Source organism: Bufo gargarizans, chromosome 5 (genome assembly GCF_014858855.1).
Source record: "Bufo gargarizans isolate SCDJY-AF-19 chromosome 5, ASM1485885v1, whole genome shotgun sequence".
NCBI lineage: Eukaryota > Metazoa > Chordata > Amphibia > Anura > Bufonidae > Bufo > Bufo gargarizans.
Genome location: NC_058084.1, coordinates 2,848,277 through 2,919,907, shown reverse-complemented (window position 1 = coordinate 2,919,907; position 71,631 = coordinate 2,848,277). Strand labels below are relative to the sequence as shown.

Sequence of the window (71,631 nt, the reverse complement as noted above, 5' to 3'; positions counted from 1 at the left end):
GCACATCTTCTCCAGATGCTTCGCTCTCTCCGCCATGCGTGCGAGCTCAGTCGAGTCTATCCTCTCAAAGGGATACGCTTTCTGAGGGAGAACTGGCGGATTCGGACGTGGACATGGACTCAGAGCTTCCGTCCAAATTGGCGTCCGCGGTGGGGCATCTTATCGCTAGCATCCGTGATACCTTTCAGATACACGATGACCCCCCCAGCTCCGAACAGGCCGGCGTGTCCTTTCTCCGCCCCAGACAGGCCTCCAAGGTTTTTCCCATACACGCTGATTTTTCTTCTGTGGTATCCAAGGCTTGGACCCGGCCTAACGTCCGCTTTATTACACCCAAAAAGCTGGACATTTGCTATCCCTTTCCAGCGGATTCTGTGACCACGTGGACATCCCCGCCTAAGGTTGATCCTCCCGTGGCTCGCCTGTCCAAAAGCACTACTATTCCGGTACAGGACGGATCTTCCCTCCAGTCTGTTGAGGACCGTCGTACGGAATCCCTCTCCAAGGCCATATTTACTGCCTCTGGTTCGGCCCTTAGACCGGTCTTTGCCTCCGCCTGGGTTGGTAAAGCGGTCTCTGAATGGGGTTTGCAACTGGAACGGGAGTTAGGGTCGGACGTCCCTGTTCAGGACCTCCGCTCCTTAGCCCAACTAATTGTTCAGGCCGGAAAATTCGTCTGTGAGGCCTCCCTTGATGCGGGTGCCCTCATTGCCCGTTCCTCTGCCCTGGCAGTTTCTGTCAGGAGGGAACTCTGGCTGAAGGTTTGGGCGGCGGACGCCGCTTCCAAACGCTCTTTGGCCGGCCTACCATTTACGGGTTCCCGCCTGTTCGGGACCCGTCTGGACGAACTTATATCAGAGGCCACGGGTGGGAAGAGTACTCTCCTCCCCCAGTCCAGGCCAAAGGGCGCCCCCCGTGGTCGCGCTGGTTCGTCCCGGTTTCGGTCCTTTCGCAAGACCACCGGGTCTAGACCCGCGGCCAGTTCTTCTTCCTCTGGCCCAGTCCAAGATAGGCGCAAGAAGCCGTTTTTTTCGGACGCAACCTACCTGGCGCAAGTCCCAGCCTGCACGGGACTTCAGCCCTCTGCCTGAAGGTGCGCCCCCACCCACCCGGGTGGGGGGCCGCCTTCTCCTGTTCAGGAACGTATGGCGGGCCCACATCTCAGACGCATGGGCGCTCGAGATTGTATCTTGCGGATACAAGATCGAATTTGCGTCCATTCCGCCAGACCGTTTCTTCCGATCCCGTCCTCCGCGGGATCCCGTACGAGCGGCCGCCTTCTTCGCGGCTATTCGCTCTCTAATGGACAAGGGTGTCGTCGCCCCCGTGCCTCCGACGGAAAGGTTCAGGGGGTTCTACTCGAACCTCTTTGTGGTTCCCAAGAAGGAAGGCTCAGTGCGACCGATCTTGGACCTAAAACGCCTGAACCGTTTTCTCCGACTACAGAGATTCCGGATGGAGTCTCTCAGGTCCGCAGTGGCCTCCCTGGAAAGAGGGGATTTCATGGTTTCGATCGACATTCAGGATGCATACCTCCACGTTCCGGTTGCTCCATGTCATCACCGCTTCCTGCGCTTCGCGGTGGGGGACGATCACTTCCAATTCGTCGCCCTTCCCTTGGTCTGGCGACGGCTCCTCGGGTGTTCACCAAGGTCCTGGCCCCTGTCTTGGCCCTTCTACGTTCAAGAAGTGTTTTTCTTCTCCCATACTTGGACGACATCCTGGTCAAGGCACCCTCCTTCTCTCAGGCATCCGGCAGTGTGGACCTCACCCTGGAGACCCTGACGCGGTTCGGTTGGGTTATCAACCACCCCAAGTCTTCCCTTATCCCCTCCAGACGGCTGATCTTCCTGGGGATGCTCCTGGATACAGAGTTGGCGGAGGTCCGCCTCCCGTCGGACAAGCGTCTGGCCCTTCGCGGGTCGGTTCACAGTCTCCTCCGTCATCGCCGCCCTTCCCTCAGATCCAGCATGCGGTTGTTGGGAAAGATGGTTGCCTGTTTCGAAGCGGTGCCGTTCGCACAATTCCGATCCCGCACCTTTCAGAGGGCAATTCTGTCGGCCTGGGACAAATCACCGGGGAGTCTGGACAGGACCTTTCTTCTGCCTCCCCTGGCTCGGGCTTCCCTCAGCTGGTGGTTGCATATCCCTCTAAGGGGGAAGTCCTTCCTCCCACTGAACTGGCTAGTGATTACCACCGATGCCAGCTTACGGGGGTGGGGGGGGGGGTTTCCCTCCCCGGTCCGTCCAGGGCGTTTGGTCTCTATCGGAGTCCAGACTTCCAATCAATATTCTGGAACTGAGGGCGATTTTTCTGTCCCTCAGACACTGGACCCATCTACTGAAGGGCCACCCTGTTCGGATCCAATCGGACAATGCCACGGCTGTGGCATACATAAACCATCAGGGAGGCACTCGCAGCGCTGCAGCGATGCAAGAGGTGTCCCTCATTCTCCTCTGGGCGGAGACGCACGTGCCGGCCTTATCTGCGATTTACATCCCGGGGGTGGACAACTGGGTGGCGGATTTCCTCAGCCGGTCCACCATCGACCCGGGAGAATGGTCCCTGCACCCAGAGGTGTTCGAAGCCCTTTGTCTTCGCTGGGGTCGCCCCGACGTGGACCTCATGGCTTCCAAATTCAACCACAAGGTCCCCCTATACCTGGCCAGGGCACGGGACCCGAAGGCATACGGCGCCGACGCGCTCGTCCTTCCGTGGCGCGAATTCTCCCTTCTGTACGTCTTTCCTCCTTTTCCCCTCCTGCCACGGGTTCTTCGGAGGATCGCGGCAGAGGGCGTTCCCGCGATTTTAATCGCCCCGGATTGGCCCCGCCGGTCTTGGTACGCCGACCTAATGTTGCTGTTGGCAGACGCACCGTGGCCACTGCCCTCCAGGGAAGACCTTCTCTCTCAGGGACCGATCTTCCACGAGCATTTAGGCTCGCTACGTTTGACGGCGTGGCTATTGAGACCGCCGTCTTAACGCGACGGGGTTTCTCCGCGGACGTAATCCGCACCATGATCCGTGCTCGTAAGCCTGTATCCTCTAGGATCTACTATCGGGGTTGGAGGTCCTATCTGGGGTTCTGTGAGTCCCGGAGCATCCCTCCTCTCCGATTCTCCCTTCCCACACTCCTGTCCTTCCTCCAGTCGGGCTGGACCTGGGGCTGAGCCTCAGTTCTCTGAAGGGACAGATTTCGGCGCTGTCTATTCTTCTCCAGCGTCCCCTGGCCCCTCTAGGGCCCATTAAGACCTTCTTACAAGGGGTGGCTCACTCTGTTCCGCCGTACCGCCCTCCAGTTCCTTCCTGGGACCTGAATGTGGTGCTCTCGGCGCTCCAATCCGCCCCCTTCGAGCCTTTACGGGAAGTCTCCCTTCGTCTTCTGTCCTGCAAGGTCATCTTTCTTGTGGCCATCACGTCTCTCCGACGGGTGTCGGAGTTAGCGGCTCTTTCTTGCTCCGACCCTTTCCTGGTCTTCCACCAGGATAAGGTTGTGCTTCGGCCTGTCCCGACCTTCCTGCCAAAGGTGGTTTCCACCTTTCACATCAATGAGGACATCGTCCTTCCGTCGCTCTGTCCCTCTCCTTCCCACCCCAGAGAACGGGAACTGCACCGTCTGGATGTGGTCAGGGCGTTGAGGATTTACTTGGAGGTCACCGGATCCTTTCGGCGCACGGACTCCCTGTTTTTGGTTCCGGAGGGTTCGCGCAAGGGTTTGGCGGTCTCCAAGGTGGCTATTGCCCGTTTCATTAAACTGGCGGTGTCTGAGGCTTATCGAGCCCAGGGCAGAGCTCCGCCTTTCGGCATCACTGCTCATTCCACCAGAGCAGTCGGTGCTTCCTGGGCGCAGAGGCATCGGGCCTCGGCTGAACAGTTGTGCAAGGCAGCCACTTGGTCCTCTCTGCACACTTTCACAAAGTTCTATAGAGTGCATACGCATGCATCAGCGGATGCTGCTTTGGGCCGCCTGGTTTTGCAGGCAGCGGTTTCCTGATGCTCTGGTGGTGTTCCGCCTTGGGTTTGTGGTCCCTCCCTTCTTGGACTGCTCTTGAACGTCCCAAGGTCTGTGTCCCCCAAGGAAAATGGGCGAGAAAAGGAGATTTTTGTATAACTTACCAGTTAAATCTCTTTCTCGCTCTTCCTTGGGGGACACAGCACCCACCCTTCTGTGTTTGGTTACAGGGTTATGGTTTGGCGCCCCGTTGGGTTGCTGGTTGGTTGTTCCTGTTATTGGTTGTTTTCCTTTCACTACTTGGACACGCAACTGGTAGCCTCTATCTCCAGGCTGAGGGTATAGCTGATGGAGGAGGGGCTTAACAGTTTTACTTAGTGTCACGCCTCCTAGGGAGCTGAGCTATACCCAAGGTCTGTGTCCCCCAAGGAAGAGCGAGAAAGAGATTTAACTGGTAAGTTATACAAAAATCTCCTTTTTTAGGGACCACTACAGCTCTGAAGTCACTTTGCGAGGCTTACATAATAGAAACCACCCAAAAATGACCCCATTCTATAAACTACACCCCTCAAGGTATTCAAAACTGATTTTACAAACTTTGTTAACCCTTTAGGTGTTGCACAAGAGTTATTGGCAAATGGGGATGAAATTTGAGAATTTCATTTTTTTGCCTAATTTTCCATTTTAACCCATTTTTTCCACTAACAAAGCAAGGGTTAACAGCCAAACAAGACTGTATCTTTATTGCCCTGACTCTGCCGTTTACAGAAACACCCCATATGTGGCCGTAAACTACTGTACGGCCACACAGCGGGGCGTAGAGTGAAAGGTGCGCCGTTTGGTTTTTGGAAGCCAAATTTTGCTGGACTGGTTTTTTGACACCATGTCCCATTTGAAGCCCCCCTGATGCACCCCTAGAGTAGAAACTCCCTAAAAGTGACCCCATCTAAGAAACTACACCCCTCAAGGTATTCAAAACTGATTTTAAAAACTTTGTTAACCCTTTAGGTGTTGCACAAGATATAATGGAAAATAGAGATACAATTTCAAAATTTCACTTTTTTGGCAGATTTTCCATTTTAATATATTTTTTCAAGTAACAAAGCAAGGGTTAACAGCCAAACAAAACTCATTATTTATGGCCCTAATTCTGTAGTTTACAGAAACACCCCATATGTGGTCGTAAACCGCTGTACGTGCACACGGCAGGGCGCAGAAGGAAAGGAACGCCATACGGTTTTTGGAAGGCAGATTTTGCTGGACTGTTTTTTTTTACACCATGTCCCATTTGAAGCCCCCCTGATGCACCCCTAGAGTAGAAACTCCAAAAAAGTGACCCCATTTTAGAAACTACGGGATAAGGTGGCAGTTTTCTTGGTACTAGTTTAGGGTACATATGATTTTTGGTTGCTCTATATTACACTTTTTGTGCGGCAAGGTAACAAGAAATAGCTTTTTTGGCACCGTTTTATTTTTTTGTTATTTACAACATTCATCTGAAAGGTTAGATAATGTGGTAATTTTATAGAGCAGGTTCTCACGGACGCGGCGATACCTAATATGTATACTTTTTTTTTATTTATGTAAGTTTTACACAATGATTTCATTGTTAAAACAAAAAAAGTTTTAGTTTCTCCATAGTCTAAGAGCCATAGTTTTTTCAGTTTTTGGGCGATTATCTTATGTAGGGTCTCATTTTTTGCGGGATGAGATGGCTGTCTTATTGGCACTATTTTGGGGTGCATATGACTTTTTGATCGCTTGCTATTGCACTTTTTGTGACGTAAGATGACAAAAAATTGCTTTTTTTAAACCGTTTTTATTTTAATTTTTTTACGGTGGTCACCTGAGGGGTTAACTCATGTGATATTTTTATAGAGCCGGTCGATACGGACGCGGAGATACCTAATATGTATACTTTTTTTTATTTATGTAAGTTTTACACAATGATTTAATTTTTGAAACAAAAAAAATGATGTTTTAGTGTTTCCATAGTCTAAGAGCCATAGTTTTTTCAGTTTTTGGGCGATAATCTTGGGTAGGGTCTCATTTTTTGCGGGATGAGATGCCGGTTTGATTGGCACTATTTTGGCGTACATGCGACTTTTTTGATCACTTTTATTACCTTTTTTGTGAAGTAAGGTGGGCAAAATTTAAATTTTCTCATAGTTTTTATTTTTTTATTTTTATGGCGTTCACCGTGCGGGGAAAGTAACATGACCGTTTTATAGATCAGGTCGTTACGGACGCGGCGATACCAAACATGTGTAGGGAATTTTATTTTTTTCATTTTTAATTAGTGATAAATGTGTTTTTTGATTTTCACTTTTTTTTCACTTTTTCTTACTTTTTTTTTGACCCAGACCCACTTGGTTCTTGAAGATCCAGTGGGTCTGGTGTCTGCATAATACAGTACAGAACCTATATATGTTTCTGTACTGTATTTTACTTACACTGAACAGATCTATGCCTTCAGCACAGATCTGTTCAGCACCATGGACAGCAGGACGCCTGAGCAGGCGTCCTGTTGCCATGGGAACCTTCCCCGTCTGCCACAACTTCGCAGACGGGGAAGGGTAAGGACTGGGGCTTCGGGGGGCTGTCTGGGGGCTCTCTCCCTCTCCCATCGGGGGGCTGCAAAGGCACAGCAGCCCCCCGATGGGAGAGGGAGGGAGCCGCATCTTACTGTTAACTCTTTCCATACAGCGGTCCGTACGGACCGCTGTATGGAAAGGGTTAAACGGCTGACATCCATTCACAGATGTCAGCCGTTTATACCAGGGCGCCCCCTGAATTGACCTGCGGTTTGCTGCGATCGCCGATACGGGGGGGTCACATGACCCCCCCAGGCGTTGTGACAGGATGCCGGCTGAATGATTTCAGCCGGCATCCTGTGCGGATTAACCCCTGGGGCGCCACAATCTCAATTTAAACTCATGACATACCGGTACGTCATGGGTCCTTAAGGACTCGGGAAACATGCCGTACCGGTACGTCATGGGTCCCTAAGGGGTTAAACCCTTTTGGCTAGAAAAATAGAATCCTTTCTGAATCTCTGGGTTCTCCTTAAGTAGACTTTAGCAATGTCAAGGGTTTGTAATTTCATCTCCTAAGCAGAAGGGTTTGGATGTCATACACAAAGGGAAATCACCTGGTTAACCACCTCAGGACCGCCGTACGCAGGATTGCGTCCTGCCGGCGGTCCTGCTCTTCTGGGTGGACGCATATACGCGTCCTCCCGCGAGAGCCGAGATTTCCTGTGAACGCGCGCGCACAGGCGCGCACGCTCACAGGAACGGAAGGTAAGCGAGTGGATCTCCAGCATGCCAGCGGCGATCGTTCGCTGGCAGGCTGGAGATCCGAATTTTTTAACCCCTAACAGGTATATTAGACGCTGTTTTCATAACAGCGTCTAATATACCTCCTACCTGGTCCTCTGGTGTCCCTTTTGTTAGGATCGACCACCAGAGGACTCAGGTAGCTCAGTACAGTCGCACCAAACACCACTACACTACCCCCCCCCCCCCCGTCACTTATTAACCCCTTATAAACCCCCGATCACCCATGATCACCCCCTATAAACTCCCGGATCACCCCCCGGTCATTGATCACCGCCCTGTCATTGATCACCCCCCTGTCAGGCTCCGTTCAGACGTCCGTATGATTTTTACGGATCCACGGATACATGGATCGGATCCGCAAAAAGCATACGGACGTCTGAATGGAGCCTTACAGGGGGGTGATCAATGACAGGCGGGTGATCACCCATATACACTCCCTGATCACCCCCTGTCATTGATCACCCCCCTGTCACTGATCACCCCCCCTGTAAGGCTCCATTCAGACGTCCGCATGATTTTTACGGATCCATGGATACATGGATCGGATCCGCAAAACACATGCGGACGTCTGAATGGAGGGTGATCAATGACAGGCGGGTGATCACCCATATACACTCCCTGATCACCCCCTGTCATTGATAACCCCCCTGTAAGGCTCCATTCAGACGTCCGCATGCGTTCTGTGGATCCGATACATGTATCCATGGATCCGTAAAAAATCATGCGGATGTCTGAATGGAGCCTTACAGGGGGGGGTGATCAGTGACAGGGGGGTGATCACCCTGATTACCCTGATCACCCCCTGTCATTGATAACCCCCCTGTAAGGCTCCATTCAGACGTCCGCATGCGTTCTGTGGATCCGATCCATGTATCCATGGATCCGTAAAAAATCATGCGGATGTCTGAATGGAGCCTTACAGGGGGGGTGATCAGTGACAGGGGGGTGATCAGGGAGTCTATATGGGTGATCACCCCCCTGTCATTGATCACCCCCCTGTCATTGATCACCCCCCCCCCCCCTGGTAAGGCTCCATTCAGACATTTTTTTGGGCACAAGTTAGCGGAAATTTTTTGTTTGTTTTTGTTTTTTCTTACTAAGTCTCATATTCCACTAACTTGTGTCAAAAAATAAAATCTCCCATGAACTCACCATACCCCTCACGGAATCCAAATGCGTAAACATTTTTAGACATTTGTATTCCAGACTTCTTCTCACGCTTTAGGGCCCCTAAAAAGCCAGGGCAGTATAAATACCCCACATGTGACCCCATTTCGGAAAGAAGACACCCCAAGGTATTCCGTGAGGGGCATATTGAGTCCATGAAAGATTGACATTTTTGTCCTAAGTTAGCGGAAAGTGAGACTTTGTGAGAAAAAAACAACAACAAAAAATCAATATCCGCTAACTTATGCAAAAAAAAAAAAATTTCTATGAACTCGCCAGGCCCCTCATTGGATACCTTGGGGTGTCTTCTTTCCAAAGTGGGGTCACATGTGGGGTATTTATACTGCCCTGGCTTTTTAGGGGCCCGAAAGTGTGAGAAGAAGTCTGGGATCCAAATGTCTAAAAATGCCCTCCTAGAAGGAATTTGGGCCCCTTTGCGCATCTAGGCTGCAAAAAAGTGTCACACATGTGGTATCGCCGTACTCAGGAGAAGCTGGGGAATGTGTTTTGGGGTGTCATTTTACATATACCCATGCTGGGTGAGAGAAATATCTTGGTCAAATGCCAACTTTGTATAAAAAAATAGGAAAAGTTGTCTTTTGCCAAGATATTTCTCTCACCCAGCATGGGTATATGTAAAATGACACCCCAAAACACATTGCCCAACTTCTCCCGAGTACGGCGATACCAGATGTGTGACACTTTTTTGCAGCCAAGGTGGGCAAAGGGGCACATATTCCAAAGTGCACCTTTCGGATTTCACCGGCCATTTTTTACACATTTTGATTGCAAGGTACTTCTCACACATTTGGGCCCCTAAATTGCCAGGGCAGTATAACTACGCCACAAGTGACCCCATTTTGGAAAGAAGACACCCCAAGGTATTCCGTGAGGGGCATGGTGAGTTCCTCGAATTTTTTATTTTTTGTCGCAAGTTAGTGGAATATGAGACTTTGTAAGGAAAAAAGAAAAAAAAAGAAAAATCATCATTTTCCGCTAACTTGTGACAAAAAATAAAAAATTCTAGGAACTCGCCATGCCCCTCACGGAATACCTTGGGGTGTCTTCTTTCCAAAATGGGGTCACTTGTGGGGTAGTTATACTGCCCTGGCAATTTAGGGGCCCAAATGTGTGAGAAGAACCTTGCAATCAAAATGTGTAAAAAATGGCCTGCAAAATCTGAAAGGTGCACTTTGGAATATGTGTCCCTTTGCCCACCTAGGCAGCAAAAAAGTGTGACACATCTGGTATCGCCGTACTCAGGAGAAGTTGGGGAATGTGTTTTGGGGTGTCATTTTACATATACCCACGCTGGATGAGAGAAATATCTTGGCAAAAGACAACTTTTCCCATTTTTTTTATACAAAGTTGGCATTTGACCAAGATATTTTTCTCACCCAGCATGGGTATATGTAAAATGACACCCCAAAACACATTCCCCAACTTCTCCTGAGTACGGCAATACCAGATGTGTGACACTTTTTTGCTGCCAAGGTGGGCAAAGGGGCACATATTCCAAAGAGCACCTTTCGGATTTCACCGGCCATTTTTTACACATTTTGATTGCAAAGTTCTTCTCACACATTTGGGCCCCTAAATTGCCAGGGCAGTATAACTACCCCACAAGTGACCCCATTTTGGAAAGAAGACACCCCAAGGTATTCCGTGAGGGGCATGGCGAGTTCCTAGAATTTTTTATTTTTTGTCGCAAGTTAGTGGAATATGAGACTTTGTAAGAAAAAATAAAAAAAATAAAATCATCATCATTTTCCGCTAACTTGTGACAAAAAATAAAAAGTTCTATGAACTCACTATGCCCATCAGCGAATACCCTAGGGTGTCTACTTTCCGAAATGGGGTCATTTGTGGGGTGTTTCTACTGTCTGGGCCTTGTAGAACCTCAGGAATCATGACAGGTGCTCAGAAAGTCAGAGCTGTTTCAAAAAGCGGAAATTCACATTTTTGTACCATAGTTTGTAAACGCTATAACTTTTACCCAAACCATTTTTTTTTTGCCCAAACATTTTTTTTTTATCAAAGACATGTAGAACAATAAATTTGGCGAAAAATTTATATATGGATGTCGTTTTTTTTGCAAAATTTTTCAGCTGAAAGTGAAAAATGTCATTTTTTTGCAAAAAAATCGTTACATTTTGATTAATAACAAAAAAAGTAAAAATGCCAGCAGCAATGAAATACCACCCAATGAAAGCTCTATTAGTGAGAAGAAAAGGAGGTAAAATTCATTTGGGTGGTAAGTTGCATGACCGAGCAATAAACGGTGAAAGTAGTGTAGTGCCGAAGTGTAAAAAGTGCTCTGGTCATGAAGGGGGTTTCACCTAGCGGGGCTGAAGTGGTTAAGTTTAGGCAAAGATGGGACCTAAGGGGCTGCTGAGATTCATTCCATGTTTCCCGCGTAATGTGTCAGGAACAGAGATAGGGTTCAGATGATGAAAGAGCCTGCAGCTCTGCTTTCCTGTTGGCTGAAGTGACGGCTAATAAAGGTCATTTATAAAGCGTACCTGAGTTTTTAACAAAAAGTTTGGATGATGGCTGTGCTTCATCGTACTATCATAACCGTGAAGGAACAGGTCTTTTTAAAGGCTTCCCTAATCCCCTTCTTCAGCTGCACCGTTGGATGCATTTCTCTCAGAAGCAGGGGGCATCTTCCTTCTGTGGAATCTGCCAGCACTGTACTGCTGGGACATCCTTTCCCTTACTTCCCACTATGTTTTCAGCTCCGGCTGCTGCTGTCTGCTGGAGCTCACAGAACTGATAAGGAGGTGGAGCACACAGGAGGCGCCTGTGATCAGAAGGCACAGGATGTCCGCTAGCTCTGACCACGCCCCCACTTCCTGTGTATAGTCTTCTGTCTCTCTGTTACTAAGGACAGATCTTGCCTGACAACAGCCAGTGGACTACAAATTAGGTGGCCATAACTTTACAGCTTTTTTCAGGTGGATGCAGGCACATTTTTTTTTGAGTGAAGCAATTTAGAAATTTGCTCACTACACCGTTCTCTATGAAATGAAATAATGTGAAAGTACAGCAACTCTTTAAGGATCGGTGTCTGAGGTCAACCTCAACAAGAGGTTCAAATGGAGCTTCACACTGGCCCTTTATGGCCGTAGATAAATCTCTGGGGGATAGGCTTGAGGACTAGGAGTCCTTATAACTAGAGGGTTGCAGGCTAAGGGTCTAAGCAAGGCAGCAGATAAGGCTGACATCTGGACCTTGAGTGTTGATACTGAGCCTTGTTGAGGCCATCCTACAGGAAGTCCAGAATCTTACTGCGTGGAGGATTGAGGCAGTCCACTCCTCGCTTGCACCAAGCTGTGAAGTTTCTCTTCATTCTGGCATAGCTCATGAGATGCCGTTCTCAAGAAAGCAACAGATAACCCTCTAGATTGCAATAGGGGCTGGTCAGTCTCCATCCTGTCAGGTGGAATCTCTTCAGATCTGGGCAGACCTGCGAGATATCAGCTTCTGCACTGGGGGATGTCTCCAATACTGCTGGGTGACCTCTTTGGCCCGAACCATATGATAGCAGTTACTGTGCCCAGGTTCATTGGTACCTTTGGCATCATGTTAACTGGAAGGAAATCATAGGGCAGCTTGAACGTTCACTCAATGGGCAAGAGCATCCACTGCCAAGGGATTGTCCTCCCAATAAAGTAAGAATTTATCCAACCTGACATAAGGCCTTGTAGCTATGAGATCTACAGGGTGGCCCACGAAAAGGTAACCTGCCTCCAGCGATAGTATTACAAGATAAACGAGCAAGTGGATTTTTTCTCTTTAATCATCTACAAGTCAAAAAAGATGCAGAAAGTGGTCCCCGTTCAGGTCGGATTCTGTCAGCTGATACAGCTTGCACTAGACAGGTTCATAAACTGTTTACGGAGGGGCGAGCTGTGACCAAGGGGTTATGGCCGCCACGTTCCCCAGACTTGTGCTCCTGTAATTTTTATCTGTGAGGAAACTTGAACCAGAAAGTGTCCGCTAACAATCCACATCTCCCGGATGAAGTCAAGGAGAACATCACAAACGCCATCCACAGCATCGCTGCTGAAGAGCTGCCCACAGCATCAGTCAACAGAATCCAACCTGCCCAAACATGCAGAGACCTGAACAGTGACCACTTTCTGCATCTTTTCTGACTTGCTAGTTTATCTTGTCATACTACTTTTCATGGGCCACCCAGTATCTCTGGAGCTCCCTATCTCAGAGTGATCTGACAGAAGATCTCTGGATTCAGAGACCACCCTCCTGGAACGGAGTCCCCTAGACTCAGATGATCTTCTACAACATACTGTATGAGAGTCCCCTCAATGTGAACTACAGACAGATGGGAAAGGTTCTTTTCTGCCCAGGACAAGATCATGCCCACTTCCTTGAGAAGTCGATGTTTGTTGATGTATAAGACGAAGGTCATGTTGTCCGACCAGATCCTGACTGCTTTTGCGTGAATGTGGGGGCAAAGTATGGGACGGCTATTGCTCTGAGCTCGGGATAAAAACAGCCCCTCCTGAGCATTCCAGTTGTCCCTCACAATTCTGTCCAGATGGGCTCCTCGACCTAGTTGGGATGCATCAGTGGTCAACAGAGTGCAGTGTGGCTGACAAAGTACTTCCTATACTTTAGATGGCACCACCATGGTGGCACGTTCTCATGGAGAGAGAGCACTGGGTGCATCTAGAAACTCCCCGAGGGTTGCTGGATCTTTAGGGAGATCTGCACTTTCTGTAGTGACCTTGACGGCCACATAAGGACTGTGGAAGGGATTTGCCTTGGTTTGTCTGTTAGCTCTTCTGTGAGATTGTTCAGCTCAGACCCAAATTTCCTGCTCGGCTCGTAAGGGAGCCCACACGGATTGTACTTGGAGGTATTACCTGCTATGCAGAGTTTTAGCCATAATGTTTGTCTGCAGTGGATAAGGCCATAGCTTTAAGAGCCACCTTTAACCTGTCTTAATGAAACCAAGGTGCCACCTATGTAAAGGAGGGTCTTCCTGAGGAATCTAGCTACCCTACTGTAGGCAACATGAACCCTGAACAGAGTTAGCGTTTCTGGAGGGCACTATTGGCCCCTCTGTTCATAGGGTCCTGTAAGTTTAACACATGTCAGAAGGAACCACCGTAGCCCACCTAGCAGTGGACACTGCAGCTTCCCGTTTATTAACATCTTGGTCCAATGGCCAGGTGGATCTTGGCAACCTCTGCATTTTTCAACATCCATGTCCTCTTCGGCTTGAAGGAAGGTGACTTAATCCTGGATAAGTTGGATATAGACTCCCTCATCTCCTTCAGATAAACCTGCACAAAGTCCTTCACCCATATTACAAGTGATTGCTCCTCAGTAGACTCCCGAGGGTGGCATTGATGGCACCTAGTATACTCGTAGCTGAGAGGAATGTCACGGTCCCTGCAGCTGAAGGAGACAAACACAGGAGCGAGGCACATAGAGGCCCTGCTCTCCATCCGTCTCTATTCTGTTGGGCTCTGGGGGGTGTTTAATTAGATTTATTTACTATGTAAATGTTCCATCCCTCCTTCCAGAAATGCCCCCATTATTGGGCTGCTGGTAGGACGTATGGGAACCTGTGTGCACCGTGATATGGTAGTGGTATCGGGTCCAATCTTAGCATGTCAGAGCTGACCTTGTGCTGCGTCTCACTACATCTAGAACTAAGCAATGTCTTTATTAAGAATAGTAAATTAAAATCTTCTTGTCTCCCCCTGAAGATTACCTACTGTTCTGTGAAATCCTCCTGCAGCGCCCCCTGTCACTTACCGGAACCCTGGGCAATGTACTGACTCTGGAGGAGACGCAGTACATGCAGGAGATGGCCAAGGAGCACTTTGATGATATCATGCGAGTCCTTCGTGCGATACCGCGCCCAATGCTGCTTGTCTTCAGAAACCTCAACACTGTTCGTGCTCTTAACATTGGACTGGGGGCTCCGGCTGACCGCTATCTTCTAATGGCCCGCAGGTGAGGATTGCAGTATGTATTGGTCACACCTGGTATCTGTGATGTGCACAGTGTTATATGGGTTAGGGCCAGAGGCATAGCGCCTTTTCTGAGGCAGGAGAAATATAGAGCAGGTTCGGGTACTGCGTACATTTTATTATAGAATGAGTTCAGAGATGTATTACTGTGTTGGTTTACCACCAACATACATGCCCAAGATTAATATTTGTATTCTTGCTTCAGTGCGGTGCGAGCGTGGAGGCGTCTAGCAAAGCAGAATTCCTCTGGAATAATGCGATGGGTTGCCGTGATGTGGGCACATCTAAAGTTTGATGTGGCTTTGAGGTGAGTTTCAACCTTAATAACTATGCAGAGTATTATTGGCCAGATGAGCAGGGCATTGTGCCTGGGCAGTGCTTAATCCTATTATCAGTACCATCATAGGCGGTGACAGTGAATGTGCACTCATTTTAATGAAGATCCTGTACTATGTTGTATAGCAAGTCTTGTGTAATAGCAGGACTCATTGGAGGATCTGCAGATTATCCTTTGTGTGGTCTGTGAGACCTCTTGATAGGCTCTGTAATACACAGCTCAACATGGACATGGCTGCTGATCGTCCTGTGTATTACAGAGCCTCATGGGCAGAGTCTCTTGTATAGTATTGAATGTTATAGGCAGGCCTGCAGAGCTCCTGTGGAGTGTTGAACCTCATGGGTGGGGCTGCAGCGCCTCCTATGGAGTGTTGAACCTCATGGGTGGGGCTGCAGCGCCTCCTATGGAGTGTGGAACCTCATGGGTGGGGCTGCAGCGCCTCCTATGGAGTGTGGAACCTTATGGGCGGGGCTGCAGCGCCTCCTATGGAGTGTGGAACCTTATGGGCGGGGCTGCAGAGTCTCCTGTAGAGGGTTGAACCTCATGGGTGGGGCTACAGTGCCTCCTATGGAGTGTGGAACCTCATGGGTGGGGCTGCAGAGTCTCCTGTAGAGTGTTGAACCTCATGGGTGGGGCTACAGCACCCCTGTAGTGTTATTCCTCATGGGCAGGGCTGCAGTGAAGCCTGTGTAGTGGGTGTGGCTGCTTCTGCTTTGGGCCCTTTGCTCTGCCAGAAACCACATAGGCAGGGTAGTAGACTTTGTGGCCAGTTGAATGTCATTCTGCTGTCAGAGTGAGCTGTCCTGCTGCCCCTGGTTACAGTCCCTTCAGCAAAGTCAAGTCTTGAGTTTCTGCAGGTGTTGAGATTGCAGGTAACGTGCCCTTCTGCTCATGTGTCACTTTGTATTTGCACAGGTGGGACAGCCTCATGCAGCGATTCACATTCTTCATCATCCGCCTCCTGATTCACTTTGACTTTCTAGCTGACAATGAGCAAATTCAGCAGTTACTTCAGGCATAGACATTATTGGGGAGGAAGCACTGAGGACTTCTGTGCAGTGGTGGCCTGGACCAAGAAGTAGGGGGACCATTCGCTAAAGTGCCACAAATAAGTTCTTTCTCTATATCTTCAGTGTCTAAAGGGGCTCTGGATGAAAACAGGACAATGTGAAGGCCGAAGAGCAGTTGTCCTGTCGTAGCACAGCCCGATCCCTGGATGGAGCAATAAACAACTCACTACTGTATTATATCATCATGCAGTTCATACGAGAAGAGCGGGGGGAGGGGCGGAAGGAGGAGGGCCCCATGGCCGTACTTCAGGAAAGTTTAATCTCTGCCCCTTAAGGTCTAGTCTCCTGTAGATTGGGGGGATGGAGCAAGAAAGAGTTATGTATAGTCATGGCCATGCCAGAAATCTTTCCAGAAAATTAAGTATTTCTCCCAGAAAATTATTGCAATTACTCATGCTTTATTATACACATGTTTATTTCCTTTGTGTGTACTGGACCAACACAAAAAAAAAAAAATGAGAAAAAAAGGAAATCTACATAATTTTACGCAAAACTCCAAATATGGGCAGGGCAAAAATTGTTGGCACATTTTCAAAATTGTGGGTAGATAACTTTGTTTGAAGCCTAGATGCTCGTTCACCCTCACCTGCAGCAAGTACCAGGTGTGGGCAATATAAAAATCGCACCTGAAACCAGATAAAGAGGGGAAGTCATTGTGTCTGTGTGCCACACTAAGCATGGAGAACAGAAAGAGGAGAAGAGAACTGTCTGAGGGCGTAAGGACCACAACTGTGGGAAATATCAGCACAGAGAAGAGAAAGAGGAGAAGAGAACTACCTGAGAACACGAGGACCAAAACTGTGGGAAATATCAGCACAGAGAAGAGAACTGCCTGAGGACACGAGAACCAAAACTGTGGGAAATATCAGCACAGAGAAGAGAACTGCCTGAGGACACGAGAACCAAAACTGTGGGAAATATCAGCACAGAGAAGAGAACTGCCTGAGGACACGAGAACCAAAACTGTGGGAAATATCAGCACAGAGAAGAGAACTGCCTGAGGACATGAGAACCAAAACTGTGGGAAATATCTGCACAGAGAAGAGAACTGCCTGAGGAGACGAGAACCAAAACTGTGGGAAATATCAGCATGGAGAACAGAAATAGGAGAAGAGAACTGCCTGAGGACGTGAGGACCAAAACTGTGGGAAATATCAGCACAGAGAAGAGAACTGCCTGAGGACACGAAAACCAAAACTGTGGGAAATATCAGCACAGAGAAGAGAACTGCCTGTGAACACGAGGACCAAAACTGTGGGAAATATCAGCACAGAGAAGAGAACTGCCTGAGAACACGAGGACCAAAACTGTGGGAAATATCAGCACAGAGAAGAGAACTGCCTGAGGACACGAGAACCAAAACTGTGGGAAATATCAGCACAGAGAAGAGAACTGCCTGAGAACACGAGGACCAAAACTGTGGGAAATATCAGCACAGAGAAGAGAACTGCCTGAGGACACGAGGACCAAAACTGTGGGAAATATCAGCACAGAGAAGAGAACTGCCTGAGGACACGAGAACCAAAACTGTGGGAAATATCAGCACAGAGAAGAGAACTGCCTGAGGACACGAGAACCAAAACTGTGGGAAATATCAGCACAGAGAAGAGAACTGCCTGAGGACACGAGAACCAAAACTGTGGGAAATATCAGCACAGAGAAGAGAACTGCCTGAGGACACGAGAACCAAAACTGTGGGAAATATCAGCATGGAGAACAGAAATAGGAGAAGAGAACTGCCTGAGGACGTGAGGACCAAAACTGTGGGAAATATCAGCACAGAGAAGAGAACTGCCTGAGGACACGAGAACCAAAACTGTGGGAAATATCAGCACAGAGAAGAGAACTACCTGAGGACACGAGAACCAAAACTGTGGGAAATATCAGCACAGAGAAGAGAACTGCCTGAGGACACGAGAACCAAAACTGTGGGAAATATCAGCATGGAGAACAGAAATAGGAGAAGAGAACTGCCTGAGAACACGAGGACCAAAACTGTGGAAAATGTCAGCCTGAAGAACTGAAAGAGCAGAGAACTGTCTGAGGATGTCAGGACCAAAACTGTGGGAAATATCAGCACAGAAAAGAGAACTGCCTGAGGACAAGAGAACCAAAACTGGTAAATATTTGCACAGAAAAGAGAACTGCCTGAGGACGTGAGGACCAAAACTGTGGGAAATATCAGTATGGAGAACAGAAAGAGAACTGTCTGAGGAAGTGAGGACCATAACTGTGGAAAATATCAGCCTGAAGAACTGAAAGAGAAGAGAACTGTCTGAGGACACGAGAACCAAAACTGTGGGAAACATCAGCACAGAGAAGAGAACTGCCTGAGGACACGAGAAGCCAAAACTGGAAGGAGAAGAGAACTGTCTGAGAACATGAGACCAAAACTGTGGAAAAGATCAACAATCTCAAGGTTATAGGATTATCTCCAGAGATCTTGATGTTCTTTTGTCCACTGTGCGCAACATAATCAAAAAGTTTACAACCCATGTCTGTCGCTTATCTCCCTGGAGTTGGACGGAAGAGAAAAATTTATGAAAGGTGTCAATGCAGGATAGTCCGGATGGTCGATAAGCAGCCCCAATCAAGTTCCAGAGATATTCAAGCTGTCCTGCAGGCTCAGGGTGCATCAGTGTCAGCGCAAACTATCTGTCGACCCAGGAGAACCCCACTGCTGACACACAGACATAAGGAAGCTAGACTACAGTTTGCCAAAATGTACGCAAGTAAGCCAAAATCCGGAAAACGTCTTGTGGACAGATGAGACCAAGATAGAGCTTTTTGGTTAAGCACATCATTCTACAGTTTACCGAAAAGAGAATGAGGCCTACAAACAAAAGAACATGGTACAGTCAAATATGGTGGAGGTTCCAAGATGTTTAGTGTTGTTTTGCTGCCTCTGGCTCTGGGTGTCTTGACTGTGTGCAAGGCATCATGAAATCTGAAGATTACCAAAGGATTTTGGGTCGCAATGTAGGGCCCAGTGTCAGAAAGCTGGGTTTGTGTCTTAAGTCATGGGACTTCCAGCAGGACAATTACCCCAAATATACTTCAAGAAGCACCCAGATATGGATGGGAACAAAGTGCTGGAAAGTTCTGAAGTGGCCAGCAATGAATCCTGATCTAAATCCCATTGAACACCTGTGGAGAGAGCTGAAAATTGCTGTTAGGAGAAGGGACCCTTCAAATATGAGAGACCTGAAGCAGTCTCCAAAAGAAGAGTGCTCCAAAATATCAGGGAAGAAGCTTGTGGATGGTTATAGGAAGCGACTGATTTTAGTTATTTCTTCCAAAGGGCGTGCAACCAAATATTAAGTTGAGGGTGCCAATGAATTTGTCCGGCCCACTTTTGGAGTTTTGCGTGAAATTATATAAATTTTGGCTTTTTTTCATTTTTTTTTGTGTTGTTCGAATACACACAAAGGAAATACACCTGTGTATAACAAATTGTGTCATTTCGAAAAATTTCGGGAGAAATACTTCATTTTCTGGACAAATTTCAGGGGTGCCAACACTTATGGCTATGACTGTATGAGGGGGTGAGTCCCTGTTCTTCTCTGATGGCTTCAGACTCCAGTTTCCAACTAGAAATCTGAGTAGAGACATTGAAAAAGCTGAAGTGCAGCATTTAGGTCCAATGCACCAGAACGGAGAATCGTTAATTTCTAACGATAATTTGTTTTCCCTTAGTCTTAACAGCAGCACAGATGGGGTTAACTGCCCCTGTGGACTGGTAGGACCGGCGGAATTTTAATGAGCCCAAGAACCAATAAACGATCTTCAGCTCCCTGAAAGGGAGATCACCCCCCAGCCCACCGTGTTTTTTAACAAGCATAATGTATTTAGGGTGGGATATTTGTGTGCTAGGACTAAGGGAAAACAAATTATCATTAGAAATTAACGATTCCCTTACGTCCTCAACAGCAGCACAGATGGGGAGATAGCAAGAAGAATCCCCTAGGGAGGGTCCTCATGCCTGGCAGAACTAAGAATAGTCTGCCCAAAAGCCGAAAACTCTGCCATCCTAGCATCTATCCTATAATGGGAGATGAAGGTTGACTCAGAGCTCCAGGAGGCCGCCTTACAGATCAACTCAGGGGAGGAGTCTTCTCCGCAACCGAGGTGGAGACCGCCCTAGTAGAATGGGCCCTCACAAACTCGGGAGGATCTAAGGATTGGGAGACGAAAGCTTCCATAATGGCCTCCTTGATCCAGCGACTAATGGTGGCTTTAGACGCTTTACGGCCTTTAGACTTACCGGCAAACAGGATAAGAAGATTCTCATCTATCCTGAACTCACTAGATCTATCCACATAGATCTGGAGGCATCTTGAAATATCCAGCGGGTCTCTAGCTGGAGTATCAGAGGAGGAGGCTGTAAACAAAACTGGTAAAGATATTACCTGATTGATGTTCTGGAAAGTAGGCACCTTAGGCCTGAAGTAAGGTAAAAACTTCAGGAGTACTCTATCCTGTAGAAAAATAATGTACGGGTGATTTGCGGAGAAAGCCTGCAATTCAGAAACTCTTTTGGCTGAAGCTATAGCCAGAAGAAAGACCATCTTTAAAGTCAAAAAATTTAAATTTACCTCCTCCAAGGGCTCGAAGGGGGGAGATGCTAGCCCCCTGAGCACTACTGAAAGATCCCACTGGGGGATAGGTTTCAGTATAGTAGGCTTTAGTCTTTCAGCTCCCTTCAGGAAGCGTTTGATGAGTGGGTCCCGAGAATGTGGCCTGTTGAGACAGGCCAAGATGGCATAAACCTGTACCTTCAAGGTAGCTGGAGATAGGCCTCTTTCCCCTATCGTCCTCCGGCAGCACAGCATGGGTTAATAGTTGGTCATCTTCTCTCTAGGACCGCCCACCTAGTAAAACAAATAATCAATTAATCAAACTAATAGCCTCCCCTATAAGGGTCACCTCCCCGAATGCCTCGGCGTGTTTTTTATTTGTCCTCTTCTTCAGAGGATGTAGCCCACCGTCAGGAAGTTTTCTCTGGCCGCAATACCTTGACACGGTTATGGCCGTGGGAGTGGGAATAGCCATGGTGTTCCCTGGCTCCACTCCCGACCGCTTTAGCGCCATCCCCGAAGCCCTGGTTCTTCGGCAGCAGGTCCCGGTTCTCCGGAGTGCAGCGCGACCGGAAGTCTAAAGCTGAACTTCCGGTTTTTGCGGTGGAACGCATCGTGACACGCAGGCGCTTCCGGATGACGTCACAGACGCACCCGGCCCTGTTTGAGCGCCAAATTCAAACCTGGTAAGGTATTTAAAGCGGGTTTTAGCTGGAGCTCAGTGCCCTGTACCAGGCAGCAGAGCTCCAGCATTGCAGAGGTATATGTGATCCCTCACACTGTCAGGAGATGGATGCCTTCTCCCTTTTGCCTCTATAATTTACTTGTCTTCCCTTGAATTGCAGATGTCCACCGCATCAAGCAGGGGGGAAAAGAGAGCCAGAAAGAGCAGACACAGGATGTGTCAGGCCTGTGAACAGCCGCTCCCTGATGAGTTCCCGCACGATCTATGTGTCAGGTGTCACCGCGATATGCAAGATTCCTCGCCATCCAAAAAGAAACAGAGGTCGCAATCGTCTCTCTGTATTTCGTGTCTCCACCAGTTACCCGCGGAACACTCCTCCAATATTTGTGAGAATTGTACTCAGCCTGATAATCCGTCAGATGCCGAAACAGCGAAGATTATGTCTCTATTCAAAGAGTTCCTTAAACAATCTAAAAAGAAGAAGTCAAAGAAGCCGTGTTTATCCCCATCAACTTCTGAGGAATCGCTTCGGTCGGAAGGCGAGATTTCTACCGATTCAGATACACACTTCATTGAAGATAATTTTTTATTTAATAAAAAGGATGCGAACCGTTTAATAAAGGAAGTTAAAAATATCATGGAAGCCAGTAAGGAGAAATCCGGTACTCGTGAGGAAGATGATCTCTTCTATTTCCCTAAGAAGAAGGCTCCCGTGTTTCCTAGCCACCCGGTCCTAGATGCAATAATGCATAAAGAATGGGAGCAACCGGTAGGCAGAATTAATCTAGGATCTAGATTCAAGAACATCTACAAAACTGATCCTGCGGAATCTACAAGTTGGGAGTCTCCCGCCAGAGTGGATGCAGCCGTAACCAGATTAACAAGAAAATCTTTCTTCCCTTCAGACGATTCAGCATTGTTAAAAGACCCTATGGAGAAAAAGGCGGATGCTCTGCTTAAGAGATTACATACATATCTCGCGTCTATGAATAAAGCAGCTATGGCCACGGTACCTGTAGCCCGTGCTCTGAGGCTTTGGCTCAGCCAATTAGGCAGAGATATCGAAGATGGCGTCGCCAGGGAGGATCTCTTCCGACAACTACCGTCTTTGAAACTGGCGGCAGAATTTCTTTGCGACTTTCCTGTTGACTCCTTAAGGCTTATTGCTAAAAACATGGCACTTGCTAATTCTGTTAGAAGAGCCATATGGCTAAAGCTCTGGTCTGGAGACCCCTCTTCAAAGAGTAACCTATGTTCCCTTCCGTTCGAACCGGGCAAATTATTCGGCTCTCATCTCGATAAGCTTCTTGAGGCCAATATGGAAGATAAAGTTTTAAGTTTTCCTCAGCCTAAACGTAGAGAGAGAAGATTTTTTCGTCCCTACAGGGGTCAAGATTCCAGAAGATCTACCTTTAGAGGCCGATCCAGTCGTGGAAGATCTGACCGTAGAACCTGGGTTCCTACGGAGAAGTCTAGAAAGAAAACCGACGATAACAAACCTTCCAAACATGATTTCTGACGCCAGAGGTCAGGAAGTGGGAGGACGCCTGGCATTCTTCTACCCCAAATGGCAGCAGATTACCTCGGATTGTTGGGCGCTGAATGTGGTTCGCAACGGCTATGCCCTAGAGTTCAACCGTCTACCAAGAGACAGGTTTCTTCTCAACGATGGAAGAGACCTAAAGATCATCCAGCTTTTAAAAGAGTTCGTAGAAAAAGGAGCCTTAGAACCAGTTCCAGTTCAGCAAGAATATGCAGGCGTCTACTCCAGAGTCTTTTGTGTTCCCAAACCCGACGGAAAAAGCCGCTTAATTATAGATCTCCGCTATGTGAACCGTTACATGAAAAAGATCCATTTCAAGATGGAAACGATAAGGTCCATTACTGCGGTTCTCAGGAAGAATCAGTTTATGTCCTCTCTGGACTTAAAGGACGCATACCTCCACATTCCGATCCAGTTGCAGTCAAGAAAATACTTGAGAGTCGCCATCAGGATGGGGAAGAGAACGCTGCATTTCCAATTCAAGGCTCTCCCGTTCGGCTTGTGTTCTGCCCCAAGGATCTTCACCAAGATTGCTGTCGTTGTTGTTGTGGAGCTTCGTCTTCAGGGGATTCAGATCTTCCCTTATTTGGACGACTGGCTTGTCGTTGCAGAGTCAGAGAGTCGTCTGCAGCATCATCTAGAAGAGACCATAAGACTTCTCCAGTCTGTAGGTTTCCTGGTAAACTGGGGAAAATCCGATCTGATTCCTTCCACTTCCAAGATTTTTCTCGGCTTCTTGATAGACACAGTCTCCATGAAATTATACCTTCCTCTACCAAAGGTGGAGTTATTAAAAAAGGAAGTAAAGACACTAATGTCTCTGCCGTCACCGTCCGTCCACAGAGTCATGAAGACACTGGGACATCTGACAGCTGTTGCGGATGCAGTACCTTGGGCGAATATCCACACCCGGGATCTCCAGCAGAATTTACTCCAGGCTTGGCGGCGCAGTCGTTACCAGTTGGGGGCAAAGGTGAAGTTATCCTCCTCCACAGTACAGAGCCTCAAATGGTGGCTTCACTCAAGCAATCTGATCAAAGGGAAGAAATTCCAGTTTCTCTCTTCAGTAACCATCACGACGGATGCATCTGGCCAGGGCTGGGGAGCGCACCTCCAGAACAAATGGGTGCAAGGCCGCTGGTCCTCCAAGGAAATGAGACAATCTTCAAATTACAAAGAATTGAAAGCTGTAATGTTAGCACTGTACAAGTTCAAGACCGAGGTATCTGGGAAGTCAGTGCTGATCCGTTCAGACAATCTTGTCACGGTATTCTACTTAAACAAGCAAGGGGGCACGAGAAGCGGGTCCCTGCTGCAGTTATGCAAGAAGATTTTCAGCTGGGCGGAATCACATCTTGCAGAGTTGAAAGCGCTGCATATCAGAGGCTCCTCGAATACTCAAGCGGATCTTCTGAGCAGGAAGATAGTCAACCAAGCGGACTGGGAACTAAATCCTATTGTCTTCCAGAGCATTGTAGCCAAGTGGGGTTGTCCGTCCTGGGATCTGATGGCGTCCGCAACGAACAAGAAGTTAAGCAAGTTCTGTTCTCTGAAGATCTCCGACAATCCTGCAGTGGTAGATGCTTTCTCAATGAATTGGAAGAACCTTTCTGCCTACGTTTTTCTCCCCACTTCCTCTCATTCCGAAGACATTACGGAAAATAGTAGAAGAAAAGCCTTTATTTGTAATAATGATAACCCCGTTCTGGCCAAGGAGGTCGTGGTTCCCGCTCCTGCTCCATCTGTCCAGGGGAGAATTCTGGAAGCTCCCTCCACGTCCGGATCTGCTTCTCCAGAACGGCCTATATCATCAGAATCTAGACCGTTTACATCTTACCGCCTGGAAGTTGAAAGATCTAAGTTAGAAGCAGAAGGTCTCTCACAATCTGTCATAAATACTCTGCTTGCCTCTCGCAAAGACTCGACTAACAGGAAATATTCTAAAATATGGAGGAAATTTGTTTCCTGGAGTTCTGATTCGGGCCACAATGACCTTGATGTCTCTTCAGTGCTGCAATTTCTACAGGATGGTTTTCAGAAAGGTCTCAAACCTAACACATTGAGAGCCCATATGACGGCCATTAACTCTATGACAGAAAATAGATTCCTTCATCACCCTCTAATCCTCAGGTTCTTCAAGGCAGTTAGAAGACTGCAACCGGTACATAGGGACCCTACACCTATCTGGGACCTTTCCTTAGTCCTAAAGAGGCTTACCTCAGCACCTTTTGAGCCTTTACAAGATGTAGATCTCAAATGGCTTTCTTATAAAGCTCTATTTTTGACGGCCGTCACTTCCGCTAAGAGGCTCGGAGAACTACAAGCCTTGTCATCCAGATCTCCCTATGTACGCTTTTTACCAGATGGAGTCCTACTGCGTACAATTCCGACTTTCCTGCCGAAAGTGCCTTCTTCAGCTAACAAGAACAGGGAATCATTTCTCCCGGTATTTTTTCCTGATCCGACTAATGAACAACAGGTACTTCTTAATACTCTAGATGTTAAAAGAACATTACAGATCTACCTCCAAAGAACTAAAGACTTCAGGAAGACCGAAAATCTTTTTGTTCTCTTCGCTGGTCCAAGAAAGGGACAACTGCCTTCTAAGGACTCTCTTGCGAGGTGGATAAAATCCACAATTATGGAAGCCTATTCTCTTGAAGCCGTGCCTCCACCCTTTCCAATCAAGGCCCATTCCACCAGAGCTGCAGCAACCTCCTGGGCAGAAATGGCGCAAGTTCCCATTGAAGAGATTTGCAATGCCGCATCATGGTCCTCGTCTCTGACGTTTGCTAAGCACTATCGTCTGGACATCAATGCTAGGAGCTCAGCCTTTGGTACTGGGGTTTTGTCAGCAGCCGTGGATGAAAGTCCCTCCCTATGAGATCTATAAAAATCCCATGCTGTGCTGCCGGAGGACGATAGGGGAAAGGAAAAATTCTTACCGGGATTTTACTTTCCTTGAGTCCGGAGGCAGCACAAGTATACCCTCCCTAATAAATTTTTTTTTTTTTTTGCGCTTATGTTTGTCTGAGTCTCTATTTTTTAAACACGCCGAGGCATTCGGGGAGGTGACCCTTATAGGGGAGGCTATTAGTTTGATTAATTGATTATTTGTTTTACTAGGTGGGCGGTCCTAGAGAGAAGATGACCAACTATTAACCCATGCTGTGCTGCCTCCGGACTCAAGGAAAGTAAAATCCCGGTAAGAATTTTTCCTATCTAATCCATCCTGAAGAAATTGAAGTATCGCAGGAAGGGGCGGATCTGCAGACGCCACCTGTCTGGAATCACACCATGCCTCGAACTCACATTAGACTTCTGCCAGTTGATAATCCAGCCTAGGCGGAAGAGAAAGGAGACTGCGACCTGAAGATGGTGGGTAAGGATCGGAACTGAAGAGGCTATGAAAAGCCAATCATCCAGATAAGGAATAATAGTCAGACCTTGGAGTCTCAAAGCTGCCACCACCGAAACCACCACCTTGGTGAAGATGAGGGGGGCAGAAGAGATTCCGAAGGGAAGCACGGTGAACTGAAAGTGCCTGCAAACCCCTGAGATCTGGACCGCGATCCTGAGGAGTTTCCGGGAAGCGGAATGGATCGGAATGTGAAGGTACGCATCCTTGAGGTCCAGAGTAGCCATGACGTCCCCAAGATTGAGGATATGGCTGACTGACCTTATGGTTTCCATGCGAAACCTTGTTTTCCTTATAAATCGATTGAGGAATCTCAAATCGATGATCATCCGGAGATCTCCTGTCTTCTTGGGAACCAGGAACACTGGTGAATAAATCCCTAGGCCCCTCTCCCCTGCCGGTACCTCCTCCAGGGCTCCCTTGGAAATATAGTCCTGAATGTAAGATTCTAGGACCACCTGTTTGGCAGACCCGAAGCTTCGTGTGGCGATGAATCTCTCTGGGGGGAGAGAGATAAGATCTACCCGGTACCCGGCGGAAACTATGTCGTGGACCCAGGGGTCTGCAATCAACCGGCTCCAAGAGTCTTTGAAGTGGGTAAGACGGCCCCCCACGGGAATCTGGGGGAGGGGTACGGGAAAATCTAGAGACACTGCAGCGGAAAACCGGAAGTGATGTAGCGCACCTAGGGCGCGTCACTTCCGGAAAATGGCGGCGCCCATAGCGCCGCACACATGCGGTAACGGAGGACCGTCTGCAGATGATGAAAGAAGAGGGGAGGGGACGCCCCCCTCCCCAACCGTACCCCAGACCGAAATCGCCATGATCAGGCCTAAAATAAAGGCACTGAGATCCATAGAAAGCGAGCTAAGCTTTAAGGAGGGAAAAAGGACCCCTTAAGCAATCTTCAGCTCCCAGAGAGGGAGCGACACGCCAGTCCACCTGTCCAGAGGACAGAAAAAAACACGGTGGGCTGGGGGGTGATCTCCTCCCTTTCAGGGAGCTGAAGATCGTTTATTGGTTCTTGGGCTCATTAAAATTCCGCCGGTCCTACCAGTCCACAGGGGCAGTTAACCCCATCTGTGCTGCTGGTAGGACGTAAGGGAATACTTTCCTGGACATCTTACGGCAGCACAGTCAGAAATGGGTTAAAGCCCCCTAGACAGAGGCAGGTTAATGATAAATTAACCAGTTCCTGTGGCCCCTATAAAGCTGAGCAGGAGCCGCTGGATGTTATTTCTCTCTAGTTCTTGATGGAGTAGAGGTCTTTCTGCATTGTGCCTTTTACAGTCACTTCTCCAGACTCGGAGCCTTTCTGGGACCGTATACCGCGAGGTGCGGTGCATGGAGTTCCTGATGTCCAGGCAGCATTCAAGATGGTGTCTTCAGCTTTAAGTGGCGCCTCTTGATTGTGAGAAGTTTCACCTTTGGTTTAGTCTCCGGTCATGGTTGGCTGCTCCTTCCCTGGGGTTGTACCTGCAGCAGCTCTTCTACATGCACTGCCCGGCTGAGGGGGGGATGGACAGGTGGTGCATCTGCGGAGAGTGTCTACATGTCACTGGAGCGCCCTCTCCTGGTAGCAGTAAGGGCTCATGCACACAGCAGGTCCGCAACATACGGGCAGCGGCTGTGCGCACTCCATATCACCCATTGACTTGAATGGGTCCACAATCCTCAAGATATGGAGCTGAGGCACTGATCAGAAGCACTGCAGAGCGCCTCCGTGGGGTTTCGGTCCATGCCTCCGCACCGCAGACATGTCCTATTTTTTTTGTAGATTGCGGACCCGTTCAAGACTGTGTCTGGAATGTTTTGTCTAAGGCCCAGTTCACACTTCAGTTATTGTAGTGAAGCCTACTCAGAGATCAGGCGTAATGGAAAGATCTGCTCCTGCTCACAATAACTGAAGTGTGAACTCAGCCTTAGATCATACGAGTGTAATACTGTAGTGCAGCGGCGTGAAGCGCATGGCGTCCAAGGACGCCGTGCGCTCCTGCGGTCAGCACGAAGCCAGGCTGGGATACCACGGACCGCTCACGTCCGTGTGCATTCAGCCTTAGGCCTCATGCACACGACCGTTGTGTGCATCCGTGGCCGTTGTGCCGTTTTCCTTTTTTTTTTGCGGACCCATTGACTTTCAATGGGTCCGTGGAAAAATCGGAAAATGCACCGTTTGGCAGCCGCATCCGTGATCCGTTTTTCCTGGCCGTGAAAAAAATAGGACCTGTCCTATTTTTTTCACGGCCAACGGTCCACTGACCCATTCAAGTCAATGGGTCCGTGAAAAAACACGGATGCACACAAGATTGTCGTCCGTGTCCCGTGTCTGTTTTTTCCTATCATTTCAATGGCAAACTTGACTTAGATTTTTTTTTCACTTTTCATGTCCGTGGATCCTTCAAAAATCAAGGAAGCCCCACGGACCAAAAAACGTTCACGGATCACGGACCTACGGACCCCGTTTTTGCGGACCTTAAAAAAAAACGGTTGTGTGCATTCAGCCTTAGTGGTAAGACGGTGACTTCTGTCTCTGCAGAGCTGGGTTCTGGTCTGGATGGGAGCCCGGTGCCTTCTCATACATTGTCACATGCAGACGATCTACCGCGGAGAGAGACAGTAATGTGCGGAGTGAGTGCGAGGGGCCGTCTTAGGGTCCATTCAGACATCCGTAGTGTTTTATGCCGCATATCGCCAGCACTTAATAGATCATTCCTATTCTTGTTCACAGCTGTGGACATGCTCTATTTTTTTCCGGAAATGCGGATACGCTCCATACCTTTTCCGGCCCCATTGAAAATGAATGGGTCCGCACCCAATAGATCCAGACCCATTCAATGGACATCTGAATGGACCCTTAGGGCTTGTTCACACTAATGTTGCCCCTCTGTGCCCATGCTGTGGCCTGCAAATTGCGGCCCGCAAAGCACAGGCACCGACTGTGGTCCAGCCGCATGCAGATCGCAGACCCATTCACTTGAATGGGTACGCGATCTGTCCGTTCCGCAAAAAGATAGAGCAAGTTCTATCTTTTTGCGGTGCGGAGGCACAGAACCCCAGGAAGCAATCTGTAGTGCTTCCGTTCCATTCCACACCGCATCTCCGGATTTGCGAACCCATTTATCCCTGATGCGGAATGCACACGGCCGGTGTCCTGTGTATTGCGGACCTGCCGTATATGGGCCGCAATACGGCAACGGTCGTGTGAATGAGCCCTTATACTGTGCTGCGATTGTAAGAGGGGAGATCCTACAGAACCCGCCCTTACCAAACTCCGCATCAGAGTTTCTCTGCGACGCTCCTTTGAGCATTAAGGCCCCTTTCACACGGGCAAGAATTCCATGCGGGTGTAATGCGTTCCCCTCACGCACCGGCACTGAATCCGGACCCATTCACTTCAATGGGGCTGTTCAGATGAGCGGCGATTTTCACGCATCACTTGTGCGTTGTGTGACAATCGCAGCATGTTCTATATTCTGTGTTTTTCATGCAGCGCAGGCCCCATAGAAGTGAACGGGGAGGCGGCGATTTTCACGCATGGTTACTTTCTATTTCTAGGTGTACGGAGCCAGGGCTCATTTTTGCAGGACGATCTGTACTTTGATACCATTCCGGGGACTGTATGACTTTTTGAGCCACAGACAGGCCCTCCATAGGGACTAGTGTGTGGCAGCCTCGTGGCACCCCGAGTACAGGGGCAGTTGCATCTGGATACCCCCGGCCGGAGCACGCACTCCCAGTCTTTACCCACATCACCTGAGGGGTTAAATGTATGCGGTCCCCGCTGCCTGCTGTTTACAATGGCAGGCACCCGGCCAACATAAGTTTACATGGGGTGGTCGGGGAAGGGTTAAAGGGGATGTCCTGACTGGAGCGAGTACTTCTGAGACGACGGGCAGTATAATGAACAGGAAGTAGTGCTCACGTGGGGCGCCGTCAGCGGGATGCCTGGTGTCGGAGCCCCGCCGATCTGATGTTGATGCACTTCTCTTGTCTGCCCTCCAGCGTTTCTTCTGCTCCCAGGGCGTCACCAAGAGCGCAGGGTTTCGGAAAGGCTCATGCACGCGACCGTATGTATTTTGCAGTCCACAAAAAGTACGGACGACATCCGTGTGCATTTTGTGGAACAGAACAGCCGGCCCCTAGCAGAACAGTACTATCCCTGTCCGTAATGCGGACAATAATGGAACATGTTCTATTCGTTTGCGGAACGGACAGACGGAATACACACAGTTAAACTTCCTTTTTTTTTTTGCGGACCCATTGAAACGAATGGTTCTGCATACAGTCCACGGAAAGAAAATACGTTTGTGTGCATGAGCCCTAAGGGTGCAAGGTGGGGCTGGCGCCCCGTACTTAGATGGCGGGCAGGTGAAGGCGTCCTCCAAGCAACAGCTTCTGGCGGCTCCGCAGCGGGTACAAGGTGATGGCTTCTGATCAATCAGGAGCTGAACTCCCGGGTTTCATCATGAACCTCATCTTCAGAGAGGAGAGATGCAATCCTGACGGGGGCAACCCCTCCTCATCACAGATGTAACACTAGGGGCCACAGCTCCGGTCCACGGCCACCAGGACGATATACAGGTCCTTCTTCAAAAATTAGCATATTGTGATAAAGTTCATTATTTTCTGTAATTACTGATAAACATTAGACTTTCATATATTTCAGATTCATTACACACAACTGAAGGAGTTCAAGCCTTTTATTGTTTTAATATTGCCTGTGGCACTGCTGAGGTGTTATGGAGGCCCAGGATGCTTCAATGCGGCGTGGCATGGAGGCAATCAGCCTGTGGCACTGCTGAGGTGTTATGGAGGCCCAGGAGGCTTCAATGCGGTGTGGCATGGAGGCAATCAGCCTGTGGCACTGCTGAGGTGTTATGGAGGCCCAGGAGGCTTCAATGCGTCGTGGCATGGAGGCAATCAGCCTGTGGCACTGCTGAGGTGTTATGGAGGCCCAGGAGGCTTCAATGCGGTGTGGCATGGAGGCAATCAGCCTGTGGCACTGCTGAGGTGTTATGGAGGCCCAGGAGGCTTCGATAACGGCCTTAAGCTCATCCAGAGTGTTGGGTCTTGCGTCTCTCAGCTTTCTCTTCCCAATATCCCACAGATTCTCTATGGGGTTCAGGTCAGGAGAGTTGGCAGCCAGTTGAGCCCAGTAATACCATGGTCAGTAAACCAGTTACCAGTGGTGTTGGCGCTGTGAGCAGGTGCCAGGTCGTGCTGAAAAATGACATCTTCATCTCCATAAAGCTTTTCAGCAGATGGAAGCATGAAGTGCTCCAAAATCTCCTGATAGCGGCTGCATTGACCCTGCCCTTGATAAAACACAGTGGACCAACACCAGCAGCTGACATGGCACCCCAGACCATCACTGACTGTGGGTACTTGACACTCGACTTCAGGTATTCTGGCATTTCCCTCTCCTCAGTCTTCCTCCAGACTCTGGCACCTTGATTTCCGAATGACCTGCAACAGTCCAGTGCTGCTTCTCTGTAGCCCAGGTCAGGCGCTTCTGCCGCTGTTTCTGGGGAATGCGGCACCTGTAGCCCATTTCCTGCACACGCCTGTACACGGGGGCTCTGGATGTTTCTACTCCAGACTCAGTCCACTGCTTCCGCAGGTCCCCCAAGGTCTGGAATCGGTCCTTCTCCACAATCTTCCTCAGGGTCCGGTCACCTCTTCTCGTTGTGCAGCGTTTTCTGCCACACTTTTTCCTTCCCACAGACTTCCCACTGAGGGGCCTTGATACAGCGCTCTGGGAACAGCCTATTCCTTCAGACATGTCTTTCTGTGTCTTACCCTCTTGCTTGAGGTGTCAGTGATGGCCTTCTGGACAGCAGTCAGGGCGGCAGTCTGACCCATGATTGCCGTTTGGAGTAATGAACCAGGCTGGGAGTTTGTAAAAGCCTCAGGAATCTTTTGCAGGTGTTTAGAGGTAATTAGCTGATTCAGATGATTAGGTTAATAGCTCGTTTAGAGAACCTTTTCATGATATGCTCATTTTTTTAGATAGGAATTTGGGTTTTCATGAGCTGTGGCCAAAATCATCAATATTACACCAATAAAAGGCTTGAACTCCTTCAGTTGTGTGTAATGAATCTAAAATATATGAAAGTCTAATGTTTATCAGTACATTACAGAAAATAATGAACTTTATCACAATATGCTAATTTTTTTTAGAAGGACCTGTATACTCGTTGGAACAGATGTCTCTAGAGCCTAGAACTTTTAGACGTATCCATCAAATCACCAAGGGTTAAAACTCCAGCATCCACGACGTGGCGGCCCTCTGCCCGTGGTGTGCACGGTGGATTATGTCTGCGGCACCTCAGCTTCATGTTGGAATGCATGGACCTTATATATTTATGGCCATAGACCTGTATTATGACGGAGCAAAACGGAACCCTATAACCGTATTCCGTAACGTGAATGCAAACCCGCTCCTTACCAACTTGTCTAGTTGTACCTAGGGGTTTAACCCATTCCTGACTGTGCTGCCGTAGACTACAGGAAATAGAGCCGCCCCATAGAAGTGACGGCGCCCTCTTCAGGTTCCCTCCTGCGTGCACAGTAGGGTTTACAGAATGACACAGACATTGTATGAAATGACAGGTTGTATTTACAAAAATACGTCATCTAAAACTTCCGTCACAAAGTGTCACGGATGACGGCCGTTCATCCCGGGCGATCGCTCCAATGTCCTCTGCAGATACGAAGATGGTGAAACAGCATTGGGTGGAGAACGTCCAGAGCGATAAAAAGAAAATTTATACAAAATGTTAGAAATCAGCACGTGGCCTCAAAAATGTGATGTCACCCTCTCGATCTCCAGCAAGTCATCCAGGATCTGAAAAGAGGAAAAAAGTGGTCAGACTTTAACCCCTTAAAAGAGGTTCTCCCATGACTAATGTAAAAAATTAACATCAGATTGTACAAGGCGACCTCTTTCTAAGAAAGCCAGAACCAGCCCCGGACCTCACAAGGATCCAGAGATCTCCCCATTCAGTGCTCTGTTAGATTTATATCAAGCTGACAGCTGAGGGGGCGTGTCTTTACTGCGGCAGCTGGGGGGAGGGCGTGTCTTTACTGCGGCAGCTGGGGGGAGGGAGTGTCTTTAATGCGGCAGCTGGGGGGAGGGAGTGTCTTTACTGCGGCAGCAGGGGGGAGGGCGTGTCTTTACTGCGGCAGCTCGGGGGGGGGGAGGGCGTGTCTTTACTGCGGCAGCTCGGGAGGGGGGCGTGTCTTTACTGCGGCAGCTCGGGAGGGGGGCGTGTCTTTACTGCGGCAGCTCGGGAGGGGGGCGTGTCTTTACTGCGGCAGCTCGGGAGGGGGGCGTGTCTTTACTGCGGCAGCTCGGGAGGGGGGCGTGTCTTTACTGCGGCAGCTTGGGAGGGGGGCGTGTCGTCCATGCACTCCCAATCACAACTTATGAGGCAGTTGAAGGATGAAACTGCGCATGTGCGGCCTTCTCAGTGAGCAGGACAAAGAAATTAGAAAAGAAAAACAGCAGGTGGCGCTATACAGATGCATGCTATTGGATAATTCAGTAGTATTCAGATCCAGGGGCTGGTGTGGAAACTGTAGATTATTCAGGGGACGACCCCTTTTAGTATCAGGCTCATTTTTGTTTTTTCCTCCCCGTATTCCACCAATATCCATATCTTTTTTAATTTTCCGTTCATATAGCTCTATGAGGGCGTATTTTTATGGGATAAGTTGTATTTTTTAATGGCACCATTTCATTTACCGTCTCTTGTATTGGCAAACAGGGATTTATTTTTTGTGAAGTTAACTTAAAAAAATATATATATATATTTTTAGGAGTTTTGATATTTCGGCATTCACTGTGCTCATTCTGCGGCTCAATACAAAATTTGGATAATTTTTTTGTTTTACTATTTAAAAAAAATATAAACACTTTCTTTGCATTGCCATTTCCGTACGAAGGCTTGTTTTTTGCAGGACGGGTTTTTATTGGTACCATTTTTGGGGTACATACAACTTTTTGATCAGTTATTCAATCTTTGGGGGATAAGGTGACCAAAAATGATAAACCACGTTTTTTCCGCTACATTGTACACTGCATATTTATATTTTAATAGTTCAGACATTTTTTTATTATTTATATAGTAAACTCTAATATCCTAAGGGGGCAAGGACCTGGCATCTTTTGATCCCTTGTCCCATTTATCATACCCGAAATCCATTATGGTCTATGGCAGGGATCAGCAACCTTTGGCACTCCAGCTGTTGTGAAACTACAACTCCCAGCATGCTCCTTCAACTTGTGTGGGAGTTTAAAGAACAGCCAAGCAAGTGTGCATGATGGGAGATGTAGTTTCACAACACCTGGAGTGCCGGAGGTTGCTGACTCCTGGTCTATGGTATTCTGATGCTCTGCCTGCCAAGTCCTGCCTCGTGCACAGCTCAACAGGCAGATTATTATGGCAGACCTGGAAAGCTTCAGCGGGCCCCAGGCCGTCATGGTAACCGTTCCAAGCCCCGCAATTTTACTGTGGGGGCTATGATCAGAAGGAGCCTCATCCCTCTGCCTAACCTACTGACGACACAATTATTGAAAGCGGCATCTGAGGGGTTAAATGACCAATTTCTGCATCATCGCCGATCCTGGCCATTGCGGCTTGGTGTCTGCGGTATTATAGCTGGCTCAGTGCAGCAGCCCGCTCAATACTTTCCCTCAGCCACCGTGACGTTCATGGTGGCTGAAAGGTTTAAAACATTGAAACCCTCAGACTAAAGAGTCCCCCCCCCCCCCCCTCTTTCCTGATTGGATTTGAGTTGTAAAGAGCCACTCCACCCATCATGTTCCTATGTGGATCCTCAAGGTCATTCCCCGCAGGCTGTTCTCTCTGGTGGAATGAGGCTACACTTACGATATCCGTGGAGCTTATTCCGATCTTCTTGGCCACCTCACTGCGCTCATTGGTGCTCATATACAGGTATCTGTTCAGGAGCTCTCCATCCAGCACGTTCCTCACCGCGTTCTGCAGGGTCCTGCGTCCACTGTGCAACATTCTGAAATGGAGACGGGGAGAGGATTATCCAATAACGAGGAGGCTACCTTTATGTTCCTCTATCACATGCAAGGCTCCTTGGCATCAACGACAGAAACCTTACAGAGCTCTACAAGACATCGCTGCGGCTTCCATTGTGAAAGTCAAGAGAGCCAAAAATTTGTAAATTCTGACAGCCATCCATACCAAATGTGACGGATCACCGACAGATGGGACCTTCTCTAGCCGAGAGACGACGATCCACCACCTCCCAGGACGACACAAGATCTTATTAATAACCCAGATGGGTGCTTTTAACATGCAGAATGGTAAAAATCTCCAAAGCCAAAAACAAAAAATTCCTAAGAGGAATTCGATATTACTAAAACGCTGACTTTCATATAGAAGTCTAGGAGGCTGCCCCTCACTTCCTCAAAGTGACAACTGCTGTGCCCTAATCCAGCCTCCTGCACCAGTGGCCATGTCATCCTCCTGCGTCCACGTCACCCAGGCACACTCGAGTCGTCGGAGTATGCCTGTGCGACATGTCAGCAAGGTGTGGAGACGCAGGAGGATGATGTGGCCACTGGCGGGCATCAACAATCATGGCGTATGCCGAGAATGAGAGATAAAGATTAATAACAAAACCAAGGCACGCAAATATAGAAGGAAGCATCAGGGACTAGATAAGGGAACAACTAAAAATGACAAATGTAAACTTATGCCCATGGTAAGGAACAATGCAAGTCACCCGTACATACTAAATGGTAAAACACTGGGTAACGCCGACATGGAAAAGGACCTAGGAATTTTAGTGAACAGCAAACTAAGCTGTAGAAACCAGTGTCAGGCAGCTGCTGCCAAGGCCAATAAGATAATGGGTTGCAACACAAGGGGCATAGATGGCGGTGATGAGGACATAGTCCTACCACTTTACTAATCATTAGTCAGACCACACATGAAGGCCTGTGTACAGTTCTGGGCTCCTGTGAACAAGGCAGACATAGCAGAGTTGGAGAGGGTCCAGAGGAGGGCAACTAAAGTAATAACTGGAATGGGGCAACTACAGGACCCTGAAAGATTATCAGCATTAGGGTTATTCACTTTAAAAAAAAGACGACTGAGGGGAGATCTAATTACTATGTATAAATATATCAGGGGTCAGTACAGAGATCACTCCCATCATCTACTTATCCCCAGGACTGTGACGAGGGGACATCCTCTGCGTCTGGAGGAAAGAAGGTTTGTACACAAACATAGAAGAGGATTCTGTACCGCAAGAGCGGCGAGACTGTGGACTCTGTACCGCAAGAGCGGCGAGACTGTGGACTCTGTACCGCAAGAGCGGCGAGACTGTGGACTCTGTACCGCAAGAGCGGCGAGACTGTGGACTCTGTACCGCAAGAGCGGCGAGACTGTGGACTCTGTACCGCAAGAGCGGCGAGACTGTGGACTCTGTACCGCAAGAGCGGCGAGACTGTGGACTCTGTACCGCAAGAGCGGCGAGACTGTGGACTCTGTACCGCAAGAGCGGCGAGACTGTGGACTCTGTACCGCAAGAGCGGCGAGACTGTGGACTCTGTACCGCAAGAGCGGCGAGACTGTGGACTCTGTACCGCAAGAGCGGCGAGACTGTGGACTCTGTACCGCAAGAGCGGCGAGACTGTGGACTCTGTACCGCAAGAGCGGCGAGACTGTGGACTCTGTACCGCAAGAGCGGCGAGACTGTGGACTCTGTACCGCAAGAGCGGCGAGACTGTGGACTCTGTACCGCAAGAGCGGCGAGACTGTGGACTCTGTACCGCAAGAGCGGCGAGACTGTGGACTCTGTACCGCAAGAGCGGCGAGACTGTGGACTCTGTACCGCAAGAGCGGCGAGACTGTGGACTCTGTACCGCAAGAGCGGCGAGACTGTGGACTCTGTACCGCAAGAGCGGCGAGACTGTGGACTCTGTACCGCAAGAGCGGCGAGACTGTGGACTCTGTACCGCAAGAGCGGCGAGACTGTGGACTCTGTACCGCAAGAGCGGCGAGACTGTGGACTCTGTACCGCAAGAGCGGCGAGACTGTGGACTCTGTACCGCAAGAGCGGCGAGACTGTGGACTCTGTACCGCAAGAGCGGCGAGACTGTGGACTCTGTACCGCAAGAGCGGCGAGACTGTGGACTCTGTACCGCAAGAGCGGCGAGACTGTGGACTCTGTACCGCAAGAGCGGCGAGACTGTGGACTCTGTACCGCAAGAGCGGCGAGACTGTGGACTCTGTACCGCAAGAGCGGCGAGACTGTGGACTCTGTACCGCAAGAGCGGCGAGACTGTGGACTCTGTACCGCAAGAGCGGCGAGACTGTGGACTCTGTACCGCAAGAGCGGCGAGACTGTGGACTCTGTACCGCAAGAGCGGCGAGACTGTGGACTCTGTACCGCAAGAGCGGCGAGACTGTGGACTCTGTACCGCAAGAGCGGCGAGACTGTGGACTCTGTACCGCAAGAGCGGCGAGACTGTGGACTCTGTACCGCAAGAGCGGCGAGACTGTGGACTCTGTACCGCAAGAGCGGCGAGACTGTGGACTCTGTACCGCAAGAGCGGCGAGACTGTGGACTCTGTACCGCAAGAGCGGCGAGACTGTGGACTCTGTACCGCAAGAGCGGCGAGACTGTGGACTCTGTACCGCAAGAGCGGCGAGACTGTGGACTCTGTACCGCAAGAGCGGCGAGACTGTGGACTCTGTACCGCAAGAGCGGCGAGACTGTGGACTCTGTACCGCAAGAGCGGCGAGACTGTGGACTCTGTACCGCAAGAGCGGCGAGACTGTGGACTCTGTACCGCAAGAGCGGCGAGACTGTGGACTCTGTACCGCAAGAGCGGCGAGACTGTGGACTCTGTACCGCAAGAGCGGCGAGACTGTGGACTCTGTACCGCAAGAGCGGCGAGACTGTGGACTCTGTACCGCAAGAGCGGCGAGACTGTGGACTCTGTACCGCAAGAGCGGCGAGACTGTGGACTCTGTACCGCAAGAGCGGCGAGACTGTGGACTCTGTACCGCAAGAGCGGCGAGACTGTGGACTCTGTACCGCAAGAGCGGCGAGACTGTGGACTCTGTACCGCAAGAGCGGCGAGACTGTGGACTCTGTACCGCAAGAGCGGCGAGACTGTGGACTCTGTACCGCAAGAGCGGCGAGACTGTGGACTCTGTACCGCAAGAGCGGCGAGACTGTGGACTCTGTACCGCAAGAGCGGCGAGACTGTGGACTCTGTACCGCAAGAGCGGCGAGACTGTGGACTCTGTACCGCAAGAGCGGCGAGACTGTGGACTCTGTACCGCAAGAGCGGCGAGACTGTGGACTCTGTACCGCAAGAGCGGCGAGACTGTGGACTCTGTACCGCAAGAGCGGCGAGACTGTGGACTCTGTACCGCAAGAGCGGCGAGACTGTGGACTCTGTACCGCAAGAGCGGCGAGACTGTGGACTCTGTACCGCAAGAGCGGCGAGACTGTGGACTCTGTACCGCAAGAGCGGCGAGACTGTGGACTCTGTACCGCAAGAGCGGCGAGACTGTGGACTCTGTACCGCAAGAGCGGCGAGACTGTGGACTCTGTACCGCAAGAGCGGCGAGACTGTGGACTCTGTACCGCAAGAGCGGCGAGACTGTGGACTCTGTACCGCAAGAGCGGCGAGACTGTGGACTCTGTACCGCAAGAGCGGCGAGACTGTGGACTCTGTACCGCAAGAGCAGCGAGACCGTGGACTCTGTACCGCAAGAGCGGCGAGACTGTGGACTCTGTACCGCAAGAGCGGCGAGACTGTGGACTCTGTACCGCAAGAGCGGCGAGACTGTGGACTCTGTACCGTAAGAGCGGCGAGACTGTGGACACTTTACCGTAAGAGCGGCGAGACTGTGGACTCTGTACCGTAAGAGCGGTGAGACTGTGGACTCTATACTGTAAGAGCGGTGAGACTGGACTCTATACTGTAAGAGCGGTGAGACTATGGACTCTATACTGTAAGAGCGGTGAGACTGTGGACTCTATACTGTAAGAGCGGTGAGACTGTGGACTCTATACTGTAAGAGCGGTGAGACTGGACTCTATACTGTAAGAGCGGTGAGACTATGGACTCTATACTGTAAGAGCGGTGAGACTGTGGACTCTATACTGTAAGAGCGGTGAGACTGTGGACTCTATACTGTAAGAGCGGCGAGACTGTGGACTCTATACTGTAAGAGCGGCGAGACTGTGGACTCTTTACTGTAAGAGCGGCGAGACTATGGACTCTATACTGTAAGAGCGGCGAGACTATGGACTCTGTACTGTAAGAGCGGCGAGACTATGGACTCTTTACTGTAAGAGCGGCGAGACTATGGACTCTGTACTGTAAGAGCGGCGAGACTATGGACTCTATACTGTAAGAGCGGCGAGACTATGGACTCTTTACTGTAAGAGCGGCGAGACTATGGACTCTTTACTGTAAGAGCGGCGAGACTATGGACTCTATACTGTAAGAGCGGCGAGACTATGGACTCTATACTGTAAGAGCGGCGAGACTATGGACTCTATACTGTAAGAGCGGCGAGACTATGGACTCTATACTGTAAGAGCGGCGAGACTATGGACTCTATACTGTAAGAGCGGCGAGACTATGGACTCTATACTGTAAGAGCGGCGAGACTATGGACTCTATACTGTAAGAGCGGCGAGACTATGGACTCTTTACCGCAAGAGCAGCCAGACTAGGGGATTTCACCACAGCTGGAGTGCCAGAGGTTAGCCATCGCTGCTCTATAAGATTAGATCTGGGGACGGTGAAGACAGAAAACTTGCCGTCATGTTCCTGGAGCCAAGCCATGACTGTACAATCTTGTGGCATGGGGCTCTGTCATACGCAGAGGCTACAAAGCTGACCTGAAGAGATGAACTCGGTAAGCCACAATGGTTAGGTGACTACTGTCTAAAGAAAACATTATCCACCTGAACTGCTTGCACCAAATGTGACCCTCCCATCAGCATGGTGCAACAGAATTCTGCGTTCATCTGGCCCGGCCATGGTTTTCCACTGCTCAATGATCCAAGTTCTGGGCTCACATGCCCACAGGAGCGCCTCTCTGTTTCTCTCATAATGGCCACCTGCTGATACAGCTCATCCCACACCCGTTAACTGGAGGACAGGACATCTCTGTAAGAAGCCGGTCACTTTAATCCCAGCCGCTTGTTCCCCGTCTCCAACACAGAAGCACATGTTCTCCTCTTACCTAAACTATGGGTCCACTGCTAGGTCAACATTCTCCAGGTCTTGTTTGTGAGCAGATTGTGTAGACGTCTTGGACCATGGTCAGAGAAGACTCCTCTGTATTTACTGTCATTCCCATGTAGTGTGTAGCAGCAGCATCTAGATGCCAGGACTAATACTACCCCCATCATCTCCAGACCTATATGATAGACCATCCTCCTTCCTACCAACCTGTGTAGAACAGCCACCTACCTGAATGCCCTGGGATTGAGTCCAGCGTGGTGTTGTATGTGGGTGATCAGGGCGTTCTGTAACATCAGCAGCCTCCGGTAAGTCTTCTCCTGCATCGGGAGCAGCAAACCTATTCCTCCGTCCAAAGTGGCAAACCACGTGATGTGTTTGTTGTCCCACAGAGCTGTTTTGCGGCTTGAGGTCTCACTGGCGCCGCGGCACGGTGTTCTCCAGAAAGCATTTACATGGGACCCTGCATGGAAGTCTGCACGCCGCAAGAGACGGAGCCCGCCAAAACTTTCTTTTGCTGTAACAATAGGAAACACCGTATGAGATTTGAGAACGAAGGATGAACAGCAGATTATTGTGTGGGTGACGGATCTACAAGATCATGACAGCGGGGGGGAATATAGGAAACCACCGCGGAGCACGGACGCTCGGCTCATCCAGGAAGATCTGTGGGAAGTAAAGGATTCACTATAGACACAGCCGTGCGCTCACCTGCTGGGAGGTACATGTACAGGAGCAGGTTTCTGTCTCGATCGGACACTAGAACATAAAGAAATAGGTCAGATCTGCCGGTCATTCCCCCCGACATCATGTGATATAACTCCACCAATCACCTACCCAAGAAGCCGAGCTGAGAATTATCCACCAGGAACTCCACACTGTAAACCTCCACAGGCTTCACGTCCTGCGTGGGAGAGAAGACTACGTGTGGTCAGAGTACGACCACAGGACAAGCCTCACCATGTGGACTACACCCAGGGGGGCAGTACTCACCCTGCTGACCAGAGACAGGGTCTTGCTCTCCTCCTGGTACCGCAGCAGAGAGATGCTCTTCATAAGGTCGGCAGCCAGGATGAAGTTCTTGACGCTGATCATTTGGTGGATGTAGAGCTGGGTGTCTATAAACGCCATTCCCGTCAAGTCATTGTCCTTCAGACTCCACAGGAAGATCTGAAGGGACAAAAACATGTCTGGAGATGATGGCTTCCCTACTGTACATTACAAGTCAGCATCCAACCCACTGGACCACGTCTGCCAGGACAAGATGACGTCTGCACGTTGTAAGTAGTTGTGTGCTGACTGATGAGACAAGTCGCCATCTTACCTTTTGGCCAATAGCCGTCACCAGGTACCCGTTACAGTGACACAGCGCAGTGACCGGACCCTTCTGCTCCTTCTCATACAAGACCTTAAACTTATTCTTGGTCAGTGGCTGCCCGGGCTCTGGTACAACCTCAATGATATCCATGATGAGAATCTGATGAGCAAGACAATGAGTGGTCAGAGGAGGAACAGCTTAAATAGGAGACGACCATCTACCCCAAGAAGGAAGGGGTGAAGACAGACCGCCAACTAAATGGCCAACACTCCCATTAAATACCAAATACTGAATCAATGTGCATGAGAGAACATAGGAGTGCGGACGCCATCATACCGACTACAGATGACCAGTACAATGCACACATACTTCCTGCGTCATGCAGCATGTCACTCACCCGACCTCGGCAGGTCACCTCCTCCCCTTGCATGACGCACGTTCCTGCAGCGATGTACCCCTTCAGTCCTGACACTGTCTCCTCGCTCTTCAGACTGACCGTTTTCATACAGGTGACATGCTCCCACTCCTCCAGATCTATCCTGCAGCACAGAATGAGGAACTTTAGTCCACAAACCTCAAGATGTAACTCACAGGAGTGAGAGCGTCCGCTCTGAGGAGACACTGACCCAGCTGCCTCAGAGGTGGACACAGACTGAAGCCGTTATACTGTAAAGACTGGCGGAAGAGAGCCCGAATCTTATCTCACGAGCCAATAAGCGTCATCTCCACATACCTGAAGACTCCAGACATGAGAGCTCTGGACACCAACATCTGATAACAGGCACCATGAAGATCTATACTGACTGCCCTATGACGAAAGCACAGATCGAAGATCCAGGAAACGTGCAACAGTCAAAGCAAGAGCCAGTGATCTATCCTGGAGGACGGAGGCAGCACCAAATGATCTGTCAATGACCAACGCAACCATGTGCCAGAAGTTTCCTGCACTACAATCCGACAACTACTGTCATAACTGGTATCTACTGATGTCCACAACCCTGATGACCTCCCACTGTGCTCCATCTTGGCATCTCCAGTTAAGGAGGGTACCAGGGAACGAAGGAGAGAAGTCACTGAAACAAGAGCGTGGGGATATAGGAGAATATCTGAAATGGGATCTCCAGACCTGAAGATTAGGACTAGAGGTATTAACTACATGACACACGACCAGGCCCATGTGAGGCTGACGTGCCCTGATCACGTGAGGGTCCGATGACTGCACAAGGACAGAGGAGAGATTCCTGAGGCGGCAGAAGACACCACAATACCTGGTATTAGGAATGGTCTCCCAGCTGACGGGTGAGATGAGCTGGATGGAGAAGACCTCCTGGTGAGAAGCAATGTAACGATCATCTGCAAATGAGAAGACGTGAGGAGAAGACTGGGTACCAAGGACAAATGAGGAGGACACAATTATTGTACGGGGTGACCTTATCTGAGAGGAGACATTATAGACATCTGAACTGGGAGCAATTCTCTAGCAGACCTCCACACAAAGAGCAATACACTGCAGAACATCTCACCTCTCTCAATAGTCTCAAACTCTTTCTCTTCCCCTGTCATGCGAGGGATTCGAGTACATATGTCGTTCACACTGGTGACCACAGCATAAACCTGAGGGGAGGAGAGTGGTGATTATATTATTATATATAGTGACTGGTGGTGGTAGTACAGGGGTCAGTGGCCATCACCGGGATCATGGACAGAGGGGCAGCTGGGGGTGACTGCTACATGGACCTCAGGCATTATATATAGTGACTGGTGGTAGTAGTACAGGGGTCAGTGGCCATCACCAGGATCATGGACAGAGGGGTGGCTGGGGGTGACCACTACATGGACCTCAGGCATTATATATAGTGACTGGTGGTAGTAGTACAGGGGTCAGTGGCCATCACCGGGATCATGGACAGAGGGGCAGCTGGGGGTGACCGCTACATGGACCTCAGGCATTATATATAGTGACTGGTGGTAGTAGTACAGGGGTCAGTGGCCATCACCAGGATCATGGACAGAGGGGTGGCTGGGGGTGACCACTACATGGACCTCAGGAATTATATATAGTGACTGGTGGTAGTAGTACAGGGGTCAGTGGCCATCACCAGGATCATGGACAGAGGGGAGGCTGTAGAGGACCACTACATGGACCTAAGGCATTATATATAGTGACTGGTGGTAGTAGTACAGGGGTCAGTGGCCATCACCGGGATCATGGACAGAGGGGCGGCTGTAGAGGACCACTACATGGACCTCAGGCATTATATATAGTGACTGGTGGTAGTAGTACAGGGGTCAGTGGCCATCACCGGGATCATGGACAGAGGGGAGGCTGTAGAGGACCACTACATGGACCTCAGGCATTATATATAGTGACTGGTGGTAGTAGTACAGGGGTCAGTGGCCATCACCAGGATCATGGACAGAGGGGCGGCTGGGGGTGACCACTACATGGACCTCAGGCATTATATATAGTGACTGGTGGTAGTAGTACAGGGGTCAGTGGCCATCACCAGGATCATGGACAGAGGGGTGGCTGTAGAGGACCACGACGTGGACCTCGTTTGTATTGCTCAGGCCTTTAGGCTGGATGTGACAGCTGACAGACAGATGAAGGGCTGCCCAGTACAACTCCCACAAAGACAGGAAGGGCCGGCACTAGGCAGAAACACCAGTTCATAAGATACACTGGTCAGACTGGGAGACGAAGACTTACTTTGGATTCCACGTGATAGGACACGTAATGTGCGGTGCAGCGAAGGGGAATCTTCCTCACAGGCCACGGAGCATCATAGGATAAATATGCCGGGAGGACGCTGATCCGCAGCTCACCCTGAGGAGGGAAACACTAACTTGAACCCCCTGTGAGCTGCAGTAATCCCCCTCTTCCTGGTCACTAACATGGTCCTCCTCTATAGACTTACCTGATGAACATGCACTTACCCATGGCTCCTGAAGCCAACAATGAAGTACCTGATGCAAGTGTCCTACATGAGCAGCAACACTGCTGCTCCTGTCAAGAACTTCATCCAGATCTCCAGGAGCCACCAGGGCGTGACCGGACAACCAGGCACATTTCTGATAATCCGGCCAAGCATTACGTGTGGCATGCTGGGTCTTCAGGCTCATGGTGTGGCTGATCATCAGATACAGATTTTACTTATTTCTGCATCTTGATGAGGGTTACCCTTACCTGTCGGTTAAAGTAGAGGAAGCCTCTGGGGCAGTTGACATTATGGAAGGGGGCAAACGACTCAATACTGCCATCGATGGTCATGGGATGAAGCCGCAGCGCTCCACGAGACGTGACTATGAGCCAGTGAGGAGATGGTCCACAGATGAACACCTGGAGGCAGAAGTTGAAGGTGAGACAAGAAGCAGTGATATGAGGAGGCATATGAGAAGCTCGGAGGGCGGCACCCACCCCCGAGTAGCCATAGATATCCTGGAAATAGCGGAAGCGAGCCACACGACCTCGAGCTGCAAAATCCTCACTCGACCCTTCACACTTCTTCTTGGATTGTCGCTGCTTCTTCTCACGGAAATTAATATTGTGAGGAACCTGTGAGTGGAAGGAGATGTGAGGACAGAGATCTGAGACACATGAGAAAGAAGAGGGTGGCCAAGCAGAAACCTACCTTCCTAAAACGAACTTTCAGGTTGCCCTTTGCTCCTGGAGAAAGTGGAAACGCCTCATAAATCATCAGCTCAACGTCTACAAGGACCTGAGGAAGCAGAGACACAGTCCTAAGTCAGAGGACTAAGGAGGAGGAGTGAGTCTGTCCAGGACAGGGACAATACATGTGGACGGAGCTCGCCGACAGAACACATGGGTAACATCAGACGTGGACGGAGCTCGCCGACAGAACACATGGGTAACATCAGCCGTGGACGGAGCTCGCCGACAGAACACATGGGTATCATCAGACGTGGACGGAGCTCGCCGACAGAACACATGGGTGACATCAGACGTGGACGGAGCTCGCCGACAGAACACATGGGTGACATCAGACGTGGACGGAGCTCGCCGTCAGAACACATGGGTGACATCAGACGTGGACGGAGCTCGCCGACAGAACACATGGGTAACATCAGACGTGGACGGAGCTCGCCGACAGAACACATGGGTGACATCAGACGTGGACGAAGCTCGCCGACAGAACACATGGGTGACATCAGACGTGGACGAAGCTCGCCGACAGAACACATGGGTGACATCAGACGTGGACGGAGCTCGCCGACAGAACACATGGGTAACATCAGACGTGGACGGAGCTCGCCGACAGAACACATGGGTAACATCAGACGTGGACCGGAGACCAGTTCACTACTCACCAATAAATATGGACGGCTTTGGCGATTCCCTAGGCCGACGAGCAGCACCTCTTTGACCAGAGGCATCTCATCCTGCCGGGCATCCTCCTTCCTGCTCTCTCCAGGGGCGCACGTCTGCACAGCAGAACTGTCCACGAGGACGCGCTGCCCCATCGGGAAGTTCTTCACCAGAAACACCAAGCGCCATTCAGGAAGCTGGTAAATCTGTGAGGACATGGAGAGGACGTGAACACGAAGGCACCGCAGAGGACTAGGACCCCCCGACTGGGAGTGGGACCGCCCCCCCCCCACCCAAAACCCAGACCCCTAGAGTGAAGAGACTGTGGGGCGCCAGGAGAATTCACAGGCCCCCGCACAACAGAGGCAGAACAGACACAATGTATCATGAGAGGTCAAAAGGAAGACCCTAAGGGTCATGTCAGGGACTGTACACGTGTGTGTGGGGGGCCGGACCCCCGGTATCTATACAGCAGTAATGTCTCCAGGGGTCAGCGGACCGGACACGACCACTATATGCAGGACGGGGCTATGGCCGGACCCCCGGTATCTATACAGGAGTAATGTCTCCGGGGGTCAGCGGCCCGGACACGTATACGGTGCAGACCACTATATGCAGGACGGGGCTATGACCGGACCCCCGGTATCTATACAGGAGTAATGTCTCCGGGGGTCAGCGGACCGGACACGTATACGGTGCAGACCACTATATGCAGGACGGGGCTATGGCTGGACCCCCGGTATCTATACAGCAGTAATGTCTCCGGGGGTCAGCGGCCCGGACACGTATACGGTGCAGACCACTATATGCAGGACAGGGCTATGGCCGGACCCCCGGTATCTATACAGCAGTAATGTCTCCGGGGGTCAGCGGACCGGACACGTATACGGTGCAGACCACTATATGCAGGACGGGGCTATGGCCGGACCCCCGGTATCTATACAGCAGTAATGTCTCCGGGGGTCAGCGGCCCGGACACGTATACGGTGCAGACCACTATATGCAGGACAGGGCTATGGCCGGACCCCCGGTATCTATACAGCAGTAATGTCTCCAGGGGTCAGCGGACCGGACACGACCACTATATGCAGGACGGGGCTATGGCCGGACCCCCGGTATCTATACAGCAGTAATGTCTCCAGGGGTCAGCGGCCCGGACACGTATACGGTGCAGACCACTATATGCAGGACGGGGCTATGGCCGGACCCCCGGTATCTATACAGCAGTAATGTCTCCGGGGGTCAGCGGCCCGGACACGTATACGGTGCAGACCACTATATGCAGGACGGGGCTATGGCCGGACCCCCGGTATCTATACAGAAATCATGTCTCCAGAAAGAAGATAAGCGGCTCTCACCTCCATCACTCCGTTCTCTCGCACCAGCACACACCAGTGGGTCGGCTCCATCTTGTGCTGGGAGTCTCTCTCGGCAGAGGAGTTACTCCGGCGCGGCTCATCCTTACCGGGACTGCACGGAAATCCGGAGTCGCCGTAAAGCATCTCATCCTCATCATCTACTGAGTGACTGGGAGAGGAGCAGATACCAGGGATCAATGGAGGGTACAGAGGGGCTGACCTCAGCGCAGGATAAGCGTCACACAGGGAGGGTACAGAGGGGCTGACCTCAGCGCAGGATAAGCGTCACACACAGGGATGGCACAGAGGGGATGACCTCAGCACAGGATAAGCGTCACACAGGGATGGTACAGAGGGGCTGACCTCAGCGCAGGATAAGCGTCACACAGGGAGGGTACAGAGGGGCTGACCTCAGCGCAGGATAAGCGTCACACACAGGGATGGCACAGAGGGGCTGACCTCAGCACAGGATAAGCGTCACACAGGGATGGCACAGAGGGGCTGACCTTAGTGCAGGATAAGCGTCACACAGGGATGGTACAGAGGGGCTGACCTCAGCGCAGGATAAGCGTCACACAGGGATGGCACAGAGGGGCTGACCTCAGCACAGGATAAGCGTCACACACAGGGATGGTACAGAGGGGCTGACCTCAGCACAGGATAAGCGTCACACAGGGATGGTACAGAGGGGCTGACCTCAGCGCAGGATTAGCGTCACACACAGGGATGGTACAGAGGGGCTGACCTCAGCACAGGATAAGCGTCACACACAGGGAGGGTACAGAGGGGCTGACCTCAGCACAGGATAAGCGTCACACATAGGGATGGTACAGAGGGGCTGACCTCAGCGCAGGATTAGCGTCACACACAGGGATGGTACAGAGGGGCTGACCTCAGCACAGGATAAGCGTCACACAGGGATGGTACAGAGGGGCTGACCTCAGCGCAGGATTAGCGTCACACACAGGGATGGTACAGAGGGGCTGACCTCAGCACAGGATAAGCGTCACACAGGGATGGTACAGAGGGGCTGACCTCAGCGCAGGATAAGAGTCACACAGGGAGGGTACAGAGGGGCTGACCTCAGCACAGGATAAGCGTCACACAGGGATGGTACAGAGGGGCTGACCTCAGCACAGGATAAGCGTCACACACAGGGATGGCACAGAGGGGCTGACCTCAGCACAGGATAAGCGTCACACACAGGGATGGCACAGAGGGGCTGACCTCAGCACAGGATAAGCGTCACACACAGGGATGGCACAGAGGGGCTGACCTCAGCACAGGATAAGCGTCACACACAGGGATGGTACAGAGGGGCTGACCTCAGCGCCGGATAAGCGTCACACACAGGGATGGTACAGAGGGGCTGACCTCAGCACAGGATAAGCGTCACACAGGGATGGTACAGAGGGGCTGACCTCAGCACAGGATAAGCGTCACACAGGGATGGTACAGAGGGGCTGACCTCAGCGCAGGATAAGCGTCACACAGGGATGGTACAGAGGGGCTGACCTCAGTGCAGGATAAGCGTCACACAGGGATGGTACAGAGGGGCTGACCTCAGCACAGGATAAGCGTCACACAGGGATGGCACAGAGGGGCTGACCTCAGCGCAGGATAAGCGTCACACACAGGAATGGTACAGAGGGGCTGACCTCAGCGCAGGATAAGCGTCACACACAGGGATGGTACAGAGGGGCTGACCTCAGCGCAGGATAAGCGTCACACACAGGGATGGTACAGAGGGGCTGACCTCAGCGCAGGATTAGCGTCACACACAGGGATGGTACAGAGGGGCTGACCTCAGCGCAGGATAAGCGTCACACACAGGGATGGCACAGAGGGGCTGTCCTCAGCGCAGGATAAGCGTCACACACAGGGATGGCACAGAGGGGCTGTCCTCAGCGCAGGATAAGCGTCACACACAGGGATGGCACAGAGGGGCTGACCTCAGCACAGGATAAGCGTCACACATAGGGATGGCACAGAGGGGCTGACCTCAGCGCAGGATAAGCGTCACACACAGGGATGGTACAGAGGGGCTGACCTCAGTGCAGGATAAGCGTCACACACAGAGATGGCACAGAGGGGCTGACCTCAGCGCAGGATAAGCGTCACACACAGGGATGGCACAGAGGGGCTGACCTCAGCGCAGGATAAGCGTCACACACAGGGATGGCACAGAGGGGCTGACCTCAGCGCAGGATAAGCGTCACACACAGGGATGGTACAGAGGGGCTGACCTCAGCGCAGGATAAGCGTCACACACAGGGATGGCACAGAGGGGCTGACCTCAGCGCAGGATAAGCGTCACACACAGGGATGGCACAGAGGGGCTGACCTCAGCGCAGGATAAGCGTCACACACAGGGATGGCAGAGGGGCTGACCTCAGCGCAGGATAAGCGTCACACACAGGGATGGCACAGAGGGGCTGACCTCAGCTCAGGATAGGCGTCACACACAGGGATGGTACAGAGGGGCTGACCTCAGCGCAGGATAGGCGTCACACACAGGGATGGTACAGAGGGGCTGACCTCAGCGCAGGATAAGCGTCACACACAGGGATGGCACAGAGGGGCTGACCTCAGCGCAGGATAAGCGTCACACACAGGGATGGCACAGAGGGGCTGACCTCAGCTCAGGATAGGCGTCACATGGACGGGACTCACCTCATCTCCTGGATCACAGTGTCGGCCCCGGAGGCGCTCTGGGCGGCGCTCTCGTCTTTCGCCTGAGAGGAGCGGGCCTCTGTGGTGAACATGCCGCTCACATCCCGATACACGCACAGAGCGATGACCTTAGATTGCTGCAGACAAGACAGCAGAGGGGTCACCGGTAAATATCGGGGGGCACCGCGCCACATCACCAGATACACGGGGGCAGCTACTGGCCGTGCACAAGGAGGAAGAAATCGTTAGAAAAGAGGGGCCCCCGATACCCGGCTATGATACAGGGGGCCCCTTATATGTGAGCGAAGTCCGTGTATGAGAAGGGAGGTAAAGATGAGGGGCCCCGATACCCGGCTATGATACAGGGGGCCCCGATACCCGGCTATGATACAGGGGGCCCCGATTCCAGGCTATGATACAGGGGGCCCCCTATATGTGAGCGAGGTCCGTGCATGAGAAGGGAGGTAAAGATGAGGGGCCCGATACCCGGCGTCACTCACATAATGGAGGCCGGGCTTCTGAAGGGCCAGTCTGTGAGTTTTGCCTCCAAACGAGTCGCTCTTCAGCTGGATCATGGAGACTTGACCCTCGGCACTAAGTATCACCACGTAGGGATCGGCCACGGCGCAGTGGATGATGGGGGAGCCCAGGTCCACGGGGATGAACTGCAGCTGAATCACTGGAAACAAGACATAAAACAGCTCAGTGTGGCCCCCTGGTGGCTGAGAACTTTACTGCAGCAGCCATCATGGAGTACGGCCGCCGGCTGGGCGCTCCTGACTACAGCGCCTTTTCCACACCAGCCCCGGGGTCTGAATCCTGGTGTAACTGCACGCAGCGAGACCGCAGAGTCCATAGGATCTGTACAGCGCCACCTGCTGTGTGGTACTGCTCTGACCACCTGCCGGAGATGGTCGCACATGCTCCGTAGCTGGATGTACTGTGAGAACCTGAGACAGGTACGGGGCCCACCACCAGACGAGGGACACGCCCGATCCATGTGAGGTGCTGCTTCTAGTCCTGTCCTATGTGAGGTCAGTTTTACCTGAAGGGTCCATTCACAAGTCCGCAAAATGGGTCCACATCTGTTCCGCAATTTTGCAGAACAGGCGCGGACCCATCCATTTTCAATCGTCCGCATCCGCCTTTGCGGCTCCGCAAAAAAATATAACATGTCCTATCCTTGTCCGCAACTGCAGACAAGAAAAGGCATTTTCTAGGAGAGTGCCGGCGATGTGTGGTCCGCAAAACACAGACGGGCGTGTGAATGGACCCCAACTATGACGACCCCTCTGAATCTGAGCAGTTTAGTGTCTAGTGGCCCCTGGTTCTTGTGTCTTCTAGAACTTTCCTGCTGGATTCCAGTTCAGCGCTGCCGTTTGCTTTCCTTTTCCAGGTCCTGATCCAGTAAACTGCTCTTGTGACCACCCGCTCGTTATACAGCTCAGTCCTGCTGGAATTGCTGGGGGACACTGCTGGCATCCAGAGCAGGCGACTGCTACAGGGGCACCAGCATTGGGCGAGACTGGCACGGGGTAGCGGCACTGCGGCTGTGACTACAGCGCCAAAAGAGCGAGTCCAGCTCACAAGAGGCATGTATAAGAGGTGGGGGACGAGCAGGGGCTTACAATGTATAATACACCGACGAGCAGGGGCTTACAATGTATAATACACCGACGCGCAGGGGCTTACAATGTATAATACACCGACGCGCAGGGGCTTACAATGTATAATACACCGACGCGCAGGGGCTTACAATGTATAATACACCGACGCGCAGGGGCTTACAATGTATAATACACCGACGAGCAGGGGCTTACAATGTATAATACACCGACGAGCAGGGGCTTACAATGTATAATACACCGACGAGCAGGAGCTTACAATGTATAATACACCGACGCGCAGGGGCTTACAATGTATAATACACCGACGAGCAGGGGCTTACAATGTATAATACACCGACGAGCAGGGGCTTACAATGTATAATACACCGACGAGCAGGGGCTTACAATGTATAATACACCGACGAGCAGGGGCTTACAATGTATAATACACAGAGGAGCAGGGGCTTACAATGTATAATACACCGACGATCAGGGCTTACAATCGGACGGACAGCAGGTAGGTGCCCTTACTGCAGAGTGCTGAGGAGCTGCACAGGTGGAGAGTTTCGCGCGGACCCCCCATCCCGCGATCGCCTCGTTACCGCCTGCCGCAGGCTTCGCCCTGCACTCACCTCCCTCCAGCAGGCGGATCCCCTGCGGTGACACCTGTATAATGTATTTGTTGTCTCCTATGTTCCCAGCGTACACGGTGGGGCCCTGGGTGGCGAATCCGCTGGTGTCCAGCTCCATGATCTCCTGTCCGGTCTGAAGAATCTGTAAATGAAGAAGGCGGCAATGAGAACACTGCAGCTGACATCATCACACGTGGAGCCGGAGCCACGGCTGCTGAAGGCCTGGACCCTGCGCACCGATAATACGGACATGACCAGACCCTCAGGATCACCACTGGTGTCACACGGCAGCCCCCACAGACAGGGGAGGATACACTGCTCGGTCCCTCACCATAGTGGAGTCCTCCCGGCTCAGGATGAGGAAGCCATGGCGGTTCTTCTCATCGTCATCCTCCGGCTCCACGGCGCCCGTCTCTCTCTCCTTGTCCTCAGCCTGGAAGAGTGGACAAGACTTACAGCAGCAGGACGACAAGAGCAGAAGACGGGAGCAAGGAGACAACCACCCACCTCCTCCTTCTTGTGAGAGGAGATCACTGTCCACATGTCGTGGCAGCCAGGAAGCTCAAACGTGGTCACCACCTGCGGCCGGATGCTTTTCTGGGGGAAGAATAAAGAACTCAGGACACCCCTCCGAATCACACACCCTGTATACAGCCCTCACCTGCATCCTCCTCCTCCTCACCCTGTATACAGCCCTCACCTGCATCCTCCTCCTCCTCACCCTGTATACAGCCCTCACCTGCATCCTCCTCCTCCTCACCCTGTATACAGCCCCCACCTGCATCCTCCTCCTCTTCACCCTGTATACAGCCCCCACCTGCATCCTCCTCCTCACCCTGTATACAGCCCCCACCTGCATCCTCCTCCTCACCCTGTATACAGCCCTCACCTGCATCCTCCTCCTCACCCTGTATACAGCCCCCACCTGCATCCTCCTCCTCCTCACCCTGTATACAGCCCTCACCTGCATCCTCCTCCTCCTCACCCTGTATACAGCCCTCACCTGCATCCTCCTCCTCCTCACCCTGTATACAGCCCTCACCTGCATCCTCCTCCTCCTCACCCTGTATACAGCCCCCACCTGCATCCTCCTCCTCCACACCCTGTATACAGCCCTCACCTGCATCCTCCTCCTCCCCACCCTGTATACAGCCCCCACCTGCATCCTCCTCCTCCACACCCTGTATACAGCCCTCACCTGCATCCTCCTCCTCACCCTGTATACAGCCCCCACCTGCATCCTCCTCCTCACCCTGTATACAGCCCCCACCTGCATCCTCCTCCTCCTCACCGTGTATACAGCCCTCACCTGCAGCCTCCTCCTCCTCACCCTGTATACAGCCCCCACCTGCATCCTCCTCCACACCCTGTATACAGCCCCACCTGCATCCTCCTCCTCTTCACCCTGTATACAGCCCCCACCTGCATCCTCCTCCTCACCCTGTATACAGCCCCCACCTGCATCCTCCTCCTCACCCTGTATACAGCCCCCACCTGCATCCTCCTCCACACCCTGTATACAGCCCCCACCTGCATCCTCCTCCTCTTCACCCTGTATACAGCCCCCACCTGCATCCTCCTCCTCACCCTGTATACAGCCCCCACCTGCATCCTCCTCCTCACCCTGTATACAGCCCTCACCTGCATCCTCCTCCTCACCCTGTATACAGCCCCCACCCGCATCCTCCTCCTCCTCACCCTGTATACAGCCCCCACCCGCATCCTCCTCCTCCTCACCCTGTATACAGCCCCACCCGCATCCTCCTCCTCCTCACCCTGTATACAGCCCTCACCTGCATCCTCCTCCTCCTCACCCTGTATACAGCCCCCACCTGCATCCTCCTCTTCACCCTGTATACAGCCCCCACCTGCATCCTCCTCCTCACCCTGTATACAGCCCCCACCTGCATCCTCCTCCTCACCCTGTATACAGCCCCCACCTGCATCCTCCTCCTCCTCACCGTGTATACAGCCCTCACCTGCAGCCTCCTCCTCCTCACCCTGTATACAGCCCCCACCTGCATCATCATCCTCCTCACCCTGTATACAGCCCCCACCTGCATCCTCCTCCTCCTCACCCTGTATACAGCCCCCACCTGCATCCTCCTCCTCCCCACACCCTGTATACAGCCCCCACCTGCATCCTCCTCCTCCTCCCCACACCCTGTATACAGCCCCCACCTGCATCCTCCTCCTCCTCCCCACACCCTGTAATACAGCCCCCACCTGCATCCTCCTCCTCCTCCCCACACCCTGTATACAGCCCCCACCTGCATCCTCCTCCTCCCCACACCCTGTATACAGCCCCCACCTGCATCCTCCTCCTCCCCACACCCTGTATACAGCCCCCACCTGCATCCTCCTCCTCCCCACACCCTGTATACAGCCCCCACCTGCATCCTCCTCCTCCCCACACCCTGTATACAGCCCCCACCTGCATCCTCCTCCTCCCACACCCTGTATACAGCCCCCACCTGCATCCTCCTCCTCCCCACACCCCTGTATACAGCCCCCACCTGCATCCTCCTCCTCCCCACACCCTGTATACAGCCCCCACCTGCATCCTCCTCACCCTGTATACAGCCCTAACCTGCATCCTCCTCCACACCCTGTATACAGCCCCCACCTGCATCCTCCTCCTCCCCACACCCTGTATACAGCCCCCACCTGCATCCTCCTCCTCCTCACACCCTGTATACAGCCCTCACCTGCATCCTCCTCCTCCTCACCCTGTATACAGCCCCCACCTGCATCCTCCTCCTCCTCACCCTGTATACAGCCCCCACCTGCATCCTCCTCCTCACCTGTATACGCCCCCCCTGCATCCTCCTCCTCACCCTGTATACAGCCCCCACCTGCATCCTCCTCCTCACCCTGTATACAGCCCCCACCTGCATCCTCCTCCTCACCCTGTATACAGCCCCCACCTGCATCCTCCTCCTCCTCACCCTGTATACAGCCCCCACCTGCATCCTCCTCCTCCTCACCCTGTATACAGCCCCCACCTGCATCCTCCTCCTCCTCACCCTGTATACAGCCCCCACCTGCATCCTCCTCCTCCTCACCCTGTATACAGCCCCCACCTGCATCCTCCTCCTCCTCACCCTGTATACAGCCCCCACCTGCATCCTCCTCCTCCTCACCCTGTAGTACAGCCCCCCACCTGCATCCTCCTCCTCCTCACCCTGTATACGCCCCCACCTGCATCCTCCTCCTCCTCACCCGGTATACAGCCCCCACCTGCATCCTCCTCCTCAACCCTGTAACAGCCCCCACCTCATCCTCCTCCGCCTCACCCTGTATACAGCCCCCACCTGCAGCCTCCTCCTCCCCACCCTGTATACAGCCCCCACCTGCATCCTCCTCCTCCTCACCCTGTATACAGCCCCCACCTGCATCCTCCTCCTCCCCACCCTGTATACAGCCCTCAACTGCATCCTCCTCCTCACCCTGTATACAGCCCCACCCTGCATCCTCTCCTCCTCCTCACCCTGTATACAGCCCCCACCTGCATCCTCCTCCTCACCCTGTATACGCCCCCACCTGCAATCCTCCTCCTCCTCACCCTGTATACAGCCCCCAACTGCAATCCTCCTCCCCACAGAGCCTGGATACAGCCCCCACCTGCATCCTCCTCCTCACCCTGTATACAGCCCCCACCTGCATCATCCTCCTCCTCCTCACCCTGTATACAGCCCCCACCTGCATCCTCCTCCCCACACCCTGTATACAGCCCCCACCTGCATCCTCCTCCCCACACCCTGTATACAGCCCCCACCTGCATCCTCCTCACCCTGTATACAGCCCTCAACTGCATCCTCCTCCCCACACCCTGTATACAGCCCTTACCTGCATCCTCCTCTCCTCCTCCCCACACCCTGTATACAGCCCCCACCTGCATCCTCCTCCGCCTTACCCTGTATACAGCCCCCACCTGCATCCTCCTCCTCCTCCTCACCCTGTATACAGCCCTCACCTGCATCCTCCTCCTCCCCACACCCTGTATACAGCCCACACCTGTATCCTCCTCACCCTGTATACAGCCCTCAACTGCATCCTCCTCCCCACACCCTGTATACAGCCCCCACCTGCATCCTCCCTCCGCCTTACCCTGTATACAGCCCCCACCTGCATCCTCCTCCTCCTCCTCCCCTGTATACAGCCCCCACCTGCATCCTCCTCCTCACCCTGTATACAGCCCCACCTGCATCCTCCTCCTCACCCTGTATACAGCCCCCACCTGCATCCTCCTCCTCACCCTGTATACAGCCCCCACCTGCATCCTCCTCCTCCCCACACCCTGTATACAGCCCTCACCTGCATCCTCCTCCTCCCCACACCCTGTATACAGCCCCCACCTGCATCCTCCTCACCCTGTATACAGGCCCCACCTGCATCCTCCTCACCCTGTATACAGCCCCCACCTGCATCCTCCTCACCCTGTATACAGCCCCCACCTGCATCCTCCTCCTCCTCCTCACCCTGTATACAGCCCTCACCTGCATCCTCCTCCTCACCCTGTATACAGCCCCCACCTGCATCCTCCTCCTCCTCACCCTGTATACAGCCCCCACCTGCATCCTCCTCACCCTGTATACAGCCCCCACCTGTATCCTCCTCACCCTGTATACAGCCCCCACCTGCATCCTCCTCCTCCCCACACCCTGTATACAGCCCCCACCTGCATCCTCCTCCTCCTCCTCACCCTGTATACAGCCCTAACCTGCATCCTCCTCCTCCCCACACCCTGTATACAGCCCCCACCTGCATCCTCCTCCGCCTTACCCTGTATATAGCCCCCACCTGCATCCTCCTCCTCACCCTGTATACAGCCCCCACCTGCATCCTCCTCCTCACCCTGTATACAGCCCCCACCTGCATCCTCCTCCTCCTCACCCTGTATACAGCCCTCACCTGCATCCTCCTCCCCACACCCTGTATACAGCCCCCACCTGCATCCTCCTCCTCCCCACCCTGTATACAGCCCCCACCTGCATCCTCCTCCTCCTCACCCTGTATACAGCCCTCACCTGCATCCTCCTCCTCCTCACCCTGTATACAGCCCCTCACCTGCATCCTCCTCCTCCCCACACCCTGTATACAGCCCTCACTTGCATCCTCCTCCTCCTCACCCTGTATACAGCCCCCACCTGCATCCTCCTCCCCACACCCTGTATACAGCCCCCACCTGCATCCTCCTCCTCCCCACACCCTGTATACAGCCCCCACCTGCATCCTCCTCCTCCCCACACCCTGTATACAGCACTCACCTGCATCCTCCTCCTCCTCACCCTGTATACAGCCCCCACCTGCATCCTCCTCCTCCTCACCCTGTATACAGCCCCCACCTGCATCCTCCTCCTCCCCACACCCTGTATACAGCCCCCACCTGCATCCTCCTCCTCCTCACCCTGTATACAGCCCTCACCTGCATCCTCCTCCTCCTCACCCTGTATACAGCCCTCACCTGCATCCTCCTCCTCCTCACCCTGTATACAGCCCTCACCTGCATCCTCCTCCTCGTCACCCTGTATACAGCCCCCACCTGCATCCTCCTCCTCCTCACCCTGTATACAGCCCTCACCTGCATCCTCCTCCTCACCCTGTATACAGCCCCCACCTGCATCCTCCTCCTCCTCACCCTGTATACAGCCCCCACCTGCATCCTCCTCCTCCTCACCCTGTATACAGCCCCCACCTGCATCCTCCTCCTCCTCACCCTGTATACAGCCCCCACCTGCATCCTCCTCCTCACCCTGTATACAGCCCCCACCTGCATCCTCCTCCTCCTCACCCTGTATACAGCCCTCACCTGCATACTCCTCCTCCTCACCCTGTATACAGCCCTCACCTGCATCCTCCTCCTCACCCTGTATACAGCCCTCACCTGCATCCTCCTCCTCACCCTGTATACAGCCCTTACCTGCATCCTCCTCTCCTCCTCCCCACAGCCTGTATACAGCCCTCACCTGCATCCTCCTCCTCCGCACACCCTGTATACAGCCCCCATCTGCATCCTCCTCCTCACCCTGTATACAGCCCTCACCTGCATCCTCCTCCTCACCCTGTATACAGCCCTTACCTGCATCCTCCTCTCCTCCTCCCCACACCCTGTATACAGCCCTCACCTGCATCCTCCTCCTCCGCACACCCTGTATACAGCCCCCACCTGCATCCTCCTCTCCACACCCTGTATACAGCCCCCACCTGCATCCTCCTCCTCACCCTGTATACAGCCCTCACCTGCATTCTCCTCCTCCCCACACCCTGTATATAGCCCTCACCTGCATCCTCCTCCTCCCCACCCCTGTATACAGCCCCCACCTGCATCCTCCCTCTCCACCACCCTGTATACAGCCCCCACCTGCATCCTCCTCCTCTCCACACCCTGTATACAGCCCCCACCTGCATCCTCCTCTCCACACCCTGTATACAGCCCCCACCTGCATCCTCCTCCTCCTCACCCTGTATACAGCCCCCACCTGCATCCTCCTCCTCACCCTGTATACAGCCCTCACCTGCATTCTCCTCCTCCCCACCCCCTGTATATAGCCCTCACCTGCATCCTCCTCCTCCTCACCCTGTATACAGCCCCCACCTGCATCCCTCCTCCTCACCCTGTATACAGCCCCACCTGCATCCTCCTCCTCCTCACCCTGTATACAGCCCCCACCTGCATCCTCCTCCTCCTCACCCTGTATACAGCCCCCACCTGCATCCTCCCTTCACCCTGTATACAGCCCTCACCTGCATCCTCCTCCTCCTCACCCTGTATACAGCCCTCACCTGCATCCTCCTCCTCCCCACACCCTGTATACAGCCCTCACCTGCATCCTCCTCCTCCACACCCTGTATACAGCCCCCACCTGCATCCTTCTCCTCCCCACACCCTGTATACAGCCCCCACCTGCATCCTCCTCCTCCTCACCCTGTATACAGAACTCACCTGCAGCACTGACAGGGCCCCGTTCTTCCCATATCCAGAACACAGGACAATCTCCAGATCTGGCTCAGGGCTGTTCTGAAACTAAACGATTAGGACTGTTACCCCCATCATCTGCAGACTCTGATGTTCCAGCATTCATCTGCCAGCAGCCCATATATTGTGGGGTACAAGGGATAAGTGAATAGCGATGGTTCGCTGCCATTGTGGGTTACATCGAGGGCGCAGCAGAGGGTCGTGCAGTGCAGATGTTGTGGGGAACAGTTATGGCTCCTTACCTCTTCAGACAGAAAGGCCGGTTCGCCCATGGCGGCCATAGCACAGGGTCCAATGTTCAGGATACTGTCACACACCTGAAAGAGACGCAAATAACTATAATTCCCAACAGGTAGATGTGGGTGGGGACAATAGTCAGCCTGTTATTTCCGGTCAAGGTGTCAGGGCCACTGCTGGATTTAACCCTACCCCCATCATCTCTACTCACCTCAAACGAGTATGTGGAGAGCTGCGTGCCTGAAAGCATCTCATTTCCGTACACCTCGATCTCATCAATCTCATCCAGCAGCACCCCCTTACTGCCTGCAGAGAGAAAGAAACAGCTACAGGGGGCGGCAGCGAGCGCAGCGCCGGAGGAGGGGGCGGCAGCGAGCGCAGCGCCCCGACAGGAGGAGGAGGAGGAGGAGGAGAAAGAGGGGGTGGCAGCGAGCGCAGCGCCCCGACAGGAGGAGGAGGAGGAGGAGAAAGAGGGGGTGGCAGCGAGCGCAGCGCCCCGACAGGAGGAGGAGGAGGAGGAGAAAGAGGGGGTGGCAGTGAGTGCAGCGCCCCGACAGGAGGAGGAGGAGGAGGAGGAGGAGGAGAAAGAGGAGGTGGCAGTGAGTGCAGCGCCCCGACAGGAGGAGGAGGAGGAGGAGGAGGAGGAGAAAGAGGGGGTGGCAGTGAGTGCAGCGCCCCGACAGGAGGAGGAGGAGGAGGAGGAGAAAGAGGGGGTGGCAGTGAGTGCAGCGCCCCGACAGGAGGAGGAGGAGAAAGAGGGGGTGGCAGCGAGAGCAGCGCCCCGACAGGAGGAGGAGGAGAAAGAGGGGGTGGCAGTGAGTGCAGCGCCCCGACAGGAGGAGGAGGAGAAAGAGGGGGTGGCAGTGAGTGCAGCGCCCCGACAGGAGGAGGAGGAGAAAGAGGGGGTGGCAGCGAGTGCAGCGCCCCGACAGGAGGAGGAGGAGAAAGAGGGGGTGGCAGCAAGCGCAGCGCCCCGACAGGAGGAGAAAGAGGGGGTGGCAGCGAGCGCAGCGCCCCGACAGGAGGAGAAAGAGGGGGTGGCAGCGAGCGCAGCGCCCCGACAGGAGGAGAAAGAGGGGGTGGCAGCGAGCGCAGCGCCCCGACAGGAGGAGAAAGAGGGGGTGGCAGCGAGCGCAGCGCCCCGACAGGAGGAGAAAGAGGGGGTGGCAGCGAGCGCAGCGCCCCGACAGGAGGAGAAAGAGGGGGTGGCAGCGAGCGCAGCGCCCCGACAGGAGGAGAAAGAGGGGGTGGCAGCGAGCGCAGCGCCCCGACAGGAGGAGAAAGAGGGGGTGCAGCGAGCGCAGCGCCCCGACAGGAGGAGAAAGAGGGGGTGGCAGCGAGCGCAGCGCCCCGACAGGAGGAGAAAGAGGGGGTGGCAGCGAGCGCAGCGCCCCGACAGGAGGAGAAAGAGGGGGTGGCAGCGAGCGCAGCGCCCCGACAGGAGGAGAAAGAGGGGTGGCAGCGAGCGCAGCGCCCCGACAGGAGGAGAAAGAGGGGGTGGCAGCGAGCGCAGCGCCCCGACAGGAGGAGAAAGAGGGGGTGGCAGCGAGCGCAGCGCCCCGACAGGAGGAGAAAGAGGGGGTGGCAACGAGCGCAGCGCCCCGACAGGAGGAGAAAGAGGGGGTGGCAGCGAGCGCAGCGCCCCGACAGGAGGAGAAAGAGGGGGTGGCAGCGAGCGCAGCGCCCCGACAGGAGGAGGAGAAAGAGGGGGTGGCAGCGAGCGCAGCGCCCCGACAGGAGGAGGAGGAGGAGAAAGAGGGGGTGGCAGCGAGCGCAGCGCCCCGACAGGAGGAGAAAGAGGGGGTGGCAGCGAGCGCAGCGCCCCGACAGGAGGAGAAAGAGGGGGTGGCAGCGAGCGCAGCGCCCCGACAGGAGGAGAAAGAGGGGGTGGCAGCGAGCGCAGCGCCCCGACAGGAGGAGAAAGAGGGGGTGGCAGCGAGCGCAGCGCCCCGACAGGAGGAGAAAGAGGGGGTGGCAGCGAGCGCAGCGCCCCGACAGGAGGAGAAAGAGGGGGTGGCAGCGAGCGCAGCGCCCCGACAGGAGGAGAAAGAGGGGGTGGCAGCGAGCGCAGCGCCCCGACAGGAGGAGAAAGAGGGGGTGGCAGCGAGCGCAGCGCCCGACAGGAGGAGGAGAAAGAGGGGGTGGCACCGAGCGCAGCGCCCCGACAGGAGGAGGAGGAGGAGAAAGAGGGGGTGGCAGCGAGCGCAGCGCCCCGACAGGAGGAGAAAGAGGGGGTGGCAGCGGAGCGCAGCGCCCCGACAGGAGGAGAAAGAGGGGTGGCAGCGAGCGCAGCGCCCCGACAGGAGGAGAAAGAGGGGGTGGCAGCGAGCGCAGCGCCCCGACAGGAGGAGGAGGAGGAGAAAGAGGGGGTGGCACTGAGCGCAGCGCCCAACAACCTCTGTATGTCAGCAGCTGAACACTCACCAGGTCGGGACAGAGAAGCGTCCACTCGTTTCTTCTTACTTGGCGGCTCATCCTAGAATAGGCAAGTAGCACAGGCATATTTAAGTGTTGTATGAATTTTAATGTAGGCCGAAGTCAGTCCATGGGAAGATTACTGCGCCGTTCAAAAGAACTAATGTTACTGTAACAATGAATTATATATTTAGACAGAATACACAACACCTGCAGAAGTAGAGGCTTCACTATCTTTCTTATCTGAACATAAATTCCAGTGTGAGAATTCTCTAGATGTTCCTCAAAATATGTATTCATGTATCAAAGTTTGTCTCTTAGCTCTGAGATAAGGACTCCATGGACGCAGCTGGTGCTAATTACATCCACAGTTTGGTATTTTCTAATGAGCAGAAAATCTGTTATATCTATGGACACCTAGGGTTATATGTATTGGGTTATATTGTTACGTCTTTTTAAGGACATTTATATCTCCGTTATCGTATATATATGTTTTAGGGACATATATATTCCTAGAATATTTTCAAAACAGCTTAATTATGGGCTTTGTTAATGAGTATCTGTAAAGATGTGGTACCATTGGTGTAGCAGAGGAGGCACGGATATCTCTGTGACTAAACAAATTTTATTAATATTATCGGTTTTATAAAAGTCAACAATGTGGGAAACATTCAAAAGGCGTCAAAGTCTGTCTCTAATTGGTAATAAGTGTCAAAATTAATCCGTTAGCTTTGATTTAAGCTTCCAAATACCAGGTGTGTGTGGTGAAGATAAAGTCAGACTTGCATAGTTAACCCTTTAGGGCATGATGCGTGTTACTTATGCAACAGTGCCACCTAGGTATGAGTTGGTAACACTACACCAGTAGTAAAAGTGCATTCTGGGTAGTATTATGACGCCACACCCCTTATCAATGTACACGCCTATTCGAAAGCAATTGGAAAGTTCCAATCTAGGAAAGTGTGTTTATCTGATAAGTTTTTGGTTAAGACATCACATACAAAGGAAAAAGAACGAAGAAAGAAAGGGAGATCCCAGGAAAAGATCTTGATTATCAGAAAAACTCTTAAGAGCAGATTTCCCCCAGACTCTGCACATCACTTGACCCTTGGGTAATGTATATTTTGTTTCATGTAGTATTGGTATAGATTAATTGGCTTGATACTTAGCCAAACCCTGCTTATTGCGGACGGATAATGTTAGTACCACATCAGTATCAGCGGAATGCATATCACTGAATACAAGATCTGATATTGATAATAAAAGAGCTTCTCTGTTGGCAATATTTATATTCCCTAGTTTGATATTGAGCCGATAATTTATAGGTTTCAGTGCAATACTACTTATACAATCCGAGATTGGTCATCGTTTTGGGGCAGAACAAGGGCTTGTATCTCTCATTTCATTTAGTGAGTTTCTGTGCTTTGTCAATTGATATATATGCCTCATAATTTTAAGCAGCATTGCATTCTTGCACTGGTTGAATAATAGATTGTGAGAAGCTGGTCTTGGTGTTAAAGTTGTGTTCTGTTGGCACCATCTAGTGGCAGATTTTGGGTACTACAGTTTTCTTCTATCATTGGTTTTATACTCATTGTTATCGATTGTATTTTAAAATTACTATATAATAAATCATTTATAATTTTGCATAGACGCTTGTACCCTGTTTTTCTGATTGCACAAAATAATTAGGTTCTCGATCGAACTCTTGGAGGTGTAAATATGTCCACCTCGCAGATCAATATCTTTTGCATAATTTTTATTTTGATCCGTTAATTTTATTTTTAATATGAAGCATTTGCTTTATATACCCGACAAGTAGCTCTCAGACAAGACACAGATGACCCGCACTCACCAGCTTCTCGGGGTCCTTCCCGAGTCCTGAGGGGCTGTCCTGGACCTTCTCTGTGTATCGGAGAAGCAGCGAGTTCCCCAAACGTGAACCCAGAAATAGATATCCGGGTTCCATCAGCGTCATCTGTAAAGAGCAAAAGATCAGCCAACACCCAATTATGCACCCACCACATACCCCACCAGAGCCTTCTCCACCCACCAAAGAACCACCATCCTCAGGTGCCGTCACCCACCTGAGGACTACCAATTTTCCCCCTGAAATCAGGTGCCATCACCCAGCCCAGGGACCCCAGCTCAGGTGCCATCACCCACCCCAGGAACCCTACCTCCCCAAGTTCCCTCCCCCCATTCTCACCGCCCACCCCTCAGGATACGCACAGATGTAGTCAGAACACTTGCTGCTGCCTTGTCGAAGTGAAAGGAGCGAACGCTTCTCATCCCGTCTGTGATCAGAGTCAGGACATAACTGCAGAAGTCACAGGAGACATCATTATCGTGCTGCACCAAGTAACACTCCAACAGTAATGAGAATAGCATGTAGACTGGGGCGCTCTTACACATGATGCTGGTAGTGACACACACAGCTCTGCTGCACCGATGTGTAGGAGCCTCCACAGGGTATACCCTGGGTACAGAGAGGAAATACACAGACCCACCGCCCTCACTCACATCTCACCACCCTTCAGAGAAATCACCATCTTGTCATAGGAAATGAACGTGGCCTGAGAACAATCCAGGGATATCCGCACGCCGTCCTGTGGCTCTGTGGACAGAAAAACCGTCTGTGAGACTGCAGGGCGATCCACAGGACGGTACAGACTGTACATGAGGGGCGGCGCAGGGAGCAGAAGGGGCCCATTACTTACTTAAAGGGAAAGAGGTGGTCCCATTTGTCAGACTATTGAGGGAAACGCCATACGGAGGAACGCTCTGGTTCAGATACAGCAGAGAGTTTACAGCAAAGATGACAACTCCACCTGGAAGAAGAAGAGAGGTCCCTTGTACAGAGCAGCCACAGTGCATGAATCCAGGAGTAACCCCGACCCTGCTGACTGCACACACACTGACCCCGAAGCCTCCTCCAATACAAATGAATACAAGGAACGCTGCAATATGTCTGATCAGAGGAAGATGCCCCTTTCTCCCTCTAGCAGCTCTTTAAATCACCCCTGTTAATCCTACATCCTCCGAGACGAACCCCCAGGAATATACATGTATTACACAGCTCTGTAAACCCAAACCCTCGCCTCTTCTGGCCCGTAACCCCACTACTTAAAAGGGGCTGTTTGGTTTCCAGGGGAAAGACAATGAAATACCATAAAACAATAAGAGTAGCCTTACTACCGTATTAGATGTAGCTTTAGATCTCCCGCCGGGTTTAGATTACCGGGCTGCGGGGATGGCGTTATGCCGACACATGTGAAAGCTGCAGTCGATTACTGGTCTCAGTGAGACACCACCGATTGGCTGCAGCAGTCATGGGAGCCAACATGACGCCTTCACTGCAGCAGAGGCGCCGGATCCAATATGTGAATCTGCTTCTGCTATGTCACTTCCATCCCCCCACCCTGACACTGCCAACCACAAACCGTAAAGGGGTTGTCAGTTCCATAAACATCCAGACAGCGGCAGTATCTGTGATAAAACATCAAAGTCACTGTCGTGCAGTCCAGCACCCCTGCTGCAGCGGCCCCATACACACCACATAACTGCAGCAGCATACAGGACACCGGTCGAGGCCAGTGATTGGCGGTCAGAGCTGCAGCGCTGTGGTGGGGAGCGCAATACTCTGACAACCCCCATCATCCCTGCTGCCCCTAACTCTCAGCATCACTCGCTCTGACCATGGGAATAACAGCCCTACTAACCCTAAGCTGCCCACGCTCTACTAACACTCACCAACAGGCTTGGGCACGGCCAGGGCCTGAGTGCAGTCATAGGGAAGGCTGGAGAGCGACCAGATGACCGGATGAACCTTCTGCAGAATGTTTAAGGAGATGGCCACAATACTGCAGGTGTCCTGACGCACGGCCACACGCCTGCAAAGCAGAGATGAAATCACAAGCTGATCCCTGCAGGAGGGGCCGGCTGTGCCCTCACCACCACAACCACCTACCCGGGCCACGTCTGGTTCGGCTCAAACAGGATAAGTAGGGTGGGCTCATAGTATCCATGGAGGAACTGCATGTCGATAATGTTCAGCAGCTTCTCGTCCAGCTCCCGAACATCGATGATGTAGCTGGGAAGGAAGCTGGACTTCTGCCTGTGGGGAAGACACGATCAATCAAATATGGTGGGACCACACAGGGGTAAGGGAGCCCCGCTGCAGAGGGGTCATCTGTTAGAGGGATTACATGATGTGTATTCAATACATGTGTCACGGAGGTCTCGGCACGTACCCCTCAGCCATTTGCCCATCATGCTCCTCTGACAGGGTCTCTCTCCGGAAGGGCAACACCACCAGGCTGGTGCCATAAATCAGCATAACTGCACATCGGCCACTGGGGTCGACCCGGACCTTGGGAATGTGGATATTCTGCACAAAGCCGTCCTGTAAGAGGAAGAGATGACAGATAATGGTGTAATATCAGACTGACCGGTGTGCCGAGCTCCCCATCAGGCGCACAAGGTGCCGTGCTCTCCGGTGTGCTCCCTATCAGGTGTATATAGGCCTGAGAGAGAGCACAGCACCTATACACCTGATAGGGAGCACACCGGGGAGTTCAGCACCTTACAGGCCTGATAGAGAGCACGGCACCTTAAGGTGCTGAACTCCCCGGTGTGCTCCCTATCTGGCGCATAAGGTGCCGTGCTCCCCGGTGTGCTCCCTATCAGGTGTATAAGGTGCTGAACTCCCCGGGGTGCTCTCTATCAGGTGTATAAGGTGCCGTGCTCCCCGGTGTGCTCCCTATCAGGTGTATAAGGTGCTGAACTCCCCGGTGTGCTCCCTATCAGGTGTATAAGGTGCTGAACTCCCCGGGGTGCTCCCTATCAGGAGTATAAGGTGCCGTACTCCCCGGTGTGCTCCCTATCAGGAGTATAAGGTGCCGTACTCCCCGGTGTGCTCCCTATCAGGTGTATAAGGTGCCGTGCTCCCCGGTGTGCTCCCTATCAGGTGTATAAGGCGCCGTACTCCCCGGTGTGCTCCCTATCAGGTGTATAAGGTGCTGAACTCCCCGGGGTGCTCCCTATCAGGTGTATAAGGTGCCGTGCTCCCCGGTGTGCTCCCTATCAGGTGTATAAGGCGCCGTACTCCCCGGTGTGCTCCCTATCAGGTGTATAAGGTGCCGTGCTCCCCGGTGTGCTCCCTATCAGGTGTATAAGGCGCCGTACTCCCCGGTGTGCTCCCTATCAGGTGTATAAGGCGCCGTACTCCCCGGTGTGCTCCCTATCAGGAGTATAAGGCGCCGTACTCCCCGGTGTGCTCCCTATCTGGCGCATAAGGCGCCGTACTCCCCGGTGTGCTCCCTATCTGGCGCATAAGGTGCTGTGCTCCCCGGTGTGATCACTCATGTCCTCCCACATGACTATTGCCAGTAACGTACCCGTAGCTCTGGCTCCTCAAAGTAATGAAGAGACAAGGTCTTCAGGTCATGGGTCTCAGGATCATACTCCACCACAGACAGCTGAGGGGAAAAAGAGGCATGAGGTGATGAGCGCCTCCACACAGACATGCACAGGCTGCAGCACCGCAGGCTCACCTTGGCTTCCTTGAAGCTGAGTAACAGGGCATCTCTCTTGGCTCCTGCCAGCTGAACACTCGCCATGGACATGACATTACCAAAGAACGAGAAGGACGCCATTAGCTCCAGCTTCTCCTTGTGGCCCTTCCCATCTGTGAAGACAAGAAGAGAGGATTATCAGCAGCAGGGGGCGCCTGTATCCAGCAGCTGCGCTGCGCAGGAGGCCATCTTACCGGATCCCTTGTCCCCTTTGCTGGAGCTCTGGAAGAGAAAAGCACAAGTCAGCAGCAAGTCTTATCAAGGATGAAAATGAGGCACCTGGCACCTCGTGCCTCAATGAGTGCCGGAAACTCACAGGTCAGAGTGGTGGAGGGAGAAGCAGGAGATGGGTGCTCAGAGGAGTTACAGTGCGACAACTTAAAGGGGCAGCGAGGATAAGCGTAGTGGGCGGGACCAGGCCCTCGCCCTTCTGTTACTACAGTATCATACGGATGGACTATGCACAGAGCAGCACAAACCTCGGCGTCATGGTTGAGGCGATACACGTAGATCTGAGAAGTGCCAGCGACCACCAGGTTCTTTTCAGCATTAGAGAAGAAGTTGCAGTACATGGAGAACTCCAGCCCGGTGGGGGGATGGGCCTGCCGGTACACCGCATACATCCTGCAGGGGGCCAAGACCACAAGAGTCAGCAAGAGCACGGGGGGGGGGGCTGTCCTAATATGGACATAGAGGAACGGGAGCTATCAGGAGAACAGGGGATGTATACAGTATACACTGAGGAGAGGCATTATCAGTACAGTACAGGTGATGTATACACTGAGGAGAGGTATTATCAGTACAGTACAGGGGATGTATACACTGAGGAGAGGCATTATCAGTACAGTACAGGGGATGTATACACTGAGGAGAGGCATTATCAGTACAGTACAGGTGATGTATACACTGAGGAGAGGTATTATCAGTACAGTACAGGGGATGTATACACTGAGGAGAGGCATTATCAGTACAGTACAGGGGATGTATACACGGAGGAGAGGCATCATCAGTACAGTACAGGGGATGTATACACTGAGGAGAGGCATTATCAGTACAGGTGATGTATACACTGAGGAGAGGTATTATCAGTACAGTACAGGGGATGTATACACTGAGGAGAGGTATTATCAGTACAGTACAGGGGATGTATACACTGAGGAGAGGCATTATCAGTACAGGGGATGTATACACTGAGGAGAGGCATTATCAGTACAGGTGATGTATACACTGAGGAGAGGCATTACCAGTACAGTACAGGGGATGTATACACTGAGGAGAGGCATTACCAGTACAGTACAGGGGATGTATACACTGAGGAGAGGTATTATCAGCACAGTACAGGGGATGTATACACTGAGGAGAGGCATTACCAGTACAGTACAGGGGATGTATACACTGAGGAGAGGCATTACCAGTACAGTACAGGGGATGTATACACTGAGGAGAGGTATTATCAGCACAGTACAGGGGATGTATACACTGAGGAGAGGCATTACCAGTACAGTACAGGGGATGTATACACGGAGGAGAGGCATTACCAGTACAGTACAGGGGATGTATACACGAAGGAGAGGCATTACCAGTACAGTACAGGGGATGTATACACTGAGGAGAGGTATTATCAGTACAGTACATGTATACACTGAGGAGAGGCATTACCAGTACAGTACAGGGGATGTATACACTGAGGAGAGGCATTACCAGTACAGTACAGGGGATGTATACACTGAGGAGAGGTATTATCAGTACAGTACAGGGGATGTATACACTGAGGAGAGGCATTATCAGTACAGTACAGGGGATGTATACACTGAGGAGAGGCATTATCAGTACAGTACAGGGGATGTATACACTGAGGAGAGGCATTATCAGTACAGTACAGGGGATGTATACACGGAGGAGAGGTATTATCAGTACAGGGGATGTATACACTGAGGAGAGGCATTACCAGTACAGGGGATGTATACACGGAGGAGAGGCATTACCAGTACAGTACAGGGGATGTATACACTGAGGAGAGGTATTATCAGTACAGTACAGGGGATGTATACACTGAGGAGAGGCATTATCAGTACAGTACAGGGGATGTATACACTGAGGAGAGGCATTATCAGTACAGTACAGGGGATGTATACACTGAGGAGAGGCATTATCAGTACAGTACAGGGGATGTATACACTGAGGAGAGGCATTATCAGTACAGTACAGGGGATGTATACACTGAGGAGAGGCATTATCAGTACAGTACAGGGGATGTATACACTGAGGAGAGGCATTATCAGTACAGTACAGGGGATGTATACACTGAGGAGAGGCATTATCAGTACAGTACAGGGGATGTATACACGGAGGAGAGGCATTATCAGTACAGTACAGGGGATGTAGACACTGAGGAGAGGCATTATCAGTACAGTACAGGGGATGTATACACTGAGGGAAAGATCGTTTGTGCGGCCCCTGCCCTGTGGCGGACACCGTCAGTAAGCAGGCGCCTCTGTCCTTACCTGCAGTCATAGAGCCACACGCCGCCAGCAGAGATTGCTATACTCTGGCCGGAAATCCGCTCTGTCAGTCATAGAGTCGAGGGCTAGACAAGCCCACTCCGCTACTTCCGGCGTCTCCATGACAACTGTCCCGCTCTAAAAGCGGAAGTATTTATCGCGCCATTTGTGTCCACCCAGGAGCATTGTGTGTGGCAGAGATGTGGAAACGTCACCGGGTAATGGTATAGAATGGGGAGACCCCAGAGAGCCCCCGGGGCCCCTCAGCTCCAGAGTCCCCGGCATATCCGACACTGAGAAACTGGAGGAAGCGAGCCGTGAACCAGTGCTCCCAGTACAGAACCAGTGTATCTTGTAACCATGACAGCACCCCACTATAAAACCAGTGCACCCCATAACAGTGACAGTACCCCAGTACAGGACCAGTGCACCCCATAACAGTGACAGACCTCCAGTACAGGACCAGTGCACCCCAGAACAGGACCAGTGCACCCCATAACAGTGACAGTACCCCAGTACAGGACCAGTGCACCCCATAACAGTGACAGCACCCCAGAACAGGACCAGTGCACCCCATAACAGTGACAGTACCCCAGTACAGGACCAGTGCACCCTATAACTGTGACAGTACCCCAGTACAGGACCAGTGCACCCCATAACTGTGACAGTACCCCAGTACAGGACCAGTGCACCCCATAACAGTGACAGCACTCCAGTACAGGACCAGTGCACCCCATAACAGTGACAGCACTCCAGTACAGGACCAGTGCACCCCATAACAGTGACAGCACCCCAGAACAGGACCAGTGCTCCCCATAACAGTGACAGCACTCCAGTACAGGACCAGTGCACCCCATAACAGTGACAGCACCCCAGAACAGGACCAGTGCACCCCATAACAGTGACAGTACCCCAGTACAGGACCAGTGCACCCTATAACTGTGACAGTACCCCAGTACAGGACCAGTGCACCCCATAACAGTGACAGTACCCCAGAACAGAACCAGTGCACCCCATAACAGCGACAGTACCCCAGTACAGGACCAGTGCACCCCATAACAGCGACAGCACTACAGTACAGGACCAGTGCACCCCATAACAGTGACAGCACTCCAGAACAGAACCAGTGCACCCCATAACAGTGACAGTATCCCAGTACAGAACAGAACCAGTGCACCCCATAACAGCGACAGTACCCCAGTACAGGACCAGTGCACCCCATAACAGTGACAGCACCCCAGAACAGGACCAGTGCTCCCCATAACAGTGACAGCACTACAGTACAGGACCAGTGCACCCCATAACAGTGACAGCACCCCAGAACAGGACCAGTGCACCCCATAACAGTGACAGTACCCCAGTACAGGACCAGTGCACCCTATAACTGTGACAGTACCCCAGTACAGGACCAGTGCACCCCATAACAGTGACAGCACCCCAGTACAGGACCAGTGCACCCCATAACAGCGACAGCACTACAGTACAGGACCAGTGCACCCCATAACAGTGACAGCACTCCAGAACAGAACCAGTGCACCCCATAACAGTGACAGTATCCCAGTACAGAACAGAACCAGTGCACCCCATAACAGCGACAGTACCCCAGTACAGGACCAGTGCACCCCATAACAGCGACAGCACTACAGT

The 71,631-nt window shown here is 52.1% G+C and overlaps 2 protein-coding genes across 3 annotated transcripts in view; one reads left to right on the top strand and one right to left on the bottom strand.

Annotated features, from left to right (window-relative positions):
* ADCK5 (aarF domain containing kinase 5) overlaps positions 1–16,052 on the top strand; it is a 44,137-nt gene extending 28,085 nt beyond the window's left edge. For both annotated transcript variants that reach the window (XM_044293701.1, XM_044293702.1), the window contains 3 exons: positions 14,205–14,454; positions 14,677–14,778; positions 15,724–16,052. In XM_044293701.1, coding sequence (XP_044149636.1) covers positions 14,205–14,454; positions 14,677–14,778; positions 15,724–15,829 — 458 coding nt within the window. In that variant the 3' untranslated portion in view covers positions 15,830–16,052. The remainder of the gene's footprint in view (positions 1–14,204; positions 14,455–14,676; positions 14,779–15,723) is intronic.
* Positions 16,053–32,275: 16,223 nt separating this feature from the next.
* Positions 32,276–70,037, bottom strand: CPSF1 (cleavage and polyadenylation specific factor 1). Its single transcript, XM_044293799.1, has 37 exons — positions 69,988–70,037; positions 67,963–68,107; positions 67,678–67,705; positions 67,463–67,596; positions 67,307–67,387; positions 66,161–66,312; positions 65,878–66,024; positions 65,661–65,800; positions 64,628–64,738; positions 64,431–64,524; positions 64,140–64,227; positions 63,763–63,885; positions 61,917–61,968; positions 59,704–59,798; positions 59,498–59,572; positions 59,223–59,303; positions 52,784–52,873; positions 52,608–52,709; positions 52,277–52,418; positions 50,538–50,716; positions 50,038–50,174; positions 47,365–47,533; positions 46,009–46,212; positions 45,312–45,398; positions 45,098–45,235; positions 44,867–45,019; positions 44,390–44,506; positions 43,203–43,293; positions 42,948–43,032; positions 42,077–42,218; positions 41,686–41,838; positions 41,355–41,531; positions 41,199–41,265; positions 41,073–41,120; positions 40,593–40,878; positions 34,996–35,137; positions 32,276–32,948 (listed from the first exon to the last, which is right to left on the bottom strand). The coding sequence occupies exons 2-37, from the start codon at positions 68,104–68,106 to the stop codon at positions 32,901–32,903; spliced, it is 4,302 nt and encodes a 1,433-aa protein (XP_044149734.1). The 5' UTR covers position 68,107; positions 69,988–70,037; the 3' UTR covers positions 32,276–32,900.
* Between the last annotated feature and the right edge of the window lie 1,594 nt (positions 70,038–71,631).

Excerpts from the sequence above, each read along its gene's own strand:
- CPSF1 (XM_044293799.1), bottom strand. The coding sequence starts at position 68,106 with ATGTATGCGGTGTACCGGCAGGCCCATCCCCCCACCGGGCTGGAGTTC. Across the intron at positions 59,799-61,916 it reads CGCTTCTCTGTCCCGACCTG|GCAGTAAGGGGGTGCTGCTG; the intron begins GTGAGTGTTCAG and ends TTCTCTCTGCAG. Across the intron at positions 44,507-44,866 it reads TCCTCTACTTTAACCGACAG|GGTGAGCTGCGGATCAGCGT; the intron begins GTAAGGGTAACC and ends TTCCCTCCTCAG.